This window comes from Dermacentor andersoni, chromosome 3, assembly GCF_023375885.2.
Source record: "Dermacentor andersoni chromosome 3, qqDerAnde1_hic_scaffold, whole genome shotgun sequence".
Taxonomy (NCBI): Eukaryota; Metazoa; Arthropoda; class Arachnida; order Ixodida; family Ixodidae; genus Dermacentor; species Dermacentor andersoni.
The window spans coordinates 186,323,197-186,395,285 of record NC_092816.1 but is presented as its reverse complement, the minus strand read 5'-3'; the positions used below and the strand labels follow the sequence as shown (position 1 = coordinate 186,395,285).

Genomic DNA, 72,089 nt, shown 5'->3' with positions numbered 1-72,089 from the left:
TGTCCGTAGTCGAAAAGACAGCCCTTCATGCTGCTTTGCAGAGTAAACAGTGTTCAAAACCAACCATTAGAAAAATTTGGATCGCTGAGTATATGGCAATGAGTGCATACGAGCCGCTCTTGAACATCTTTTAGGCCGACATGGGTAACTGTAGAGTCGGAATTGGGTAGGTGTCTGCTCGAACACTCTTCTACGTCGACTCACAGCACTGGGCGTGTAAAGCTTTGTCTGCGCTGATCTTCAACGTACAACTTTGATGCGAACTTGGGTCACCGGGTATGTGCCAGTAGGTGGGTGACACTCTTCATATGAACATTGTTAACGCCAACTTGGGTAACCAGGTATGCGCCAAGGGGAATGCGGCATTTCTACAATCACGAAAAAGTCCCCATAAATTTCTTCACTGCTAAGCGGCATCGAACCAACGTGACAATGATTCCTCAAGGACAGCAACCCGACGCACTTGCAGGCTGCGCCACAGTGCACTGCGTATGTTGTTCGGCCTTTCGATGAACCTCTCGCCAACTAGGGTCACTAAGTATGCGCCACTCATTGTGCGGGGAAATTGTGCGGGTCACTCATTGTGCGGTTCCACTCAATCGAGGAACCGATTCTCAGCGTTCCCAGGCGCCAGCATGGCACGCTTCCCCTCTCGCAGGCCACGCGTGGACATCGCGGACGCGCCACTAGATAGGGCAGTGTGTTTATAAGGAAGCGTGACAGAGCAGCTTGACTGCACCGTGTAGCGTCTCAGCGTTCGCACGCAGCGGTGCGGTATGCATCTCGGAGGCCATGCGCGCATTCCGCCGTCGCACTGCTAGATAGCGCCCAGATAGCGCCGAACTAAATGCGAAAGAGGAGTCTAGCTGCAGTACATGTCTCGCAGATAATTCGTTTCGACGGTGGCGATACCTTGTGACACTGTATTGATTGAATGCTAAACGCATTACCGTCGACAGTGATCGTGACATGGGTTTTGCTGATTTTATGAAGAGCGGCACATGACCAGTAGCACATATTCAGAGATTCAAGGTGGCGTCAAAGACTTTCATTGAAGAGCTCCAGACACCCAGCGGCATATCTTCCCTGGCACATACTGTGATGACCCTAATATGGGGGCAAAGGTTCGTGTACTCAAAAGGTTCTGACGGTTCTCTTAGGCGGAGCCTCCGAGAACTCAATTGAGGACAAAGCCGTTCGTTTCGACCACACACACACAAACGTGTAATGGAACTAAAGAAGGCTAAAAAATAAATAGAAGAAAATAGCAAACATAAAAGAAACACTCAAATACACATCAAGACACACATTTGGGGCTAGTACGGAGCTAAGTAGTGCGCGAGTCCGGGCTTGCCAAGGCGGCAGGGGATACACAACAGTCTCGACGCGGCGATGCGGCGACAAGCTGACGAAAGGAGTGGCGCTGGTCTCACCAAAGGTCGTGGTGTACGTTGGTTGACCGGGCGACCGGAGCTGGCCAGCTTTGGCTCGGAGAAGTAAAGCGGGCGGCTCGGTGGCACGAGCAGACGGCGGCGGCGTTCTGGCCGGGCAGCTGGGTGTAGAGCTCGGGCCCGTAGCCCGACTGCTCTTGTCCTGCCTACAGGCACAGAAGCTCACCGGCCTTGAGGAGCTGGCGGCACGCTCGGGTAGACGGGCGACGCACAGGAACAGGTTGGCAGGAGGCCCCGGTCGGGTGAAGTCCTGGTGGCTCGGGTCCGGAACCCGACGGCCCGTCTTCAACGCCCGCTCCGGTGGTTGACCTCATCCTGCCATCGCTTCCTGGAACTCTCCTGGCGTCTCCCTTGCGTCTCCCTGCGTGTCCTCTCGTTCTGCCAGCGCACCACGCTTTTTCTTCTGGTCTGGCCGATTTGGCATTCTCGGATTGGCTGCCCGACGCCCCGTGGTCTTTTCTAATTGGTTGCTTTTCTTCTTTTTGTTGTCTTTCATGCGCCGCGCGTTCTCGTGCCGGACGCTCTTCGGCGTCGTTGTTTTCCTTCTTCCACCTCGGCGCGCGTGCACTCAGTGTCGTCTGCTCTTGACCGTCGCAATCACAGGACCATGTCGCGCACCACACATCACACATACCCAGGGACGCTTACGTAATGCTCTTAGGCGTGCTAGGAAGCCAGCGCGTGGCCGATGGACAGGGAGAATGCGCAGGCGTCACAATTATAAGTAACCCAAGTTCGTGTCAAGGTACATCCGTTGAACACTGGCATGTGCCCAATGGCATATACTCAGTGACACAAACCTTGTAGCACATACTTCCTAGCACATAACCCGTAGCACATACCCAGCGACACAAGTCGGCACAGCGCTGTAGCACCCACCCAGTTACCGAAGTCGGCGGGAAAGAAAAACGTTCAGACCCATGGATACGAGAAAGTGCGTCAAGTATCAAAAAAAGCTTCACTGGCCGACTACATACTGTGGCAATGAAGGCGCGACAGGTGCAAAGAATGCGCAAGTAACGGCGTCCCTGGAAACAGTACCACGTTCCCATCCGCGTTTGTTGAGACTCGGGAAGAGAAAAGATAAATTTGAGTTTTACTAAAGCACATGAAAACGAAATACGCCATTGAGTGCTAAATTTGAATATTTGCACCTTATATATTGTTACGTCCAAGCGCGTCAAAGGGACGCGGGGATCAAGAAGAGAGGGGAAGAGGAGAACGAAGACTGTGCAGCGGCCATTCCTGTCGTTCGTAGCCTGCCGTTCCTGCTCTCACACGCCTGAATAAACCCCTTTTCCCCGTGCTTGTAACAAATTGGTGGACGGTGCGGGGTACACCTCGTAACCACGGAGCCTACGCTGCTACAACTTCGCCGAAGCCGTCGACTTGCCGGACTTCCGCCACCATCACCTGACATGACTGAATACGCCTGCCAGATTCCCGAAGGTTCTGACGCGGCTTCAAGGCCAGCACCTGGCGTTCCGTGGCAATACTACCGGGTGCCACTCACTTTCGGAGGAAAAGCCGGAGAAGATGTCGACGAGTGGCTCACAAACTACCGAAGGGTGAGCCGATCTAATGGTTGGAACTCGACCGCACAGTTGTCAAATGTTGCGTTTTCCCTTACCGACACAGCACTCGTCTGGTATGAGAATCACGAAGACACGCTCACTTCATGGGAGCTTTTCGTAGAGGAGCTCAGAGCGTGTTTTGGAGACTCTAGCGCAAAAAAGAAACGCGCCGAACAGACGCTTTCGCAAAGAGCTCAGATTCCCGGCGAGACCTGTACGACTTATATCGAAGAAGTGCTGAAACTGTGCAAAATAGTGAACTCTCAAATGTCTGAAGAGGACAAAGTTGGACATTTGTTGAAAGGGATAGCCGAAGACGTCTACAATTTTTTGATCGGCAAAGAAAGCTTGGATACCGTGTCTGACGTCATTCGCCACTGCAGGACCTTTGAGACGCTGAAGATGCGACGGATAATACCGAAGTTTGGTCGCCTGGCTAATGTCACAACGGTGGCAAGTGTAGACCCGAGTTCGTGTGTTGACCTTCCATCAACAATACGGCAGATTGTTCGCGAAGAGTTGCTCCATCGGGAAGAGATGTACCGTTGCACACCCGGCATCGCTGGTGCGTACTTACCACAAGAGATGCGAAACACGGCCGTTTCGACCGCATGGCAACCCACGGTTCACTCAGCGACCGTCGAGTATAGGTCTACCCCACAAACGAGAGGGACCCTGAGCTATCAAGATCATGACTACGACCAACGCCCTCGCCGCACGCACGCCTCCGGGCGGCCGATGCCTGGCCATGATGAATGGGACCCACCTGCTGGCTATGCAGTCGACAGCAACATGCGTGACTACGTGCAAGAACATCGAAATTTGCGGCATCTGCCGGTGTGTTTCCAATGCGGTGTCGCGGGCCACATAGCGAGATTTTGCAATCGTCGCCCAAGAACGTGGAATCGTCGATCGGGGTCTTCAACAAGGACCACACCTCCTACGAGGACAACTCAACAGCCATGCGCCACCTCTTGGTCAGCTGGCGTCCCTCCTGGCAACGATTACTGGCAGAGAAGCTTCCGGAGCCGCTCACCGGCATCTGACAGGAGTTTGACGCCACCGCCAACTTCTCGTGCACCGCGTTTACGTCAATCTCCATCGCCAGTGCGCCGCTCAGCCTCGCCTTCACAACCGGAAAACTAGCTAGCGCGGCCGATGGGGGTGAGGTCGCTCGACACGTGCTATCGACAGAAATGCCCCCTGCAGTTGCTATGATTAAGAACAAAGTGCATGTACTTGTGGATGGTGTTCCTACAATGGCTTTAGTGGATACCGGGGCAACTGTATCCGTAATGAGTCTCGGTTTTAAAGGTCGGTTGGGGCGCAAAGTTGTATTTGCGTGGGACCAGGCTGCAACGTTTTGTGGAGTGAGCGGCGAGTCATTGCGCCCTGTTTGTGTGTGCACTGCTGAAGTGTCCTTGGCTGGTGGAGTTTTCGCGACGGAGTTTGTAGTTATTCCCCGATCGACGCACGAAGTGATTTTGGGCATCGACTTTTTGCGGCAGTGTGGTGCGACTGTTGATTGTCGCACGGGGGAAGTTTGCGTCGATGGCCATGTTTCGTCCGGGCTCTTAGAGGAGACTTGCAGTCAAGGTGAACTTTGTGTGTCTGCAGATACTGTTGTGCCTGCGTCCACCTCGGTGTGCGTGCCGGTTGTGTGTCGCGGTGCAGTTCCAGACAGTTTCGATGCCTCCGTAGAGCCAATGCATCTAAATTGTGTGAAGAAGAACGTTTTTGTCCCTCATTGTGTGGTATCCATCGGCAACGGGCGTGCTGGCTTGTGGACGGCCAACTGCTCGGCAGAACCCGTCCTGCTTCCAGACGGCTTGAAACTCGCCTACTTTACAGAATACACGTCTTCGTCCGTAGCCGTACTAACAGACTCGCCGTGTGAACCTGCTGACCTTCGCCAAGTCTCAGACAAAAAGCTTCTGTCTATGATAAACAAGTCGCTCAGCACAAGGGAGCGCCATACCGTGGTGGATACGCTTTCTAAGCATCTGTCAGTGTTTGACTTTGCGCAGCCGGACAAAGCGTTCTCGATTCCCGAGTCACGAACGCGCCATACTATCGATACGGGATCTGCGCGCCCGATCAGGCAAAAGCCTTATCGCGTGTCGCCTAACGAGCGCAAGATAATCGGGGAACAAGTGAGTGACATGATGAAAAATGGGATAATACAAGAGTCCTCGAGTCCTTGGGCAGCTCCGGTCATACTCGTCAGAAAAAAAGACGGTAACTGGAGATTTTGCGTCGATTATCGAAGATTAAACGCCGTGACTAAGAAGGATGTCTACCCGCTGCCCCGGATTGATGATGCAATCGATTGCCTTCATTCGGCCTCTTATTTTTCTTCAGTGGACCTGCGCTGAGGATATTGGCAAATCCCGATACACCCGACAGACGGAGAGAAAACAGCCTTCATAACCCCGGATGGATTATTCGAATTCAATGTGATGCCATTTGGGTTGTGCAACGCTCCAGCAACCTTTGAAAGGTTCATGGACACCATTCTGCGTGGGTTAAAATGGAACATCTGTATGTGCTATCTTGACGACGTTGTTATATTCGGGCGCACATTCAATGAGCACAATACGCGCCTGGATATTGTCCTCGACTGCATCAAAAACGCCGGCCTGGTTCTGAACTCCAAGAAATGTAAATTTGGTGACCGTCAAACCCTTGTGCTGGGTCATCTTGTTGACAAAGACGGTATCCGACCTGATCCCCTCAAGACGGCAGCTGTCGAGGCATTCAGTGCACCGCAGTCCGTGAAGCAACTTCGTAGTTTTCTGGGTCTTTGCTCTTACTTTCGCCGATTTATTCCTGGTTTTGCTGACGTCGCTTATCCTCTGACAAATCTGCTACATAAAGACGCACGGTTTGAGTGGACACCCGAGTGCGATTCTGCATTTCGTCAGCTGAAGTTCCTGTTAACCTCTCGACCTATCCTTCGCCACTTCAATCCTACTGCGCCGACAGAAATCCACACAGATGCTAGTGGCGTTGGTCTGGGTGCCGTATTGGTCCAACGCTATGACGACCGTCAGCACGTGATTGCTTATGCAAGCCGCTCATTAAGCAAACCTGAACGGAATTACACGGTGACAGAGCAAGAATGCCTCGCTGTAATCTTTGCGGTTCAGCGATTTCGCTCGTACTTGTACGGACGCCCATTCCAAGTCGTCACAGACCACCATTCCCTGTGCTGGCTCGTGAACCTTCGCGACCCTTGTGGTCGCCTTGCGCGCTGGGCTTTGAGGTTGCAGGAATATAACTTCACTGTTTCCTACAAGAGTGGCCGAAAACACGCGGACGCAGACTGCCTTTCCCGTATGCCGCTTGCCACGACGGACTGCGACGCAGACGATTTTGATCATCTCGTCGCTTCTGTGACACCCGCTTTTCCAGATATCGATGCGTTCAAAACAGAACAACGGACAGACACTAAATTGGAGCCACTCTTTACTTCTGCCCATTCAAGTGCAACAAGCAGCTACTGTGTACGTGACGGGCTCCTGTACAAAAGGAACTACTCAAGCAAGGGTGCACGTTTCCTTCTAGTGGTGCCGGAGCGTCTCCGGCCAGCAATCCTTCAGGCTATGCACGATGACCCTACCTCCGGGCACTTAGGCACTGTGCGCACACTTTATCGCATTCAAGAACGCTTTTACTGGCCCCGGATGCGACATTCGGTTGAGTTTTATGTCGCCAGCTGCATACAGTGCCAACGTCGGAAACGCCCAACCACTGCCCCATCTGGTCTCCTTCAACCTGTGCCGCCTTCCAGCTCACCCTTTCGGCAAGTTGGAATTGATCTGTTAGGCCCTTTTCCAAAGTCATCTAAGGGGAACCGCTGGATAATTGTCTGCGCCGACTATTTCACACGCTATTGCGAGACGGCGGCTATACCATCAGCAACTGCCACCGAAGTGTCGCTTTTCTTACTTCACGCTATTGTTCTACGACATGGACCACCAGGGGTTATCATAAGCGACCGGGGACGTCAATTCACGGCGGATATAGTGGAAGAGCTTGCGCGTTTGTGTCACTCGCACCTCAGGCACTCGACGCCATATCATCCGCAAACGAACGGCCTCACTGAGCGCACTAATCGAACGATCACAAATATGCTTTCCATGTATGTTGCGTCCGATCACAAGAATTGGGATGAAGTTCTACCGTTTATTACTTACGCATATAACACCGCCAAGCACGAGACAACCGGCTACAGCCCCTTCTTCCTTCTATATGCTCGGCCGCCCCGGTATACGCTCGACACTGTCCTCCCTTTTTACCACCACGACAATCCTACGGTCGCCGATACGCTGTGTCTCGCTGAAGAGGCTCGGAGACTTGCGCGTCTTCGGACTTTGGCATCACAAGAAAACTCCAAAGCCCGCTACGACGCATGACATCGGCCAGTTACATATAACCCTGGTGATCTCGTTTGGCTTTGGACTCCCACAAGGAAGCGCAGTTTGTGTCAAAAGCTGCTGGCAAACTACGATGGACCGTATGTTGTCATCGACAAAGTCAGCGAAGTGAACTATACTGTCGCGCGCCTCACGAACACTGGTAGACGTTCTGCTAGGACACACGTCGCGCATGTCGCACGGTTGAAATCATGCACGCCACGACAAGCTAGTTGACTCGCCCAGGGGGCTTTGTCTGCGAGGGGAGGTATGTTACGTCCAAGCGCGTCAAAGGGACGCGGGGATCAAGAAGAGAGGGGAAGAGGAGAACGAAGACTGTGCAGCGGCCATTCCTGTCGTTCGTAGCCTGCCGTTCCTGCTCTCACACGCCTGAATAAACCCCTTTTCCCCGTGCTTGTAACAATATATACAAAATTAACTGATTACAATTAAAATTGCCTGATTGATTTGGCGAATCGGGCGTGTTGGTACATACTTGAAAAGGCGGCAGCGCAAAAAAGAAAGACATGGACAGGTCAAGGACTAGCGCTGAACTTCCAACAACATGATTGTGAATAGTTCACGAAAAATACGTGCTGTCTGAGCCAGGGGTTATCATCTACGCGTGCGTAAATATGCCAGCTCTATGTCTCCAAGGGTGATGGGGGCCATACTGATACATCCCTGCCCAAGTCAAGAGATCCGTTCAGATTCTGCGGTTTCCCGTGTCAGACGCGTTCTACTCCTCTTGATAACGAAAGTGTTTTCATAGTTCGGCGAACAGTCCTTGCGATTGAGACAATTACTTGAGAGCAAACATTCAAAATCTTTTTCTTCTCGCGCATTTTCTTTCGTTGTTTGCGTGCTCCCTTAACCTATCTTTAACACATCTCCCAGTTTGGCCACCGTACGCTTTTCCGCACCTTAAAGGAATTGTATAGACCTCACCTTCTGCGCATTCAACAAAAGACCACCTGTGCTTTGTGCCGCCGTCACGCTGCTGGGTTACCGCTGAGTCGGTCAACCTGCAAAGCTTTGACAGCTTGGGGGGGGGGGGGGGGGGGGGCAGAATACACGACTTGTACGTCGTAACGCTGGGCCACCTTCTTCAGGTTGTGCGATAGCGTGTGACTGTAAGATACCACGGCTACTTCTGCCTACGCTGTGCTCGAGCTGCGCACGTTTGCGGCTTTTTGCGCATCTTTTTGAGAAGGCCCACTACTACCGAGATGCGGAGATGCTGAGGGTACCCGGCGCTCAGCAGTTTTTCGGCTTGATAATTGAACGCATCTGAGATACAGTGCTGGCAAGATTTGCCAAGTGCGTTCTTTAGGCACAACGGGGCAATAGCTCGTTTAACGAGCTTAGTGTGGGTGGACTTGAAGCGAAGACGTGGTTTGTTCATGCGGTTCATAGCTACAGCAGACACCAACGCATTTAAACCGGAACCGGATATCAGAAAAACTCAGTGGCCTCCACTCTGTGAAGAAGGATGGCCAGCGTAGCTGTGTATGCGGGCACTTTAATGGCGAACTGCACTACCGCCGTGGATCGGCCCGGCATTGCACTATCATCGGAATCGGCCCAGGTATGGAGAGTGCCTAGCGCCTGCTTCACCTCCGCCGCGGGTAGAGCCGGTATTGCATTATCTTCAGCATCGGTCCACGTATGGGGAGTGCATACCGCCTGCTCCACCTGCACCGCGGGTCGGCATGGCATTGCACTACCTTCGGTATCGGCCCCCGTATCATCATCATCAGCAGCAGCAGTAGCAGCCTGGTTGCGCCCACTGCAGGACAACGGCCTCTCCCATACTTCTCCAACTACTCCGGTCATGTACTAATTGTGGCCATGTTGTCCCTGCAAACTTCTTAATCTCATCCGCCCACCTTCTGCCGTCACCTGCTACGCTTCCCTTCCTTTGGAATCCAGTCCGTAACCCTTAATGACCATCGGTTATCTTCCCTCCTCATTACATGTCCTGCCCTAGCCCATTTCGTTTTCCCGATTTCAACTAAGATGTCATTAACTCGAGTTTCTTTCCTCAGCCAATCTGCTGTCTTCTTATGCCGTAATGTTACACCCGCCATACATGCTGCCATAGCTCGTTGCGTCGTCCTCAATTTTAGTAGAACCCTTTTCGTAAGCCTCCAGGTTTCTGCCCCATGCGTGAGTACTAGTAAGACACAGCTGTTATACACTTTTCTCTTGAGGGATAATGGCAACCTGCTATTCATGATCTGAGAAAGCCGGCCAAATGCACCCCAGCCCATTCTTATTCTTGTGATTATTTCAGTCTCATGATCTGGATCCGCGGTCACTACCTGTCCTAAGTAGATGTATTCCCTTACCACTTCCAGTGCCTCGCTACCTATTGTAAATTGCTGTTCTCTTCCGAGTCTTTTAAACATTACTTGAGCTTTCTGCAGATTAATTTTTAGACCCACTCTTCTGCTTTGCCTCTTCAAGTCAGTGAGCATGCATTGCCCATGTATGGGGACTGCTTAGCACCTGCTTCACCTCCACCGTGGGTCGGCCCGGCAGTGCACTGTCTCCAGGATCGGCCCACGTATGGGGAGTTTTTTGCTTACGAAGCCAACGACACGAAAACTTCCTTGGACGGTAGAAGTATACAGCTTCGCTGTAAAATCTGATTTGGCCATTCACTGGGAGTTCATGCGTTAGGTCAAGAGGGCTAATTCCATCTTTGAACATCGCCAACACCTTACTGCTTTCACATTCGATGGTCTGTGCTTCACAATTTAAAACAACAAAAAATCATCGACTAAGCGGTAAACATTGAGTACATTTTCGCCTGGAGGCTCAGGCATGCATGAGATGCTAGAAATCAGCAGGTACTAAACCACTAAGGAGTGGGGCAATGCAGTTCCCAATGCTTACACCCTGCTTTTGGGGAGCGTGGTGTTCCTTCAAACTGGATATACGCTGACTGTAAATAAACGTTAAGAATACTAAAAACCGTGAGCTGAGACCCCAGTTGCATTTTGAAAAGGAATGAAGCTACATTTGTCGATAGAATGCCGAACGCATTCAAGAAATAGGTTCTCGGCTAAATAATGAAATAGCTATTTATTCTCAATTTAAGAAGCCTGACAGATTTTGTCAGCACTAATGCTTCAAAATTCTAAAGCGTGGTTAGAATTGCTCTCCATGAAAGGGTCGTCTAGACATGAAACCTTAAGATGATGTTGCCGGAAAAAGCAACAGAGTGCTGCCATATTCCAGATTCAGAGACAGTCGTCCTTGTCGGCACAACAACCTTGTACGTTTTCACCCTAAGAAAGATCTTTAAAAATTAATCTTGCTCTTATCGACCGCATTCACAAGGTGGGAAAGGTTTAACCTGTCACAGTTTCATTTCGTGACACCTCAGTTTGCCCAACGGTACCCTACAGCACGAACTGAACACAGAGGAGACAACTTCGCTCGATTTCGATAGGGAAACCACCCTCTTCGTGCAGCGGTAAAACACGGAGAAAGTGTTCACGCCGAAAGTATTCTACAGGTGTAAAAGTCAGGCTCAATTCTGAGTTCTTGCAGCGGTTACGCACATCAACACCTTCCGAGACGGAGCGTGCTCTTGCCACCGCCAAGGCACGACGAGACACCTGTCGCACAAAAGGCAGCTGTTCCAGCCTTGACTCCCTGCGTGGCACGGGCAACAAGGACGTAGCATACTTCGTCTGGTAAAGTTGCATCCCCTACTATGTGCGCGTTGCATTGTGACTCCCGCGTACTGGCACGAGACCGTAACTCCCAGTCTGCGCAGCATCTGTTGCTAGAAGAACTCCGTTGTTTGGTGAGAAAGAACGTGAAAGGCACGAAAGTCACGTTGGTGTGAGGAAATGTGCGTCCCACTGCAGACTTGTACACTCAGAAGACCTCGATACACACGTGCTTGGCGTCTTCCCTCAGACCGCAAGATCTTGACGGCCCGTATTCCATGACCGACAGAGGGCGGGAGTCCACCAAACAACACGCTGATTTCCTTATGTAGACGCTTAGCCCGGAGACAGAAAGTGAGTTCCCGAGCACGGCATACTGAAACCTCTATGCGTGAAACGGTATCGCATGGGTCGAACGGAGTAGAAGGCGAGAAAGAGCGCTTTGTACGAGAAATAAGCTTGATTATTGTGGAGAATGGGGCGTGTACGTACATATTTGCAAAAGCGGCAGCGCTCAAACAGAAGACACGGACGGAGACAAGACGACAAAGACGAGCGCTGAACTTTCAACAACATGATTGTGAATCGTGCAATGTGAAAAAGGTGGCCCAGTATTACGACGTGCAAGTCGTGTTCTTTGCCCCCCACAAGTTGCCAAATCTTTGCAGGTTGATACCAACCAGCAGCGTTACTGCTACACAAAGCACAGACAGTCTTTTGTTGAATGCGCAGGAGTTATGGTCTATGAAATTCCTTTAAGGTTCGGAAAATTGCACGTTGGCCAAACTGGGAGATGTGTTGACGATAGGTTAAAGGGGCACGCAAAAACGTATAAAATGCGCGAGAAGGAATAGATATTGAAGGTATGCTGGCAAGTCATCGCAAGGACTGTTGCCCAATCTTGAAAACACTTTCGTTATCAGGTGTAGTAAAACGCATCTGAAATACGAAATCGCAGATAGTGAATGGATCTCTAGACGTTTGGAGGGATGTATCAGCATGGCCTCGATTACCCTTGGAAACAAAGAGCTGGCATATTGACACATGCGCAGATGATAACCCCTGGCTCGGACAGCACGTGTATTTTCGTGAACCATTCACAATAATGTTGTTGGAAGTTCTAAAACGACTAATTTTAACGAACGGTAGCAAACGTTCACTTTCCTTGAAAAGCTGGTATTATTTAAATCAATTTTATATAGATCTGCAGATTATTGAGGCCTAAAAATACTGTTCATCTGTTACAATCAGAATAAATTGGCCCATATGAGTCACGCTTAAATGAAAGAGAAACACGTGCGCCTAGTGTATAAGGAAATTCTACCATCGGAGAAGTTATAGACAGCACTAAGCCAAGAAGGGTTGAGCAACAGCTCTTACCGCCTATGGAAACCTCTTAGAAACACTTCCAGGAGATGGAGAGAGACAGCGTAAACGGAGAGGGACATTTATTCCAAGGGAAAAGGTCAGAAATCGGGAGTTGCAAGAGACGTGCAATTTGGCGTGCCTGCCGCGTTCAGGTGGTTCAGGCATAGATACACGATGATTGTAAGACGCCGATTGTTGAATGGTGCTATCCCAGCTGCCATCATGTTTTTTCGCTTAGGCAACTGTAGTTCCCGCTAAAGTTTATTTATAGAGGCTCTCTCCAATGCTATAGCTCGTTTCGTCAAAAGAAAAGTGCAACTTTAACATATAATTAGTTATTGAAGAAAGTATTTGTATTACAGGAAGCGTTACTGAGTCAAAAAGTTCTCAATCAAATATAAGATAATAAGCAGACCCAAAAGATGACAAGTAATTATTTACACGTAATTTCTTACGTGCTAATCTGGGTAAATTTGACTTACTTTTCTTGTTTTCTCCTCGGTGTTTGCGCAAATGCAAAACGGTCACGAACGGAAGCTACGCTGATTGAGTATCTGTTCCAAGAAATTGAAAACTATGCAAAACGCTGCCGGTCTATTTTGTTCAGCACCATATTCACAGAAGCTACCCCATGGTGTCTTTCTCATCACTGCCACAGCATGTTGTCCGCAAGCACATTTGCAATAAAACGTGCTTACGTGCAGGAGTACAGGAAAAAGATTGAAGAAAATGTTGGATGGATTAGAAGTCTTCAGTAAACAGATGATTCAAGGAATATAAAGACCCGTGGTCACAAGACCTAGATTACGTAGAAACGCGTCGTGCCTGGCTGATTTAGAAACCCCAACAAACTATCCGAGTGAGGTGCATGACAATACTGAAGTCTAATTCCTCACTTTTCTTCTACTGAAGGCAGCCAAAATTCATCGTGGTATTAAAAAGGCAGCAGATGCTCATCTATTGCGCCGCTGGTTCAGTGACGACCTTGGCAAATTTTCACTGAGACTGGCTTCGATTTTTTCGCTTGAGTATTTACCTTGCTGTTGCACTTCCTGTGCCTGTGAGTGTTTAGTCGGATAACAGAGTTACATTGTGCCTATTACGGCGATCGCCTATTTTGGCGCGTTCGTTGCAATAGTTTTTGCGATTGTGCTCTATTTTCTCAAGCATCAATAAGTTGTAAGCCATCGTATGCCTTATAGTGATCCTGTACACAGCAACTCTCTCGGGGAACACTGTTTTATAATGTGTAAGGAAAATTATAAATAATTATCCCACTTCTTACATCATCCAATCTCGATTCATCATCATCAGTCTATTTTTATATCGACTGCAGGACGAAGGCCTCGACCAGTAATTGTTAAATGCCCCGCCTTGCGCTTGCTGATTCCAAGATATTCCTGGAAATTTCCTAATTGTTTCACCCGACCGAATTTTTGGCCGTCCTCGGATGCGCTTCCTATCTCTTGACAGCCATTTCTCTAACTCTAATCTTTCATCGGTTGTCTGCCCTACGCATTACATGGCCTGCCTTGCTACATTTTTTTATCTTAACGTCAAATAAATTATGGGCTATCCCCATTTACTCTCTGATCCACACCGCTCTCTTCCTGTCTCTTAACGTTAGGCCTAATATTTCCCGTTCCATCCCTTCTTTCACACTCTAACTTGTTCCCGAGCTTCTTTGCTAACGCCCACGTTTCTGCCGCATATGTTAGCCCCAGTAAAATGCAAATATTGTGCACTTTTCAATGACTGTGGTAGGCTCCCAGTCAGGATCAAGTAATGACTGCCGTCTGAACTCCAACCTCTTTTATTCGTCTGCAAATTTATTTCTCATGATCAGCGTCTCCTGCGGGTAATTCACCTATAGAAACGCACTCTTGCACAGACACTAGAGCTTCATTGGCCATCATGATTTCTTGTTTCCTTGCCAGGCTACTGCACATTATCTTTGTCTTCTTCATATTAATCCTCAGCCCCTACCCTTGCACGTTCTCGGTTATGATACTCATTCATTTGTTTCAATTCAGCCCCAGTGTTGCTGAACCAAACAATGTCATCTCCAAATCGAAGATTGTTGGAATAGTATCCGGCGATTTTTACTCCTAAGAATTTCGAGCGTGACAGCTTGAATACATTTAAGCATATATTGGATAGCATGGGAGAGATGGGGTCTCCTTGCCAGATAACTTACTTGACAGGTATTTTTCTACTTTTCTTGCGTAGTATCAAGGAAACTGGATGTACAGCACCCCGATATGTGCGCTTTAAATTGGACGTGCTGTAATTCTGTCTGGTGTATTGTCCGGAATTTCGACTAGCATCCATGACACTAATGTCCAGCGAGTGACGTCGTCTTCATCGCTGCGCTTCATTTTTTTCAGCTTGTCGACGCCACTTCCAGCGGGCGCAACTACCGTGGCCGTTGTGAGCACTTACTTTCACATTTTTCGATAAGAATTGCCATTGTTGCACTTCGTTTGCGATCATCACTCTCAATAGTACGCTTCATCTTAACCGCGCCTATTTATGTAGTCTATGTAGCATTATATAAGGACTGCTCACCACTTTTGCGCTTTTCCCTCAAACTTCGACGCCATTCTTGGCCGACCAACACCCTTGTGTCACAATTGCCATAAAAACTCATTACAGCGATTAAAATTTTTTAGATACACTGAACCTACTGTGTCGCGAAATGACATTGCTTTGCACTAGAGCGCCAGCACATTCTATAAACAGCTAATCTTTGTGCCATCTCTCTGGCATGTCATTTTTGCTTTCATAACAACCACGCTCACAACGTCTTGCAACATCTAAAAACCCGGAAAGCCAGAAAATCGTAACCAGGAATGTCGCGGCAGCGTGTCATGAGAAATACTATTTTATGTGCAACCAGTTGAGGATTGCCTTTTGCTCTCAGGCAAGCAAACCTTTTATTCCTGCAGGCCGGACGAGCTGGAGAGGAAGAAAGCAGCATGGACTACAGCCAGGTATGCCAGCTATTGTCGAAGAGCGTGGTGTGCAAATAGCTATTGTAAACATTGTATGTTCGAGCTCTCGGTCTAAAAATGAGTAAGTGCCCAGAAGGTAGAAATAATAAAACGAGACTCTGGACTTCAATATGCCTTTTCCTCAAAGAGAAATGTGGGAGTATTGTACACCCCTCAGTGCGTGTTAATTTGCGTTCGAAGAGTAAATGCGCCCAAAAAAATTTTGTGAATGGGTTGCGTTTATTACCCTTTCCCTGAAATGCAGAACCTTCCGATCACTAATTCTCAACACGAGAACTTGCCATACCAGGCGCTGCTCCTTCCTAGCGCTTTTAAATGCGTAAGCATTTCTATGCCTACCCAACGAGGAAACCCGTCTGTCCATCACATAAGACGGGATTGCTTTCAAGGTACGACCCGCAGCAGCGAGCGAATCGTACTTTGGACTTCCTCCCGCTTCAACTCGAACTGAGCCGAGAGAACACGGCGCAACCGAAGGTGTCAGAATTCGCCGCGCTATGTGCCCTCGCAGATCGCTTTCAAAATAGGACCCGCGTGGCCCCGCCATACGCAGCTGCCTCAGGGGTATGGTTTGTCACAGCTGATAATCGTTCGCATCGAGAGGAGGCAGCGTCAACGATCACGTCATCAATCACCTACGAGGCCTACCAAGTGTGACACTGTTCAATTACGCCATGTACTACAGCACGCATCGTCCAGTGCTAATCTTCCACGAAGCAGTGGCATCATACAATAGCACCATCATATAACACAACTGATCATTTCTCCTGCTCGTCTCTTTTCATCACCTCGCGCTGGTCTCGGTTAACATTTCGTTATTGCAACCGCGCTTCTCCCTTTCGGGATTATTTCGCAATGTTTCTCGCAGCTATACCAAACGTAGCAGCATACATTATAAAACAGCAGGTGATTAGTAGCAAATGCTTACGCATCATTTAGATAACTCCCACAGGAGATTCTGCGTGTCATATATTTTTAAAGAAGCCGTCCTGTCTAGGCCCCTTGCGTTTTCGCTAACAGGCTGCGTGACAAGGCGACGTTAGCAGCGAAAACGCTTTCGGCGATAATTTCGCAAATAACTAAGAAACCTAATAAGTACTATCTTTAGGGCACATATTGAAATATGTAAATTGACTCCAAGGTGTCGTGATGTCATGTCTGCCCTTAGAAAAGTCTATAACTAAAACCACTTTCAAAATAAGCTACCTTATAGTATGCTACGAAATACATGGGCGTTCCGCTTAGTTTCCTAAAAGCACGCCTCTAATAGTCCGGAGTGACATTACCTAGAACCCAGAGGCATTTTGTAGCCGATATTGAGAACGGACAGCTCAAAAGTGGTGCTAGTTTTGTACCTTGTGCTAAACAAGATCCCTCCACTGCTCCTCGGCATCAATTTCGCAGTACCACTTGTAACCTAAAAAACTAAATAAAACGGTAAGAATCCTATTTTAGCTGCTTGGTTAAATTATTGCTGAAAGTGTTTTTGCTGATGATATCTGCCTATATCCGTGTAGCCTATATGCAAGAAAACGGCCAAAGGCCAGGTTTAAGAGTTTCTTTTGAAAAAGTCCTACACATAGAAAGAAATTTAACAACTGGTATATTTTGAGTCCACGAACTTATCTTCTCCATCATCGGGTGAAGTCGCCCACGTGGAGGTTTCCCTATTGCTACTGCAGTGTTTCCATCAGATTCAAGAATGGTTAAAGGCGCACACTTACTTAAGGATTACTAATATGTCCCATACCATATATTCCCAAACTGTCACATGGGGCACTTCATAAAGGTACATACATTCCCAGGTAAACCGACATGATCATACTGCATTGTGAGCATTATAAATACGTTTTTTAATCAGATCATGCAGAAGAACGCCTGCCTGAAAAGGATTAATCTATTTAACAAATATTTCTATTGAGAATGGCTTCCTTAAAATACTTCTTCCATCCCAATTGGCATACACTGTTTGAGAGGACAGCTAAAGATATTCTGGAAATAAATCGACATACTGCTTCATTAAACATCGATGAACATGTTTAGAATATGTAAATGAGTGCCCGAAAATGCACTTGTAAATCGTGCACCGTCCCCGCAAAACATGGCAGGCGTGAGAGACCTGCACACGCCAAGAGGGTGTACAGTATCTGCATTGGCTGCGTCACTAGCTAAATAGAGACGCCCACGACAATGTGAACGCAGTGTGCTGTGTGAGTCGGTTGAGATTGACAAGATAAGGTACAGGATGTTGACGCGAAAGAAAGACCTCATGGTGCGAGCGTTGAAAATTTTTGCGCGGGTTATAATGTGGCTAGGGCTAGTTCTGGCCGACGTAGAAAATTTGATGAACAAGCTGGAAGCTCAGAAGCAGTGCATATGTAGCCTAATTGTATAAAAAAATTAAACGATGGTTTCCTGCCAAGTATGAAGTACGAGAAGTCGGCTGTATTAGGCATGAACTCCAAGGCTGTGAAAGCTGCTCAGTAGATCTCGGAGGCAATGTGCTAGTGTAAAGCTTGAGTGAATGATAATCTGAAATTTAAAACGCTGCGGGGGTTTAGCATAAGTATATAACAAATACATACTCTATTAACGTCGCCCGCACAACATAGCCCAAAGCGCTATATTAATAAATAATCCGCCCATCTGATCGTGCCGTGCGCGTTGGCCCATGTCCCCCAACGACCGAGAAAGGCACCGCTCCTCTAGCATAACATTCTACAACTTTGCAGACCATCGAAATTCCTACAATAATTGCCATACGAAACATTGGCTCTAGGATCATTCTGCTACCGTGGGATTGACGGTTAGTACGTAGATCTTCGTACCTGCGACTTCGTTTATTAGCCTTTATCTGCCTTCATCGGGCACAATTTCAAAGCGTTTCACGCATTTTTTTTTTTATGCAGAAGGCAATAAGACTCTCAAAACACGCTTATGCACTGCTAGCTGCAGTGGTTCTCCTTTCCGATACGTCCGTGACGCAATGGTGTCAACATAGGGTTTCCCTGCTAAAAGTCCTATGTTCGAATTGTGCCGTCGGGCAATTTCACTAATGCCTGTTTAATTGTTTATAAGTCAGTAGGTCGTCGCCAATTATGAGTTTGCAAAGTCACCAAGCTGTTTAAAGCCAGAACGACGAAGTTTAGGCAAATCCATGTACTAACCATTATTTCTTTGCTGACTGAAGCGACCTGCTTGCAGCTCCCGTTCACTCTAGCGCCACAGCTTCCACTAGTAAAACATAAGCCAGATGCCGGCGATCTTGTGCGCCACGTCGAGAAGCGAAGCGGTAGAGATGGATGTCGCATTGGCTCGTCGCCTTCATGTCGCACCCCATGTGAACGACAACTTTGAGCGACGTCTCCCCGGCGTTGCTGGCACGAGGGCATCCAATACGCGGCGAAATTAGTGTGACACGTGATTTATTAATTTAAGTTGATGTGTTTTAATAAAGGAACACCGTAAAATATTTCTGAAGGCCTCGGTAGGTTTCTATCCTTGCACGTACCAAAATTTGGCCGTTTGCTCGTCCTGTGCGACAAATCGGTAGTACTTGACTGATATACATCCTGTTCCGGCTTCGCGCTATTGGCTAGTCACTCATAGCACTTCCGAGCGACGAGCAGCGAATCCTAGGTTTCCAAAACCAAGCGATCGAGCGACAACAACGAGCGATCTGTTCGCATCGTCGTTCAAAGCCGTCGCTCGTCGCCGTCGCGCACAAAATCTCTCATGGGGCTTGGGCATAACTGTGTGAAACTGTACGCTGCACACATCGCGACTGTGACAGCATGCTGATCAGATGTTGGCGTATTCGCAGGCACACATGGGAATGCGTTGTCTGGACACCAGGCGCTTCCTTCATCGGATGGCTTAAGAACGCAGTTTGACACGCACTGTCAGAAACCGCAATATCTAGTTCATTCGTGTACATTGTTGTTTATTGCACGGGCATTTATAATTGGACTGTTAGCACAACAAAGCTATTGCAATACGTCAGGCTTCCACGGGCACTGCAATTTTCTGCTAGAGGTAAAGAGACACAACGAAGCAAATTTGCTCAATGTGATCTCGTCGGCCATAGCCAATCAAGACAGGCCTTTGGTTCCAGGCGGGCACATCGTCCTCGACTCTGAGGGAAGTGGTCTAGTACATACTTGACGAGGAAGCAAGCGAAATTTTTAATTAGCAGTTCTCTTAAAAGCATTATTGCAAATAAAACGCGCGATTAAAGCGACTGAGAATACAGCAGGATGATCGCGGAAGGAGTGCAATCAAAGGGCGTAGGTAGGCCGATCCTAACACAGGTGACAAGTACGTGCCCTTCAAGGGCTTTAGTTCGATTCATAAAACGGGCCGACCTCGGAGGCAGTGAAGTACAAAGCGATGAGCATATCTTGATACCAGCGCACAACGTGTCTTTGCAAAAGTTTTAAAGTGGCTGATAGCATCGGCTTATTCGGAGCCAGTGTACTCAAACGCGTGAGGTAAGAGATTTATTTATTTATTTATTTATTTATTAAATGTGTTTTTCTTCGGGGTCGGATCATTACAGATGGGAGTAGGTAGACAATAAGCATAATGCTTAGTGATATAACAAAGCATGGTAATTAACGCATGGTATCTCATAATTATACAATCTTAGCGAAAGCAGATTTAAATCGTGTGTTATGTTAAATGGCAACATTGTCGGAAGGAAGGCGATTCCAACCCTGTGAAGTACGAGGTCGCGATAATGCAATTGCAATTCGCTCCCTCAGGCAAAAAACGAGTAACGATCACATTTTTCCATGAAACGTTAACTTTCGTCCAGCAGCCAATCTCCAACCAGAAACTACATCCAGCGCCTGCCCTGCGTGTATTGCACGGACGACGCAAGATTCCATTGCATGGCTCTTACGTGGTGAAGAACTGGCGCAATGCTGAATCCGTGAAATATGAGCTGTGTTTGCAGCAACCATAGTTCGCTTTCTTGAGCTCACTCGAATTCCCTGTACGCGGTAGCCCAATGGCTGTGGCATTGCGCTGCTGAAATCGAAGTCGCTATTTAGATCCCAGCCTAGGCAGCCGCATATTCATGAGAGTGAAATGCAAATGTGCTCGTGTACTTATCTTTAGGTGCACGTTAATGTAGCCTACGTAGTCAAAATTATTCCGAAGTCCGCCGCTATGGCTTCCCTCATAATCAGATAATGTTGCCACGTCACACCGCAAAATTGTAATTCTGTTTACATGGAGAAGAAGGGTGAAAAAGATTCCTGGAGCATTTTATTACTGGTACGACAAGAGTGTAATAGGAAAATTACGTACCGCATTACCGAGTTGCCCTTGACGGTGCCTCTGAAAAAAAGGAAGGAAAAACGCGATGCGATTCCAGTGGCACTGTTAAAGTCCAACTCGGTATCGCATCGTGTTTTCTCTTTTTTTATTACTCGTGACTTATTGCACTACATCTCCAGGTCAATAACTGTGCAGCACTGTAATTCTTATGAAATCGCGTCCATTAGCGCTTCCTTACTAATATTATTCTGCCATCCTCATATGCGCTGTCCTACCAAAGAAAGCCGCAGCATTCACTCTGTTTCACCGCTTCTGTCGCATGACATTGCATGGTCACAAAGGATAACAATTTGTTACTATCGGGGCTGCTGATGCGGTTTAATGCTCTGAGGTGTTTAGCGCTTCCTTACTAATTTTATTCTGCCATCCTCATATGGGCTGTCCTACCAAGGAAAGCCGCAGCGTTCACTCTGTTAAGCCAGCGCTGAAGCTTGGTGTGCCAACACCGTTGCAGTAACGCACAGCGCCGTGAAAGGAAGAGATCATTTAAGCAGCACATACCACAGTTTGGTATCTGAATATTCACTGCTCAGCTTGCGGTACACGTGAACAGCTATACTTAACTGTGCACCACCCGGCTACAACGTGAGATGCGTGGGCCTAATGTAACGCACATGTCCCTGGAGAAAAAGCTAATTGAACGCATCGAGCTAGCGCAAACGTTGAAACTGGTTCGCGTCTCTTAAGGTTCCCAGAATTGCAGGTTCTCTTAAAATTTCCTTTAAGATGTGAACAGCGAAAGCCGTTGTTAGACATGTTGGTCAAATCATAGTCATTGGTAGTCATTACAAGTAATCTCAGTCGTTATTAGTCATTACTGGTCACTACAAAGCATTCTTAGTCATTTCTAGTGACTTGTAGTCGTTACAAGTCGTGGTTAGATATATTGGTCGTTTCGTAGTCATTACTAGTCAATATTAGTCATTACTGCCACTACTAAGCATGTTTAGTCATTTGTAATCAATTGTGCTCATTACAAGCCGTCGTAAGATATGTTGGTCACATCCTAGTCATCAGTGGTCATTACAAGTCATTTCAGTCAATTTTAGTCATTATGCTCACTAGTAAGCATTCTTAGTCAGTTGTAATCAATTGTAGTCATTACAAGCCGTCGTTAGAAGTATTGGTCAATTCGTAGTCCTTAGTAGTCATTACAAGTCATAAGTAGTCCTTTTAGTTATTACTACTAATTACTAGACACTTGTAGTCATTTCTAATCAATTGTAGTCGTTACAAGTTGTGACGACTTATTTGTCATTTCATACTTATTATTAGTCATTACAAGTCATTTCAGTCACTATTAGTCGTTACTGCTCACTAGTACCCATTCTTAGTAATTTGTAATCAATTGTGGTCATTACAAGCCGTCGTTAGTCATATTGGTCATTTGGTAGTCATTTCAGTTGTTACTACTCATTGCAAGATATCTGTAGTTATTTCTAATTAATTGTGGTCATTACAAGCCATCGCTAGATATAATGGTAATTTCGGAGTCGTTAGTAGCCCTTACAAGTCATTAGTAGTCATTATTAGTAATTACTAGTGATTATTAACCTCTGTCAATCTCTATTATAACGTTATCATTCACTAACTGTCACTATCAATAATTTTTAATTCTTTTATTTATCCTTAATGTGTCTTCATATGGCGTGATGACGCTTCGGCGGGCACTCCGGCGGTCAGGTCTGCTGACACAAACTTCACCATGAGCCTAGAAAGGCTTTCGCCTCAATATCGTGCCATTTTGATGGCCTCTCTATGCTAGTACATTGTAGCTGCGCACCGAAATTGCCATAGCGCCTTCTTATTAGGGCTGGTTCTCCACTAAAATCACGAACGAAATCGGGTTGGGTTTGCATACTGACAGCAAAGCCGGAAAAACACATCCTAGAAATCGACGCAACCATTTACCAGAGTAAGGCACGCGTTTCCTTCCTAATTAGCTATCCTTGACCTTCGGCATTAGTATTTGTGAAGCGTCCGCACCTACACATCCACTCTTTGTACGACATGGTCAGTCGCGCATTCTGAGTAGTCATAGACGAAGAGTAGGTGTCCGTGTAATGTCGTGTTCGAAGCCATACTCCGTTCCATACATAGCAGTCAACGCTGTCGACGTTATAGAGACCTCTTTGGCTTCGTTCGCACATGGATATAGTTCGATGTTCTTTTAAGAGCGTTAGCTCTTGCTTATCACGTTTCTCGATTTCTTGGGGTCTAATACCACCTTGGGGTCTGCTACCAGTCCGAGGAATTCAAGATGGCGGCGCGCATAGTAAATCGATATAACAACCGAATTGTTAATTGATTGGGGACCTCATTAGTATATCGAATTGGAGATTGATTGGTGACGTCGCTTATATATCCATGACTGCCAATTGATAACGTCACCGATAAATCCAAGATGGCGGCCGCCATAGCAAATCAAAAGAAACCCAATTGGGGATGACACGTGAATGTGACGTCAATATAAGATGGTAGACAAATTCTGCTGCCAATGATGGCGCCGTAATCCAACATGACGTATAGAAGTTAAGCCACGTGATTATGACGGTATTATCAAAGATGGCGGCATAGTTTAGGCACATAGAGTTCCACTATATCACCTAGAGGGAAATCTGGCGCTGCTGCGCTGCGGTATGCATGGGAATGCCGGTATATTGTGACTTCGGATTGGCATCGTTCTCGGAGCGCCAGGCAAGCACCGTTCTGTCTGTCACATTGATTAACTTTTTAGTAAAACCACATGTAAAAAGCTGTTTTAGCTATATATTGCTACAGAAAAACATGTTTTGTTTAACGATGAGAACTTGTCAATGCATGTACAATTATATGAAACGCAAAAAGTATCAGCGGGCCGCTAAAGTTGGAGGACAGACAAGATTCGTGCCCACTTTGGAACTGTTTGCCGTCTTTTCTTGCTTTTCTTCGCTTGGTTTTGCATTGTAGGTGAGTAAACTTCCCTGGAAGATGTAATATGCTTGAATGGTAACATTTTATGAAGATTTTACTTTAGGAACGCGTTATTTGTGTAGCCATATCCACGTTTTAGAAGAAGCCTCTTACAACACCAGCCAACACAAGCCTCGCAGACATACATACCGTCATTCCCATGATGGCACAGCGGCCCTTAGGATACTCCCATAGACTATGACGCCAGATATCCCTCTAGGTGTTATAGTGAGAAACTCTATGTTTAGGAATCTCAAATCCAAGATGACGGCCAAATTTGGATGCCAATAATGATGTCATAATTCAATATGGCGGCTACAAGTGAACTTATGGATTATGACGTCATAATCAAAGACGGCGGCAGTTTGGAATCTGAAATCTCAGATGGCGGCCAAATTCGGGTGCCAATAACGACGTAACGGTTCAATATGGCGGAGAGGTGTAATCACGTGATTATGACGTCATGGGACACAATGGCGCCATAGTTTCTGTTTCAGAAATCCAAGATTGTGGCTCTCGGTGTGACGTCATATTCAAGATAGCGGCCACTAAAATGTTTTGTGCCTGTACACTATAATGAGCACTACACTTTGATCTCAGCCAAAAGGCCGAGAAGCGATCCCATAATCAGATACTTCCAACAACGCCGGGCGGCTGAAACCGAAGAGGAACAAAAGACGAGACAGCAGAAGGACAGAGAACGTAAGCGATCTCGCATTGCGGAAGAAACGGAAGATGAACGCGCCGTCCACAACTTAATCTCATTCATATCAATTCTAGTAATCCAAACACCTAACGCTCGTTACTTGAACGTCTTCCATACGGTGGCGGCAAATTTTTTTTTACAGCAATTGTGCGCAGCTGGTTTTTATATAAGCTCTGTATTGAATGAAAGAAGTGTTAACCCTTAGAAGCGAACACACTGTGGTATATGGCTGCTAATGCGTTGTTTTAGGTTATATTTAATTTTGTTGTTCTTTTCGGGGTTTTTGTTTGCAACCTGTCCACAAGAACCTCACGTGCATGCTAGCGCGAGCGATCGCTGTTGGCGCAATGCGAAGCGTGGATGGAACGCGCTGAGTGATAACTTTTCTTGACCAAACTTCTTGCGTAGCTTCCACAGCGTTGACTCCTATGTATGGAACGAAAAATAGAGCCCTCTGAAGAAAATTGGGCAAAGTTGGCTTTCCCTAGGCGGGATTGGTGCGAAAACCTTTTATTGGTATAGCAATTATATGAATACTTCAGGCGCATTCCTGCCGTCGGCGACGTCGTCGCCGTCACCATGAGGTACCGTCTGAGTGAAAGCGGGTGAGGGTGAGGGTGAGCTTAAGGTGTCGTCGTGCTGTCTGTCCTGCTATCGACGAAGAATGTGAGGACCCCGTTTTGGGGTGTACAACACAAAACGCCGTAGTTGAAAACGCCTCCAGAGACGTCTAGTGCGTTCGACCCCAAAACTGGCGCAGCCAAGTGGACGCACTTTCACCCTTCGCCTAATCAGCCTGGCCAGAGCCAGGGCAGCATTTTGCCTAGCACTGCTGATATGAGTGTTGTGCACGCGCCCACATTAGGTTTGCTGCTGAACAGCTGTGCAAAAACCTCCGCACAGTGAACGTAGAGCTAAAGTTATGTCACCATTTTCTTTGGACGCTGAGCAACGCCGACGGGTTTCCTTGTGTCCCGTGCAGCTCCGAGGCGCGAGCTCTGCAGCGCGGCTGGCACGTTTTTCATCACGCCAGCGTTGTGACGCGCCTTCAGCGTAACGCTAAACCTAGATATCACTTGCAATGCTTCGCCTCGAGGCGAAAGTAGCCATTTATTTCATTGTTGCCCTAAATATTCGCCATTTGTCAAGTGTTCGTTTGATGGCTTTGTGAATTGCTAAAGCCGCCTCAGGTTGATTGCCGAAAACTGGTTTTCGTGCCGAATATGGTGTTGCTTTTCTTTACCGACTGCTCCGCTTGCTGTTCTCGCTCGCAGGATTTTACCGCTGCTGTCGACGATACCGCGCCCCCTTACAGGACAGAAGCCAGTGAGTCCAACGACGCCAACTACACCAGCACAAGTACAGAGCGAGAAGAAATCTTCGGGGGCAGTGAAGATATCTGAACACTACTTTTCGATCCTCTCTCAAACCTTTGTACTTTCTTTAGCTCGCGGTTTCATACGCTCATGTTGTGTCCACGACTGGCGTGCCTACTAATGCGCTGCCACATAAAACTCTGCTTCTCTTCCTTGTTCAAAAGCATTGGCGCCCGCATCGCCAAATGTGCTTAAGCGTTGTTAGGATCAGAAAATTGAATAAATCTATTCGGTGCCGCAACGCATGGCTAGACGAATTCAGCCGCAATGAACCTAGACCGCAGCGCTTGATATTCAGGGCGACAGTCTATTACTGCTTTTCTTCTAAGACCACTTATAGGGCCGTATTCTGTAGCGGTTCGCTTTGGAACCGGCTCGGTTGTTACGTTGGTTACAAGGGTTCTTCAAGAGCTTTATTTCCGTATTACATTTTTTTTTATTTTCATGTGTGACATATCAATTTTGTTTGCTTTAGATGTACTCTTAGATTCCATTCACAGAATTGTGTTATCATTCTTTGTTGTTGAGCTAGAGAGTTGTAAACTTGATAGTTTCGTTTACTGAAAATTTTCAATTTTGCCAATTTTTAATAACAAATTGACGACTTAACTCAAAAATTCTAAACCAAAAGTCACTAGATTCTAAGTTTTTCTTTTAAATGCAACAAACCTTGTAAAATTTGGTAGAGTGGTTGCCGAGAAAAACGAATTCTCATTTTACATGTATTTAAATAATGGCACCCGAGCTAAAGCTTCCTCTTAAGAGGTAGCTTCCGGAGTCCCCCACTACGGCGGACATCCGTACTGGGGTACTCCGGAAATTTCGACCACCTGGGGTTTTTTAACGCGCACCTAAATCTAAGTACACGGGTGTTTTCGCATTTCGCCCCCATCGAAATGCGGCCGCCGTTGTCGGAATTCGATCGCGCGACCTCGTGCTCAGCAGCCTAACACCATAGCCACTGAGCAACCACGGCCGGTTCTTTTCAGAAAACAGATATTGCACTTCTGTAAATTGCATGTGTTGGAACCTTGTACGTGGATTAATTCAATGTGTGTGGATGGTGTACCTGTTACGGCTCTGGTTGACACTGGCGCGTACGTATCTGTGATGAATGCTCAGCTTCGGAATCGTCTCAAGAAAGTCCTCACTCCTGTCCCTTCGCCTGTGGTCCAAGTCGCCGACGGTGAAACACCAGCCGTTATAGGCATGTGTCCGGCTCGCGTGAGTGTCGCCGGACATCATACTTCTCTTTTATTTTATCTACTAGAGCACTGCCCTCTCGACCTCATCCTGGGCCTCGACTTTCTGTCTACACATACCGCTTTGATAGACTGTTCTGCTGGTGTTGTGCAACTCGCTCTACCTGCTGCTATTGACCCTCCCGATAGTGCTCCGATACAGCTATGCTCCACAGAGCATATTCGCCTCCCTCACCGTGCCGTTACCTACACAGGTGTCTCCCCCGTTCCACCTGTACCAGACGGTGACTACATCGTATCTCCTAATCCGAATGTCCTGCTCTCGCATAACGTCGCTTTCCCTCACACCGTCGTTACAGTTTCGGACAACACTTCATGCCTTCCGCTTGTGAACTTTGAACTCTGTACACAAGTACTCATGCGCAGAATATCCCTGGCGCAAATAACGCCAGCCAGAGACTACCAGATTTGGCTTTAACTTGTGACAGCTCCTCGTGTTCAACTCCTGCTTCGCCCCCTATCTCGTGCTCAAGAACTAAGTTGCCTCCTTGCCTCATAGTGGCACATATTCGACCTTGAAGAACGCCCTCTAGGACAAACATCTGTCGTAAAACATCGAATAAACACCAGTGATGCGAGCCCGATCCATCGGCGACCCTACCGCGTCTCACCTACTGAGCGACAAATCATCCAACATGAAGTTGACAAGATGCTTTCTCGAGACATCATCGAACCTTCTTGCAGCCCATGGGCGTCCCCTGTTGTACTAGTTAAAAAGAAGGACAACAGTCGGCGATTTTGCGTCGATTATCGGCACCTCAACAAGGTAACAAAGAAAGGCGTATATCCGCTACCACGCATTGACGATGCCCTGGATTGCCTGCATGGAATACAATATTTTTCGTCCATCGACCTTCGCTCCGGCTACTGGCAAATTGCCGTCGATGACATGGACCGCGAGGAGACAGCTTTTATTACTCCCTATGGCCTGTATCAGTTCAAAGTGATGCGTTTCGGTTTATGTAATGCCCCGGCCACATTTGAACGAATGATGGAAGCTCTCCTAGACGGTTTCAAGTGTTCCATCTGCCTCTGTTACCTGGTCGACGTGATCGCTTTTTCTCCGGCTTTTGCGACACACCTCGAGCGCCTGTCGACGATCCTGTCTCTTTTCCGTCAGGCGGGGCTACAACTAAATTCGTCGAAGTGCCACTTCGGTCGTCGTGAAATTGCTGTGCTCGGGCATCTCGTCGATTCTTCTGGTGTGCGCCCTGATGACAATAAAATACGGTCAGTCAAAGACTTTCCCGTGCCAACGTGTGCCAAGGATGTTCGCAGCTTCATGGGCCTTTGCTCCTACTTCCGTCGGTTTGTCCGAAATTTTGCGAACGTTGCGCGCCCTCTCAATCAGCTCCTCAAGAAAGACGCTGCATTCAATTGGGGCCCTGAGCAAGCTGGTGCTTTCACCAAGCTGATTGGGATGCTTATGTCCCCGCCCATTCTCGCTCACTTTGATGCATCAGCTCCAAAAGAAGTCCGTACCGATGCCAGTGGCCATGGTATTGGAGCTATCTTGGCACAGAAACAACAAGGGCGAGAACGTACGTGTTATTGTCTACGGCAGCCGCCTTTTTTCCTCTGTGGAGAGCAATTATTCTATCACCGAACGCGAGTGTCTGGCTCTCGTTTGGGTAGTGGGTTCCGCCCCTATAATTCCGCCCCTATTTGTACGGCCGCCAATTCACAGCCATCACTGATCACCACGCTCTGTGTTGGCTTTCGTCCCTCAATGATCCTTCAGGCCGCCTTGGCCGCTGGGCTCTGCACTTCCAAGAACACAACTATTCAGTTGTATACAAGACAGGCCGGTTACATCAAGATGCGGACTGCTTGTCGCGCCATCCTACCGACCCTCCTGACGTTTCTGCGGCCGGCATACCTGTCACCGTTCTCTCTCTGGCTGCGTTTCGCGATATTGGAGCCGAACAATGTCGGGACGCCTCCTTGCAACACCTTATTCAACGGCTCACTTCAACGACGCCCGATCCTTCCCTTCGCATGCTTGAACTTCAAGATGGTGTATTGTACCGCTCTAACATGCGCCCGGACTGCCCTGCCCGACTCTTCGTTGTGCCTGAGCATCTGCGTCAGACTGTTCTCGCTCAGTTTCATGATGTACCGACTGCAGGTCACCTTGGCGTGTCATGGACTTATGACCGCGTTCGTCGGCGCTTCTTTTGGCCTGGTCTATACCGTGACGTCTGCCGTTATGTCGCTGCGTGTGATCTTTGTCAACGACGCAAAAAGCCGACCACACTCCCCGCTGGTCGCCTTCAACCACTTGACGTACCATCAGAACCATTCTCCCTTGTAGGTGTTCCTCTTTTAGGCCCTTTTCCTATGTCTGCTTCGGGAAACAAGTGGATTTCTGTAGCAACAGACTACGCCACCCGATATGCTATCACACGGGCTCTTCCGACAAGCTGTGCAACCGATGTCGCTGACTTCCTCCTAGAAAACGTCATCCTTTGCCACGGCGCCCCTCGACACCTCCTCACCGACCGAGGCCGCTACTTTCTTTCTAAAGTTGTCAATGACATTCTACACTCGTGCACGACTAAACACAAACTTGCTACTGCTTACCATCCACAAACGAACGCTCTAACCGAGCTCCTTAACCGCACCCTTACTGACATGCTGTCCATGTATGTCTCCGGTGACCATCGCGACTGGGACGTTGCGCTGCCGTTCGTTACTTTCGCGTATAATTCGTCTCGCCATGATACCGCAGGCTTCTTTCTCTTCATTCTTCCTCTTGTTTGGCCGCAACCCTACGTCACCTTTCGACACCGTTCTGCCTGCTAGTCTGAATTCCACATCCAAATACGCCCGTGAAGCCATCCTCAAAGCACAAGAAGCACGCCATATTGGTCGACGTCGACTTGTGGAGTCGCAGGACAATCAGCGGCGCTTATGTGACGGCCGCCATCGTGACGTCCATTAAACACCGGGTGCCCTGGTTCTCCTTTGGTTGCCGTCGCGACGCGTTGGCCTCTCGGAGAAGTTACTTTCACGCTACTCCGGCCCTTACCGTGTCTTGCGTCAAGTAACTGACGTCACGTACGAAATCGCCCCTCTTGAGCCAACGGTGGCTCAGCATCGCTCCGACGTGGTCCACGTCGCCTGTCTTAAGTTGTATCACTCGCGCGCCTCCTAATCAGCACCGAGCCGGTGCATCAGCCGCCGGAGGTCATGTGACACGCTGACGAAGATGTTTTAATCATCGTCGGAAGACGACGATGTTCTGGTCTTCACGCGCTGTCTACCATCTTGTCAGCTGCTATAATTATTGTAAATATTCTGTAAATACACGTCTGACTGTTTTTAACCCCGTAACTATACATTTGCTGGTTTTGCATCTGTGAACAGAACGGGCCGTCAATATACAGCTTTCCTTGAGTTTGTGCACGAAAATATGCTCCATCAGTTCGTAAGAGAACCTTCGCGTAATGATAGCAATGGTAATGCGCTTGATCTGTTGTGTTGTGATGCACCAACCATTGTATCACATGTACGTGTTTTGCCTGGTATAAGCGATCATAATGTTATCGTAGCCGACACTATCTTTCGAAATGTGTTTATCAAAAAAACCTCCTAGAACTGTGTATGCATATAATAGGGCTAACTACGCTGCACTAAAATCAGCATTTGAATCTTACTTTCCTACTTTTGACGCATTGGCTGATGAATTAAACGTGGAAGAGTTATGGGGGTACTTAAAAACAAGCTTTGCGAACTGCGAGATGTCTTTGTTCCCCTTCAAACTCTGTCTTCCAAACGTGCAAGAGATAAGCCATGGTATCAGTGTCAACTCGGTTCCTTATTACGAAAAATTAATAGAATCTATCGGCAGATTAAAACTAAGAAGTCGGATAGCCGTCATATACAGTTAGTAGAGTTAAAACGTAGCTTTAGAGAGCTCGCTGGATCTGCTAAACACACATACCTTGCGAACTTCAAACGTAACTTTAGTAGCTCGCCACAGAAGCTTGGGGAGCAACTGTATTTCACACATGTCCGCAGTACACTGGAGTATGCGTGTGTTTGCTGGGATCCATATACTACAGAACTTGTATTAAACTAGAAAAAGTGCAGAACAGGGCAGTTCGGTTTGTCCTTGGCAATTATGACAGGATGCTTAGCATGACAGAAAGCAAAAAAGCATTAAATTGGTATCTTCTTGAACATCATCGTCGAAATGTCAGAGTAAAATTTCTTCATAACATATACCACTCTTAAATGGGGATAGCTAGGTAACTGTATTTTCAGCCGCACACACATCTTTCTAAAAGGCGAGATCACAAACTAAAAATACGTGAGATTCCTTTTAAAAGCGACGATTTCCGCTACTCTGTTTTTGTTCGTACTATAAGAGATTGGAATACTGTACCACCTGACACTGTCTGTATTTGTTCAAATGACGATTTCTTCCATGCTTTATGAATGTAATTTTGAGTGTTCATTTATATGAGTTCTACCCTCCCTGCTGTAATGCCTGAATGGCGAAGAAGGTACGCAATAAATAAATAAATAAATAAATAAATAAATAAATAAATGTTTTATTGTCATGATTTTGTTTATATTGCGTTATAGCGTAGTTGCACCTTGTTAAGCAGCAATTACGAGCATTATGTGAAATCATGCGTGCAAGAAATGCAATGTTGAAGCAACTCGAGTTTAAACGAAGCAGTAGTAAGCATGAGTATCTGCTATTTAAAGAAATCCTGCTCCAAAAAATGCTTGACATGTCTCGTTTGTTGCTATACGTTTCAAGAAATATGTGCTATACAGATTGCTTTGAACGACATTTGAGTTGCTGTGTAACTCATGCTGTGCTTGCGTGTCACACATGAACAGACATCTTCAGCTCTGGAACAATGCATATTGCACAGTAAAATAGGCATCAGAAAGCAATATTCAACAATGCAAGATTGGTTGCCATTCACCTTGAAAATAACCTTTATTTAAAGAAAATTTCCTGACGAGACAATTTTCAAAAGCACTGTGAACAAAGCAAAGAAAAGGAGTAACATAATGGCACATGGTTATTTGTCACTGCATGTGTTTGTGTCATGCTCAACATAGACAAATTATGTGCTTTTCACTACTGCAGTATGCAGCATACTATGATTAGCCGCATGTAAGCACATGCAATGTGTCACGTTGAAGTGCACGGCCTATTTACTTTCATGAAAAAAAAAAAGAAAACATGTTACACCTGCACATGTCTCCGCCTCATTTGCCAATGAATGTGCCGGCGCGCACTTTGCAGGTAGGCAACGCGCAAATTTCTGGGCAGCCGAAACACACCAACTATGGATTCGCGCACCACACGGCCTCTTTGAAACAAAGCTAGAGATGGCTTCAGAAGAACGAGGAGGCCAATGAAGTGCAAAAAAAAACCCAAATATTGCAATTCGAGAAGTATTCGCAGTTAATCATATATGTAATGTAGGAAAAACGCAATATAGGGATACCCTTGGGTCCCTCCATTCAAACAGCCTACTCAATCGCGCATTTGACAAAAAACACTTAAGGCGCAAAATATATGCCGCACGCAACAAAAATATTCGTACGAACCATGGCCTCAAGCGCGCGTATTTAAAGACCGTGGGAAAAGTGCCCATGCCCATTGACGCAGTCACGAGAACCAGAGAACCAACGTCCACGCAGGGAGCGATCAAACTTGCGAGCGTCACAGAAGACGAAAGATCTGTACGCCGACTTCCTAAACACTCGTCCTGTCCCTCCCCTGACACCGTTCTATCCACGGCAGGTCTGGAGCTGGTATTTAGAATACGTCATGTGTAATGGCAATTATGTATAACTTGATAGGCGCCCAGCGTGGTTCCAGACGCTGCCGAGGGGATGGCCAAGACGCGCCCTACGCCAGCACGTCATTGCTCCCGGTTGCCAGCTGTGTCGCGGTTGTCTCGCGAGTGCTGTCGTCACGTTACTTGGCTCATTGCACGACCCCTCCGTCATCAGTAAGTCATGGCAGAAAAGGAAGGGCCGGAAAACAGCACACAAATTGCGTCGTCTCCACCCAGCTAAAGAAAATACTGTAGCAACAGTGAGGATTCGATCCCCTGCTCCGCCACTGCAACCGTTCCATAGCCGAGCATGCTAACCACTGCACCAGTGTTCGATGGCGCCGCCATTGCAACAGGCGAAAGTGATGAATATCTTCGAGGCTGTGTACATGGTGGCGTTTCGCCAGCGGGTTATTCACTAGTTGGTGCATCATGTAGAGATATCGTAAGTCGGCTAGATAAAACAATTTTACAACAGAGCGACACTCATTGTTCCTTGCGCCGACCTCCGTACTCTCGCGCTTACTCTCTCTTTTCTACTTCATGCGAGTCCGTCATTGTCCCCACCGCCTAGTGAAGGCCTGAGCGTTTGGCGAATGACATTGCGCATAAGAGGCCGGTGGGTCTCTCGGGAATACGGGTTAAATAAAGGGATGGCGCATTTACGAGCAACAACGTTAACAGGACCGCAATTATTGTTTTTTGAGGCATAGATGAATAGATGGCACGCAGTGCAAAGAGGGTGTTCAAGGTCATTTTATTCACGCAGAAGCATTTAGAGGCTGCAATATTTGAAAAATCGGTCAATAAAAATGAAATGGTTCAGTACGATTTAGAACCGATTTCGCGTACATGATGACCGGGAGCATGGCTTATATGTAATAGTCGCGGGTCGGTCCTCTTCTTCAGCGTAGCTTCTTTGCCTTAATTTGTTGTTTGCGTCAAAGAGTTTGTGGTCAATGCGACCACAAAAGTTCTTGAACAAAATCTTAGCGCTGCATCATAACGCATAGCTCATGGCAACTTCACTGGTGTGTCCTTCTCATTAGCTGAAGTCGCAAGACTGCTCAGTGGCAAGCAACTCTAAAGTTAGGTTTTGTACAAGTTGCCGCTGATTTGCTACCGCCAAAAATAAGGTTTGTCGGAAAGCTGCCGTACAACAGCGTAGCAGTGGGTAATAGCATTTGTGGCACACATTACGGGAAACGCAAGGCCACCTCGGTCTAGTACTTTTGCCAGCACGTGGTGTTTCTGTGCGACGAAAACATTTATGGGCTTCTCTATTGGTCACAGCGCCCTGTATTTCAAGCAGTTTAGTTGTTTCAATGTTGCCTAAATGGCATACTCGGCTACGTGTACGATTACAGGAATGATGGCTGACATTTTTGACGGTGTGTCGCCAGTCACTACGACATTCCAGTTTGACCAAGGTGTGTTTGACGGAGTGGGGAGGCCTTCCCATCTATCATCCCGTGTACTGTCATCGCTACGAGGTGTAGCGACCACGGGCGATGAGCTCTGTAGCCTTACCTTATTTTGTCCTTCGTACAGCTGTCGATTGTACAGTACTCACGGAATGAAATAGGTCACGGAGCATTTAGCAGAACCCTACAAATGTGCAAAGTACGCGAGAGCACCATGTCATGTCGCTAGGAATTTCGTCACCAAACGTGACGAGGACTCCGGTGTAAGCGTTCGCGCCAAAATTACGTCGATGTGACACGAACTGCAGCCGGTTGAAACGAAAGTATGCGCACTACTTAGCCCTAAATTGACGCGTTTCATTCCGTGAGCACTGTACATGTGGTACTGAGAGCCTGCCAACTGCCTGTTCTGCCCGAAGCGCTCTTCTAAGCTGTCAGTCTAAAGCTTTCCCAGAAGTACTTAAGGGAGACCCAGCTCATTCAAGCTGTAACTGGCGATTTCTAGCAGCGTATGTGTGATTTGCTGGAGAGCTGTGTGGGATTACTTGGTGAGCGTGTCACTGTGAAGGTCCTTGCTTCTCCTGGTGTCCAGTTAGTAGAGAAGGTGATAAAAACGACCCCTTTGGGATCGTCTATTCAAGCAAAAAGAGGTTCCTGAAATATGTCCTTGAGCCACTTCCGTGTGTGCGGTGTTTGAGCCTTCACTATTTTCCAGCACTTTCTTTTTTTGTTCACAGCACTTGCGGTTTCATTAAAGAAAAGTACACCGTGCTTGGATCCTAGGGTTCGTACGGCACTAGGAAATGACTCATTAAATATTTGTAATGCAAGTTTCACGTTTCGTCTTTCAATGCTTGACGAACACAGGACTTTCCAGACAAGTTATCCCCACATCTAAGCAGCTGTTCGCACTCTAAACTACAGAGATCCCGGATTGTTTGGAAATAAGCATAGCACATGCGTTGTGCTTGCGCTTCTTCCACCTGAAACTCAAGGAAGTAGAAACAGTGCTTATTGTTTTTTTATTGAGCTAATTGCCTCGGTCACATTTCACAATGTGCACAGGGCTGATCACAAAGAACAACGGTCTTGAGTATACAGAATGATGAGGGTAGGCATTCTGGTTGCTAGGAGGCAACGGAAACTGAGGCATTGCTTTCCGATTTGCTGAAATATCACTTACGATAGCAACAACTCGATAACCAATCTTCTCGAGGCCGCAAATAATGTCTATATGCCCATTATGCACAAACTCTGCATGAGCTCTTTGCATAGCGACTATGTAGGCCACTTCCTTACCCCGAAAGGTCAAGCTTTGTAATAAAAAAGCTGCACTGCTAGAGGCTTTATTTGAAATTTCTACCACACCCGTAATGCTGCCATCTTTATAGTCAAAGTATGGCATGACATGGATCTCATCAATCATTCACTGATGAAGGGTGGGCGGTGGTCGCGAAAAGCAATACTCCTTATCGTGTAGCTCAGGAGTGTGGCATCATCATGCTCTAACTGAGAGTTCATTCCGAAGGAAGAGCAAATTGATCGTACGGTTTTAGGGAGGGGTAGCGTGATGTTACCGCAGCTGCGAATATATGTGTATGCATACGGCGACATATTAAAGATAATGAAGAAAAATATCTTAAGTTCAACAGAGTACCGCCTGCACTCCTTTTTTATAGTGAACAGTTCAAGCTGCTCTTGTAGGAACTGTACAAAAGGGCTGTGCTCTCTTCCGTAGGATACAACTCTTCAAGCAAAAAACCGAATGCTGTCGCAAGCATCATTTTGTGTCTCCTCCATGGTTGAAAGCAGGCCCGCGTCCCATTTTTGGGTGTTTTCAAGTACTTCCCAATCACTTTTTGCTCTTTGCAACAGCTGCAACGAGCATATATGATGTCAGTCTCGTCACAGGCGTCAAAAATGTCCAGCGACACTCATGTCGTCATTCACCGCAACCTAGTACTTAATAAAAGGTGATCCGTTTTCAATTATGTTGACCACAATGAGGCTCCGATTACCTTTAAACACTTTCAAAAATAGGGACTTCTTTGCTCTTATATGGTCGCCCAAATAATCGGTACTCGAGATCTTGTCTGCCCCCTCTTCGCTGTAGAAACTATCTGCAGAACCTTCGAGCGCACGTTGTAGTGCAACTGATTCAAGACGTAGTCGCTTTCACTTTGAGCTTTTTCTTGTGTTTTGTTTGGTCGGCAGATAAACTGGGCAGTTGCAAAATTGCGATGATACTGAATTTGTACGAAGCCCGATGTGGGCTAACGGTGCAGTAATTGTGCGTACTGCAGCGTCATCTAAGTACGAGACGTAACGAACGATGTCACTGTTTGTGTAGTTCGCAGATCTAAAACAAAGGTAAAGATGGTATAAGTAAAATATTTAATTGTGAAACAGTATGTTCAACTTTAGGAAAACTCTTTCTCAAGACACTTCTGTTGTACATCCGACAGGATTCTCATAATTCCTATATGTGCCGAAAATCAATTACCACAGATTGAAACTTACCCTGGTGTGATTTGTAACGAAGACATTTACTCTTGGAACTACTCTCATCCATTTCCTGCAAAGATCGTCGTCCTGAGGAAATCTGAAAACATGAGCTTTAGGTCCTGCTGCATAGTTGCCGCAGCACTTGGGTCCACGACACTTCTTCGGCATTTCCACGACAAAAACTTCAAGGATGCTTAAGCTTCGCCTTCAAGAGTAGAACGCGATAGATTTCGACGATCCCTGATTGTTTGTTACATTTGAGGGCAACCACAGATTTCTTGCGCATGCGCGGAGATAAACGCGGCGGTGGTGTCTCAGGGAACCGTACGGGCGGCGCCGCTTGCAAAAGGGCTTTGTTTCCGCCTCAGAGAACTATGTTTTCTGGTATATTTAATTTAAACGCCGGCGCTATCGTATGTATAGGCTGTGTTCAGGTCGCACTTTACTTCTTTACACGCATTTTACGTTTAGTAATTCAAATAGTTCGGTAACGCCTCTGCGCTATACGGAGGGGTGGCGTGGTTGTGGTGCGGAATGATTTTGCGCCATGTTACGTCCAACGCCGACATTGCATATCATGCGACACGGGGCCCTTAACGCTAGCGCGGTGAAATATTGTCGAGCCGACAGCACATAGCGCGCCAACACACCGCACACACAGGAAGTACGCAAGAATGACGAAAGTTCTTTCGCACACGTAGCCTAGCCTGGCGGAATGACTGTTCACGAACAAACCTGAAGACACAGGCAAACCCCCCCCCCCCCCCCCCCCCCAAAAAAAAATAAAACCGCCCGTTCCAGTCCGTGAGAAACGTCGAACAGCGAAGTTAATTACACCGAGTGTTACACCATGCAAGTCAAACTTCGCAAGCAGCCTAAAATGTAAATAATTTGTTTCACTGTTCTTTCACGTGATCTTCGCTTTTGCGGTAGGCAGCTCCCTCCCTAGCAGTACGCATTACTCGTGGTCTTTCCATGGTTGTAGCTGAGATGGAATGTGTGGAACGACTAGTCCAGAACTCCGTACATTGGACGCAAGACCCACCACTGGAGATGCAGGTGCTGCAATCGTTTTGGCGATTGCTTGGATTGGTTTGACGACTGACGCCTTTGCGTTTCTTAATGAGCTTATACACACGTTCGTTTGCGACTGGGAGAACGACGTCAGTGGCAGTATGCCCGGAGTCCACCGTTGTCGCTTGCCTTCGATGTCTCGAGTTTGCTCGGGGGCTTGGTTAGCAGCATCCGCCTGGCATTGTGGCCTGGGATTCTTCAAAATTGCTTCAAAAAGAAATCTGTCCGTGACTTAAGACGGATCATGCCCGTTTAAGCAATGGCTCATAACCTGCGTAAAAGGGGCCCCCTATTACGACGACAGAAGAGAAGCGAAATTCTACGCTGGAATGATGAGTGGCAATGGAGCCCGCTGTGGAAGAAGACGACGACGACGAACGTGGGAGCAGTGGCACGAGCGCGTTCGCGCGTAATTTTGTAGGAAACTCTATGGCGCCAACGAGCCATAGAAGAGGGCGACGCTGGAGCCATTGCTGATGTTGATTCGCAACTTTCACGGCCTATAGGGGGCGCCACCTTAAATCCAACATGGCTGTCCGAGAGATTAAGAACTAGAGCAGTCGATGCAGTGCTGCGGTCGTCTTTCTCAGTGACATATTTCGCGTTGTCATGTTGAAATGTATCTTCAATTTACACGCCCGCTGTCGTTAGTCTGCGTAATGGCTCATATTGGGTGATCAGAACGCAGGATTCGAAGCCTGTTTGAAGGCGAGGAAGTCCTAAACGCTGGTCATCTTGTGTGCTGCGGCATAAAAGTATGCACGTCGACGTCCGTGACTGTTGAAGGCCTTTGCATACAAACTTCGCGGCTTCGAAGCAAACCACACGAGCTGTCGTTTCAGTTTTACCGCGATGGTGTTATTAAGAGAAGTGACCGTGCTATCTATTTGTTATTCTATTAATTTGACCTCCTTGAACAGGTACCATGAACTTCTATACGGTGTGGTGCTCTCTGCAAGTTGTTTCTTAGACCGCTTGAATAAGCCTCCATGTCGAGAAAAAAAGAACCTTCCTGGTGTCGCGCGACCGAAGTCCTTTACATCGACGGCGGGGAAAGCAGCCGTAAAGCACCATTTTGTGTGCAAAATTTTTTGTCTAGTTATGCCTGGCTGTGTTCACAAACCTGGATGTTGAACACGAGAAGTAAACAAAAAACCATATCTGACCGCTTTTGCGAGCTAATACGATAACCGCTCACCCTTGTAATTTAGTTATTGCGCTTTATGCGTGCTGTTCAAGCTACAGTCTTGCGGTAGTTTTACAGCCTGCGTGAGTCCTACCGCGTCTTGCCTACAGACAGATCAAGCGATTCATAGCCGATATATACCGGTCCGCGGCAATGCTCGCTTCATTCTTCCATTTCACTTTGTAAAATAATATACACGCAGATCAGCTGAGGGTTCGCTACGCGAACACTGCACAGTAGTTTAACGTTTGTTGGACTAGGATTTGTCACCTTACGAGTGCAGTCATGCGCGCCTGTCCACACGTTGCAGGCGCGCATCGAAGTGCCAGACGAGGTACGAATTCCAGGTCCCTCTACGCCTGCGTCACTGCTTCGATGCACAAAGGAGAAACTCATCTCTCTGTTCGAAAACGGTGGAATATCAAGCCGGCGTTACAGAGCACGAATGCATGAACGAGAAGAAGAAATTTTGAAGCAGGTATAAGGCTTCACGGAGAATGTTCGCGCTCCAACGTAGCCGCAAAGGCATGAGTGGCAAGAACGCAAGCATCAATCATCCTACAACAAATTTGAGTTAAGATTGCGCATTATTTCTTTCCCTGCGCGTAATATACACCTATGTCTGCGTCTTTATGGAGGTGCGTCTATTCGCGATTTCAAGTGCTCAGAATCGTCACTCATCTGCCGTATTCCGAAAAAGACATCCGGCATAAAGTGCGCACTGCAAACCTTCATAGCTTCTTTGACAGCTTTGCCAATCCGCAGCTTAATAATCAATTTCTTCCTCATAGATGCAGCCGGTGGGAATGAGTGAAGGCTCACATCACCTACCGTATAACTACTGCTCGACAACCATTGCGGGAACCAGCAAATATGGTTACTCCTATGTTTGCTCATTCTGAACATGTTAAGTGTCCTTCAGGATCCCGCGGGAGCTTTCAACGCGTTAAAACATCAACCAAAAGTGAAGGAAACGCGTGCACAACACGAACACGCTACCCGAACGGGCGGCAGCCAGCGGCGAGTATAATCTTTCGATTGTTTACGGCCGCCGATGCACGACGGCGCCACCGTACGTGAAAGTTTCGAACAGTTTTAGGGAACTCCGACAACGACGGCGAAGGGTGCGCATAAACAGCTTCTATGTAAAGCACGTCCGAACATGTCCGCGCGGCGAGCACAGTGGCACCATAGAGTAACATAGTAAACGTAAAGAGCGGACACTCCCATAGGCGCCTGCGGCCGACTTTGGGTCTCAGCGCACATACTGGAATCGGCGAAACGCACCAGCCTCCAAGATGGTCGCGCACGCTGCCGAATCTCAGAGGCTCCGATTTCAGTTTTGTTTCTTGTATTTTTTTTTACCCATATCTTTGCTTAAATCGCGTGATTTCGTGCAGGCGCTTGTGCCGCTGTTTATATGCTGTGACGACGAGCGCGCAAATGTGTTTCACTAATGTTAGTTTCATTGAAATTCATATTTGCTGTTTCAAGCTGTAACGTAGCGCAACAATCATGCCAACTGCTGAAGAAGTAGAACTTTAGCGCTTATGATATTGTACGTCTAGTAACTCACGCCAAAAGGTGTATTGTAAATAAATGTGCCGTGCTCTTTAAATATAAATGAACTTGCTGCACAGTCAAGAACACGAAAATAGCAGACAATTTATTTCAGCAAGATTGTAAAAGGCAGATACATGAAAACGGGAAGAAACATCGAAATACAAGTAATACGGGTGAGAGAGGGGGGTTAACCGAGGGTCCCGATTTTTATTAGTCATATGATGAGAAGCCAACAAACACTGACACCAAGGACAACATAGGGGAAATTACTTGTGTTTTTAATAAATGAAATAAAGAAAGGATAAATTAATGCAAATTAAAGTGGATGAAAAAACAACTTGCCGCAGGTGGGAACCGAACCCAGTGTTTGTTGGCTTCTCATCATATGACTAATAAAAATCGGGACCCTCGGTTAACCCCCCCTCTCTTCTCGTTTATTACATAACGAGGGTCTCGAATCCGGCAACATTGATGCCTTCAGGTAGCATGTGTGGGTTTATTGACCAGTTGCCTTCGCCCAAAAAGATCACGTTCTCGTGACGCCTGCGGCAAGAAAGACGTTCCACGTCCGCCGCCATGGTATGTGAGTGATGGCGCTGGCTAACACTCCCAGGGTTCTACTAGGACACATAAATACCCAAGAAATTGGATGGGGAAACAGCGCCGCGGTAGCTCAATTGGTAGAGCATCGCACGCGAAATGCGAAGGTTGTGGGTTCGGTTCCCACCTGCGGCAAGTTGTTTTTTCATCCACTTTAATTTGCATTAATTTATCGTTTCTTTATTTCATTTATTAAAAACAAGTAATTTCCCCTATGTTGTCCTTGGTGTCAGTGTTTGTTGGCTTCTCAAGTAATACGGGTGTCACACGGCACACTTTTAAACGCGATCAAGCCCAATCCGATTTGAATTTCTCAGTCACGATTGGTTCTATTGCGCAAGCTGCTCGATGGCGCCTATATCATTCGCGAATTTCAATGCTGATCGGACTTGTTCGCGATTGAAAGTGATCGTGCCACACCGGTATAATGGAGAACAGTTGGAAATGAATGCCGTGATGGCAATAACTTTGCACAAGCAAAACACATAGAAGACGTGTTGCTACTATCCAGATAATGAAAAAGAAAACTGCAAATACACGACAGCAATAATTTGCTTAAAATGGGATTGTTTTAGAAGGAAAAAAATATGAAGTTTTTTCTTGTACTTCTGAGAAGGAGGGTGAATTGGGGCAGCAAAATTATGTGAATGGTAGCGTGCCGAAATAAAATAGCTGCAAAAATAATTGAGCACGCACCAACATCCTCATGTCGAATGTGTAAGCCAGTGTGTCCGCCATTAAAGAGCTGCAATTTAGCACTTTGTGTTGGGGGTCTTCACCTGCTGTCTCCGAAGCCTTGCAATCGTCTTCTGATACTTGGAATTTTGCCCTTGAGTATGCGTGATGTCCTTTGGCTGTGCAGTGTATTTTGAGGAAATGGCGGAGATTCCTGCAATACGTAGAATGACAGACAGAAGGTAAGCAATACTGGAGGCTTGAAAGCTATTGAATGAAGACGCTACGTTCCTTCGTATAAGCAATATTGGAGCCTGCAAAGCTTTATAATGGAGATGCTGCGTTCGTTCATGCAATGCGTAGTTTATTTTATTTTTTATTTTTTTGGTTAAGGAAGCACTGTTATAAAGACTAAGAAACAAGGAACTTTCTACGGTAACGACTCCATACACAATTAAAACATGAAAACACTTATTTTCAACCCAATGCGGAACAGCTAACGACGCTCGAGCGCACATAGCCTGCTACAGAGGTTGGGAGAGAGCGCATTATGGCCATACTGCAAATATTGCACGTGTACCGCTTTAGAAATAACTAGATTTCTTTTGCAGAAGTAGAGCGCCACACTTTTTCAGCAGTCGCCGCGCGTATCATAAAGCTGTCTGCCCCGAACGGCATGTGTTCATAGGCCACATTTCTTAACGAACCATTTTATTTCATTTTCTAACTTTATCATTGTATCGAACGTGCATCGCAGTTCGGACGCTGCCGCATCGCTGTTTTCGCTAGCATCACCACACATTGCTGCGCATAAAAAAAGAATACGAAATGAAAGTCAGCGTAGCAAATGGGCAGCAGCTGTTCATGGCTGCAAGGCCGCCGTGACTCGTTCATACGGCTAACAGTGAAATAACGAAATGCGAAGAAAATAAGTCGTTAACAACGGGCAAAAGAACTTACCATGAAACGGCGACGAAGCTGACGCTGGCAGAAGAATCCAACAACGGTGCTCAAGTGCATTTCACAGAAAGAGCCCGGCGGAGCTGTCTGACAAGGCTTCGCACATGTTTTTTTTTTTTTTTTTGTACATACTGCAGCCCGATCGGGCTATTGCAGGAGTGGGTGTGAAAGGCAGAGAAATGAAAATAGTAAGTAATACAGGCAATACGAACAATACAAACAAACACAAACGAAAACTATTCAATGGCCGCCAAGAATAAGTTTAAAGGAAGAGAACGAGTAGGGACCAGGCAAAGAATTCCAGTACTCGATTACACGGGGAAACAAACTATTTAAATGTGTCCGTATGGGCGAAATAAGATGCGATGTTTAGGTGATGGTGACTTCTAGTATTAGATGGTTTTGCAGGAGATGAGTAGTTATCCGAAGATATACGGCAAGAAGAGTTAATAATGCAATGCAAGAACTTCAGTGATTCCATGCGTCCACGATCTGAGAGCGGTTGTAAGCCTAGGGATGAAAGTGCTGTATACGGTGAAAAATCCCTATCGTACCTGCGGCACATGAAGCGGATCGCTTTCTTTTGGACGGCCTCAATTTGACTAATGTCGCACTGTTTGTCTGGATTCCAGACGGGAGAAGCATAATCGAGTATAGGCCGGATTATTGATTTATACATCAGTAGTTTAGTATCCCTTGGGGCTGTGGTCAATGTGCGGGCAGATAGCCAAACTTTTGAAGGGCTTTTGAGGTTATTAAATCTATCTGCTTTGACCAAGACATACTGGGTGTGAAAACAAGACCAAGGTATTTATATTCACTAACACTCTGAATTGGAGTATTATTAAGTTTGTAAGTAAAAGCGGAAGGGGTCGTTTTATTAGTGAAAGTCATAACAACGGTTTTACGGACGCTAATTGTCATTTGCCAGGTATCGCACCAAGAGCTAAAATTAGAAAATGATTTTTGAAGCTGTAAATGGTCATCAAAGGAAGAAATTTTATGATACAATGCACAGTCATCAGCATATAAACGTATATTTGAGGTTATGTGATGAAGCAAATCGTTTATAAAGATCAAGAAAAGCAACGGACCCAGCACGGAACCTTGTGGCACTCCTGAAGGCACCTCTGTCAGGACAGAAAGGACACAAATTGAGAGCGATCGATAGAGAAAATTAGAAATCCAGCTGAGAATGTGGGGATTATTAAGGATGGCGTCAAGCTTATACATTAATTTCGAATAAATCGCTGTATCAAATGCCTTTGAAAAGTCAATGAAGATTGCATCAATTTGGTTGCCCGTGTCGAGGTTAATACAAATGTCATGTGTAAATGCACTTAGCTGTGTTAATGTAATAAACCTACGTCTGAAGCCATGTTGGACATTAGTAATTTATGTGACTCAAGGTATTCCATAATGTGTTTGTAAATAATATGCTCTAACATTTTACACGAATAAGAGCTTATAGAAATTGGTCGATAATTAGATAAGACGGCTTTGTCACCGGCCTTGAATAAAGGAAGAACTTGAGCCATTTTCCAGGATGAGGGTACTGTAGAGGATGCCAGGGACTTGAGAAATATGACAGTGAGGTAGCGACAGGTCCATAATGAGTACCGTACCAAAAACAAGTTCGGAATGCCATCTGGCCCAGCAGACTTCCTAATATCGAGTTTCAATATTAAGTTCAACACCCCTTCTTCGGTAATGTTAATGTCATTGATTGGTACGTCACTAGCAGCAATGATGCCTGGTTGGATGAAGTTGTTGTCACGAGTGAAAACGGACTTGAAATACTCATTAAATGCGTTTGATATATGAAATGGATCATTGGTAGAATCATTGTTAATCACCATAGAAGTAGCCGTCGAATCACGTGGCAAAACAGCCGACCAAAATTTACGCGGGTTGGTTTTTAGTAGGCCCTGCAGCTGCATACCGAAGAAGAAATCCTTGGCGCAGTTAATTTTATGCCTAAGCTCCTCTTTTGCTTTAATGAAACTCGTCATGGCTGCCCGATTGTTAAAGCGCCTCTTACACCTTAGTCTATTTACACGACGTGTCAGATGTAATATATCTCGCGTCACCCAGGGAATTTCCACATTTTTCTTCCTTGTTTTGAAAGCAATAAAACACTGAATACTTTTTTTTAACCAAGCATTCGAAATAAGTTACCAATGCATTAACACCACAAGTAGTACTCGCTGCAGCAAATTCTTCACAACCATCAGACAGAGCGTCTATTATTGAAACATCATCAGGGCGATTAAAATCAGGAAATGTAGAGAAAACAAAATTTTGCGTAGTGACCGAGAAATTCAGAGAGACAAGAACGGCCTGGTGATCAGAAATTTCTTTAATGACATCACTTCTGTAGCCCTTTGCAACAATGTTAGAACTAACGAAAACCAAGTCGAGTAGAGCACCGCATCGTGTAGGTTTATTGGTAACCTGGACAAGGTCGAATAAAAGAGAAAAGGCAACTAGTTCTCTATTTATGGAAGTCTCTTTCACAAGTGTTAAAGTAGGCCAATGAACGCCGGGGGCATTAATATCACCCATGCAAATGAGGTTACCCGTATTTAGCTGCTGCTCGTTAATATAGCGACTAAGAGTTAAAATGTGGTCGACAGAGGAACTTGGTGTACGGTAAACGACGCCTATCACGACATGTGCTTTGCTTAGATAAAGTTTACACCAGACGGATTCTATGTCACCTGGTGGCGACAATCGTGAAAACTTGAGATCCGACCGAAAAAGCAGCGCAACGCCGCCACCTTTAGATTGACGCCGATCTGCGCGAACCGCAACGTAGCCAGGAGGAGTTAACTCAGAGTATAGTATGTCATCATACAGCCAAGTCTCTGTGATACCAACCACATGAGGCGAGTGTGAAGGAGTTAAAGACAAAACGTCTCCGAACTTGTTAGTTATGCTCCTAGCACTGAGGTTTAAAATTGAAAGGTTACAATTGCAATTACGAGGCAGTCAGTCAGAAGAAGTGGAACGTAGTGACTCAGAAGGTTTAACTGTAGCCGACGAATCGGGCGGTGTGGACCGAGATGTTCCGTTAATGAAGGATTTCGGGTCTCTGATAAGGGCATTGGACACGCCATCCCAACTGTACCGCTCTTTGTCGATAAAAACGTAATCATAACGTAGCTTGACAACAGATCCCTTTCTTCGAAAAGGTTCTGAGGCATCCCAAATTTTTTTCCGGACTGCACGAACGCCGGCAAAAAAATCCTCAGTGATGTAATATTGCGATCCCTTAAGCTTCGAGACGTTTTTCATCACCGCAGACTTTTCCCGAAAATCCAGCAGCTTAAGAATAACTGGGCGGGGACGCTCCCTGCGCTTTCCGCCAATCCTGTGGCAACGCTCAATGTATGGGGGCGTAATTTGTAGTATGTCAGAAAATATCTGTGCGACCCCATCTAGCAAAGTATTCTCATTTTCATGCGGTTTTTCGTCCAAGCCGTCTATAATAATGTTGTTGCGACGGGATCGGTTATCAAGGTCGTCATTTTTGGCAACCAACAGAGCCACAGTTCCAGTTAGTGCTTTAACCTCAGAGCGGAGAAGATCGGCAACATTGGCATCAACCTTCTGATCTGTTGTAGGCGACTCAAGTACTGCTACACGGTTTTATAGCGCATCTAAACGCGAGTTAACAGAAGCTTGGAATGACTTAATTTTGGCAAGGTCGTCAGCCATCAGCTTTTGTCGTTCAAGAACCTCAGTAAGCATAGTGACAATGTCAACATTTTCGGTCGAACATGCCGCAGTAGCCGAATTTTGAGTGGTCACTGTGGAGCGCGTAGAGCGTTCAGACGAACTGTTATTGGAATCATTACTTTTCGATGAGTTGCCGAGCTTTTTTGAGCAATCAACTTTGGGGGGACGAGGATTCAACTCCACGTCTCCACTCAACAAAAGACAATTGATACAGTACAAGGCATTCAAGCATAAATTAGCCGCGTCCTGTTTGTCAGATTTAAAGCATCGAGAATTTTCTAAATAACATACCTGCTCAATGAAGAAACACCGTTTTAACATCGTGTCGCCGCCGCGGTCACTTCGCCCACTGACGAGCGAAGCTTCGAGCGCCGCTTTTAAAGCCTTGAATGGTGACGTCGGGGTATCTTTCCAGATATCGATGGTGTGCGCACGAGTACCAGAGTTCCATGGAATACGCAAGCAGGTTGTTGATTTTCCGAGCATGCCAGGACTATCCCGAACAGGCGCGATAGGGCAGTCGGGCGATGCAATGATGAAGGTCTTCTCGTGTAGCTCGTAGAACGATGAATCAACCGGGAAACATGCGAAGATGATTTCCCATGGCGTACACTCCGGTAAAACAGGTTCGACGACGCATCCGAGGATCTGCACAATGAAGAAACAGCGTTTTAACATAGTGTCGCCACCGCTCTCACTTTGCCCACTCTACCGGGTCGTGCCGAGTGGTCGTGCCGCCTGTCAAGCTGCTGGCCGCAGCCGCAGCCGCAGCCGCGTTTTTCTTGATAGGCTCTGCCTTCTAGCGGAATCGGCGAAGCTCCATAGCTCGGCCGCGAAACGGCTCGAGTGTCCGCTCTTGTCGTCTACTATGTTACTCTATGGTGCCACCACGTAGGCGCGCGTTCGTGCATAAACGCTTCAACGCGCCCATCGTACGACCGGGCATTAGTACGAACATCGCCGCCGCCCTTGATGGCCATCTCCACGTGACCTAGTGATGACATCGCTGCAGAGCGCTCAAGCATTCTCTAATGGCGGATTCCGCAAATCGCACCGGTGCGCCGTTTCATCCAATCATCGTCGCCCCTGGGCGCCTTGGTGCGCGCCGCTGCGATTTCTCAAATTTGCCATATTTAGGTGCTGTTGGACTGATGCATGCTTGCACGTTATGTGCTTAATCGGTAGAGGCGGTACGTAAAATATTGCACAAAAAAAAATTAAATGTAGTGCGCATGGGTTAATCATCTGGTCAGATTTTTCCCGGAAGAAAAAGCGTAGTGGTAGCCAAGACATATATCACGGCGTTTTAGAGTGTGCTACTGCAGCTGGCATAAAAAAGCACACGGCACTGTCATAATCTGCATGAGAAGCTCCTTTCAGCTCCATGGAAGCTATTGGTGCCTCTGACAATGAGGAAGCCGAATACATTGAAATATTTTCGTCCGCGTTTTGTTGCCTGCTACCGACGCCTGTAGCGTCCTAAGTGGCCGCACTGTCCTTCGTTGCGCAATACTACGCAAACGGGGCGTGATAGCTTGCATGCGAATTATATTCACCGTGTGCAGGCATTTGCATTTCCATACCTTGCAGCTTAGAACACACAAAACGCCACTTACGAGACTTGCATGAGACAACTTGCCTTTACTGAAGGCAAGTTTTTAAACACGAAATGTTTTTAGCTCGCATTGTTGGCGACCATCAAGTGACATTGAGCCAGAAGTGAGAGCTGTTATCCGGGTACTCAAACGTTAACATTTGGGCAAGTTTTGAGTACAAAACAATATCATCAGGGACACCAGTCAACACCGCATTATATACGCTAGTTACTTCCCAAGCAAGTCGCAAAAAATATTGTCTTCGAGTTCTTCCAATTATTTCTTCACAATATCACTCAACCTGTAACTTCTAGTAAGCTGACGGTTTATTTGTCCTTTCCAGTAGCGACGTTCAAAATGCAGATACAGGGCACCGTACACTTCATTGTCTTCTTTTAGTGCTGAGACAGTGTTGCCTTTGTTCTTTTTAAGACGAGCGGTCCACGAGTTGCGACGCGTGTCCGGCGCGCAAGCAGCGTCCGGCCGCGTTCTCTGTGTGAGAGGAAACTATTGCGTCCATATGGACCGGTGCACAGTATGGCGTATTGAGCTGCGGGGCGGTGTCGTAGTGTATGTCGTTGCGAACATTCACGACACCCATTATAACACTCTGGCTTGTATCATCTCCAACCAATCTACTTTCCTGGTACCACTTTCACGCTTTCATCTACTCTCGATTACGGGAGAGCCAGCATTTTTACAGCGGAAACTGTTATGGGCTCATTCCCACAGCCGTTTCGGGTGGCGATGGTGTCCGCCGCCCGAGCCCGCTGCGTAGGAATCAGCTACTCTACCACTGTGCCACGCCAACACTTGCTGGCACGCAGTGGGAAAATGCCCTATAAACGCGTCCAAATGAGCTAAGAGCTACGCGATATGACAGGTGCGCCGCGTTTTTTGTATGGGCCGGTTTGATGAGTTGCAAATAAAGCTTACATAATAAAGGCTTAGCTGGCGTTTCGATTACCGCTGCCGGTGCTGCGCTCTCGTCGTTTCGATGGTGGCGCCACCCCAACGCTTGGACGCGAAACACGCCATATGCCACAGGCTTGCCGTCATCGCATGTCGGCGCCTGTCTTATCGCCGGCCGCGCTGTCGCCGTGTCTACTTTTGGGTAACTACACATGCGCGTAGTCGCCATGTTTGCAAGTGAATTTCGATTTTTTCTGCTCCCCGAAACGTGCTCATTTTGGATCGTACCAATGGTTCTGTCATGTAGTGTATGTTAAAACGACGATGGCATTTTTACGCCGGCGCAGAAATAAATCGTTATGAACTGGGCTGTCATGAATCTAGTCTAACGTTGAAGTTTTTACGTAGCGAAAACGGCTACGAAAGTGGGGCGGTCCCGGAGATAGGCGCTTGAAAGCTCCACTTTAGCGACAGCACGAGGAAGTGGCACGCTGCGCACGCGTCAAGGATTTCAGAACTAACTGGCTTTCGAACGAGAGGAGCATGCGCGCGTTCGTGGCCCAATGGTTAGAGCACCGGGCTCGACGGCCGACGTTCGATTTCACCCCATCGGTCACACATCATTTCATTTTAATGAAAGCGAGACGAAAGAAGAACCTACCTGCCGCAAAGTGATAGGAATGAGGTTGGAACGCTTTGCAATAAATTTTTGGAATGTATTCATATGCGAGGCTTAATTATTTATACTGGACTCAACTGCTAAACAACAAAAAAAACAACTACAAAAATCAACACTAATTATCCAATAAATTGCTTGTTGAGAACACTCAACGGTAATATTGTTGTGCAAGTGTTGAGCGAACTCAATTGCTTTTGAAAATTTGTTGAAGTCCGTTGTTTCAACAATTCCCTTACAATATATCAATGGTTAATCAAGAGTCATTTTTGTACGGGCAAGAAACCTGTTGCCAGTTTTGTAACTGTAACTTGAATAGCAACTGACCTGTTCAAGCAATGCAAGGCGGGGTTTAGGTGACATTGCTTCGAAAGTGGTGCCGTGCCCACTCAAGATCGTTGGCGAGAGCCCATAGTTTATACCATCTACGAAATGTAGTAATATGGTTCCTTGATGACCGCACTCCTAAGTGGCGTCCACAATCCGTCCGATACCGATAACAGCCACATTCGACGCGCTTGCATTCCAAGATACGTAGATCAACAGCAACTGCTCGAGCAATAGAAGCCGGGGTTCAGGTTACATTGCTTTGGCATTACTGCTGTGCGACTGGAACAAATTCTGCGACAGGCACGTACTCTACGACAATCACTTTCGGTGATACTACGGCCTTCGCGTGACGTAGTGCTCAGCCAGCCAATCAGATTATCCGGTTTCGCTCAACCAGTCATTGAGCGCGCGCCTGACAGCCATGGCGGTAGTATCAGGGGGGTGAATCTCCGCGTGGCTGCCATCGGCTGTTTTCGAGCAGACGCTCTTTCGACGCTAGCGCCAAGGTCCCCTTCAGTTACGGCCCTAAACGCCGGGCGACGCAGAAGCAAAATGGCGGCGCACACGATTGTTTACGTTGTCATGGCAACAGGAACAGTAGCAGTGCGGCGCGTCCTCTCCCAAACGTTTTCTTTGCTTTGTTTTTATTATGCCGACCCGCTCCGCTCACTTTCCCCCTTTCCCCCGTGCCGCGCGCGCCGCTTACTTTTTTTGTTTTTACCTGTACGCGGCGCGTTTTGTTCTTATCGCGCACTTGTGCGCTTGCTACGACGCACGTAGCGCAAGCTCGCAAGCAATGCGCGCGCTACGCAGCGCATTGGCATTGCTTGCGAGCTGGAGCGCCGCAGGCTATGCGTTGGCAGGCACGCAGTCTTGCCCATACTGAGACAGTGTTGCCTTTGTTCTTTTTAAGACGAGCGGTCCACGAGTTGCGACGCGTGTCCGGCGCACAAGCAGCGTCCGGCTGCGTTCTCTGTGTGAGAGGAAACTATTGCGTCCATATGGACCGGTGCACAGTATGGCGTATTGCGCATGTGCCGGGACATAAAAAAATTCCACTTTCAACACAACAGATCTTTGGTCTCGCTTTATTGACTTCGTCTCCGAAAACAGATTTTTCTGATAACGTGGTGATACACGTTAAAAAAAAAAAGAACAATAGTGAAAGATGCATGACATATACATGAGAACTAAACAAAATGTTAACAGACGGTGAAATAAAAAAAATAACACGCTAGAAAACGCGAAGGCCATTTCATGTACACACACATACAAAAAACAGACAAGATTTTTATATAACGCCCTCTAGACCGAAATGTAGACCAGCTTCTGATATATGCACTAAAATATTGCACGAAACTGGGTGACATGTATGACATAGTCATGACAACTATAAAAAGGGAAACCTCACTGGTAATGGCAAAAACAATGACACGCAAAATACATAAAAAATAGAATAAAATGCTAACCGATTGAGAGCCATACCAAAAAAAAAGAGCTTACTTTTAAATCTGCACGAAAGTATATGAAATGCGTGACAAGTGCATTACTGCTGAACGAATTGAAAAAGACATGGCAGAACAAAAACAACATTGTACTAAAAACTGAAATACGCATTATCACATTATTTCGCACTTGGCCACAACTTGAGTAACGGTGGCAAGGGGAACAGAAGGTAGTCGGCTTTTGCAGCAGCTCACAGAAAACATTCGCAGAAAGGCTTATTCCTCAATCAAAGACGAGGTAAAATAAGTCAACATGACTTTTCTTTCCCCCCGAATGCAATGCTTAGCAGTGAAATTACGTCACTTAAGGCACTAAGTCATACCTACTGGGCATTCCTTTGTATAATAAACACGAACTGCAAAAATCTGCATGTAGGACACTTGCAATGCTCATGTTTTCCAGAAGAAAAAGAAAGCGTGTCTTGCCTACACATGAAGGTTGTTCGCGCGGTTTTCCCATCGGCCGTTACTGAGATAGTACACAAACACGAACAGTAATTTTTCAGTTGTTAGTACGTTTGTAGAACGTAGCACACAGAAAAAGCACTGAGGGCGGTATGGAAAGCTGGGCAAGTTACTGAAGTTCCAGAATGAGACTTGGCACAGAAAAACATAAGTCATAGACCAGGTGACAATGAGGAGGAACATCTATCTGTCAGCTTTCTCTACCGGGAAGAGGCAAGTGTAGCACAATCAAGGCGCAACGACGTCCGGGGCCTCATGGAGCAAACACATGGACAGGGCTGTGTTCGTGTACATGCGCCTTCTAATGTCCTTGGGTCTGAGCACTCACCTGTTGTCTTTAGGCAGCCGGAACCACCTCGCAGAGCTTGTTTTTGAGGTATTTGTGCACCACTGCAAGATGCACGAGCGGTACGAGTCGTGAAACAGGTGAAACATCGCGGAGCACAAGCACACAGCTACAGAGGACCACGAAACTGACGAAACTACCCACGCCGGTCAGCGCACAGCAGCGCACGCTTCGCGATAACAGCAGATAACGAAACATGAAACGTCATGCAGCGGGCTGACCTAGCGCCGGGCCAGCGGGGCCGCACGGCGTGCGCGCGGCGACAGTCGAAGGTGAGCGAGTTGCGAGGGGGTAACGAGGGAGGGCGATTGGAGAGCAGTTGCGATTGGAGAGCACCTGGATCGGGGCGCGTGCTCGCGACGATCCAGGTCGCGCTTAGTGAAGCTTTCTTTGTGGCATCCGAACGCGTAGACGCTGTGGTCTGAGGCCGGTGAAACTAAACTGGCTGTGGTAGGGAGGCCGCGTTTACTGAAGCTTTCTCTGTGCCATCTCAAGGTGTACACACTGTGGCATATGGTTGTACTAGTGCGATTAGCGTGTGGAGCCGGCTTCCCCCACAATAGATTACAAGCAAAGTTGTCTTCAGCAACGTTCCCTGTGTGCCCTACGTTGCTTTAATGCTGTTCGCATTTATTTAGACAGCCATCATTGATAGATTCCGCCGTGATTACCCTATTATGCTTATTGATACGCTCGTTATGTATTTAATACTTCAAACCTAATATTCGTACACAACATCGCGGATCCGGTATTGCAATATATATATATATATATATATATTGATCTATTTATCCATTAAAGAATACACAAAAAGAATTAGCTGTATTAGTAAATGCTATCTTTGCAAAACGCACAAAAAAAAACACTCTTTCCGTCAGAAAAGTATCTTTTCGTGGGACCAAGCAATACCGTTCTACAGAAAGCCAGGTAGTTTGTCTTCGGTGCGTGTTCACTAAAAAACTCTCGCTTAACAAAGACAAAGGTGGCATCTATGTTGAAATATTTACGTTGTCTTACGTCCTCAGTATGTTACATTGTTATGAATAGGGTTGTACTCTCATAAATTTCATTATGAATGGAGAATTATTGCTTCCTTTTTTTTCGAAAACAGCCTCTTGGCATGTACGCAAACACTAATATAGTTCAAATATGCTTATTTAAGCTGATGATTAGACGAACAGTTAAGCTGTCTTGACAAAACCGCATATATTCGATAAAGGCACTCATAAGTGTTCATGCTAATTATTAGCTAACTTGGCCATTTAGCCATCTGTGTATATTTAATTTGACCGCTAGAACCACCGTGGTGGCGAAGTGGCTTTAGCATTACGCGGCTAAACTCGAGGGTGCATGAATAAAACATCACCGCGGCAGCCTGATTTCCATGGGGTCAATATGCAAAACTGCTGTTTAACGTGTATTGGTTGACATTAAAGTACCCGAGATTGTCAAAAGTAATCCAGAGTCTTCCGGCTATAGCGGGCTTCATATTCGTATCGAGGTTTTAGCAGGAAAACCAGAGAATATATATATTTTTTAATCTCGTGGCTTAAAGGGACTGACGACCAATTTTCATAGTACTGAGATTTTTAGTACAACGGTAAGCTTACGGGTCACGCTGTCTAATTATGTAGTTGTAACGTGAAAAACACTGTGGAACATTTTTATGAGAATTTTGCTATCAGCAGTGAGGACGTAGTCGTTCAATGGAAGCATGATGAAAAGAGTGAAGTGAGCGCAATAGCGATTACACGCCGGCATTGGTGGGACGCAGGCTAGTGCGGCCGCAGCTGTGAGAAAGTATGGTTCTGTTTGATGATGATTCATGTTTTCTGAAGTGGTAAGTTATTTCGACAAAAATAGCTAGTTTCCTGTTGAACTCCTTTGGCTACTAACCATTTAAGAGTGTACTTCAGCCAAGCCAAATTAAGTTCCGGAGAGCGGAAGAACGCTTTTACACGTGATACGCTATTCAGCCTGTTGCCGTAGCCACGTGTATACTAATATTGCAGGGCTAATATCAAATTACTGCATTTGTGTCTCGCAGAGAGACCACACAACTCTGGGTATTGACTTGCAAACTCGCGAGCGCGCAGCAGCATGAGCTCCGCCAAGCATTCTGGAACACGTGTGCCGCTTTTCTTTGCTTCGTAAGATGCATAGCATAAAACACAAGCGTCTAATAATATACCAACGGACGGCTTGGTCAATACCTATGCTGTACTTAATAATAGCCGGCTTACATATAAAAATTCTCATATACTACATCTCAAGTAACAAGATTTCACCGCATGGTCCCGCCACTAACGGAATTTTGAGACTTCCTTTGTCGGTGTACAATTAAAGTTCCTACTTAAATAAGGAAAAGCGTGCTGTATTCATGGTCATTCCATTGGTCATGGGATTCAATTAAGGTCATTTATTTCTATCAACGTCTGACAACATATTCTCGCCAATTGTTGGTCCCTTTAAAAAATGGCTCATAGAAGTACAGTTCCAAGTTATACTATCATCCTCTTCCAACTTGTGACAGGAGTTTTGACTGCAACACATGACCTCCAGCCAGCAAGTGCATGGTGATACCCCCTAACGAGTTAGTTGCTTTTCAAGCCAGCGTTTAAGAAATGCCTAGTGAGGCTGAACAGCCAATATATAACATAGTTCACTGTTACAGACCCTGCAAGTATATTACGGAATTTCTTTTTCGGAAGCACGAAATTTAGACCAATACACGGAGAAGAACACTACAGGACAGAGATCCTTGTTCGTTTTTCTCCTTTTGTCTTCGTCTAAAGTTTCAGCTAACCACGAGAAAACACAGCACAGCGAGCCAGTCAGCCCACTTACTATATTACGGAATTTCAGCACATTACGGTTACATACCCTGCAATTGCCTGGAAGTGTGAGAAGCTGTAAGAAATGTTCGAAAGCTATCGCGTTCCACTCTTCAAGACGATGCTTAAGCGTCCTCCAATTTTTTTAAAAACATAATTGCACAAAAGTTACTTGTACTGTTTCATTCCTCGAGTTTTTTTTCCAGCTATATAGGCTCCTACTCCACGGTTCAACCTTACACTGTTCCTACTTGAGAAAGCTTGTATTCAGGGCATTGCACACGGCTGGTTGGTGCAGTACTGCAAAATAGAAGCATCTAAGAGTAAAGAGGCGTAGCAACGTGTTGAGAAAGAGAATCGAATTTGAAAACTGTGAACACTGTTGCTGTGAATACCACTGTGAAGAAAATATGTCTGAGCAGAGGAAATATTGCTAAAGTTCCCTTTATCTCAAGCTAACGCTTTGCAGCACCAATTGCTTATTCAGCTGTGAACAAACATTAGACGCATGGCGTATACTTCCAAATCTGTAAGAATGCAAGCACTATCAGCAAACTAAGAAAATAAACAACAGTTCTGCGCCGCTTATCTGGTGGCAGTGGATCGGTTAAGAAGCGGCATATAATTGTTTGGTAAGTTATGACTACCACGAGCATCGAGCGACACTCCTGTTTCTTGTGCAGCACTTCCGGTTCACCTCCTGAGATGACCACGGACGAAATTCAAAATAAATCCTGCAAAAGAAATACGAAAAATAGTGCAGTACAAAATTGATGCGTTTAATTATGGAATGACATCAAAGCACAAGTTTAGTTGCAAATTTAGTTACTCAAGTGTCTGGAATTAGAATATAATGAGAAATCGCTGATTACCGGACACCAAAGCACATAATTGTATACAGCCACGTGAGCATGACTTGGGCGAAATTCCTGGGAACCCGGAAGTAGAAACCGTAAGTAACGATATCACTATTGACATCACGTACAAGAAGGTGGCTTGATAATGGACCGCCTAGTTACTGGAAAACAGTTGCCTGGCATGAACAACATCTGCCTAGCAGAGCGGACTTGACAACACTCCCTCCTCTCTCACTTCTTTCCCGGCATTCACCTTCTTGCTCTCTTGCTTGACATCAGCGCCTGAGAAGGCGCGCAAGCTACGCTTCGTGCGCAGCTACGCCCCGCCAGGTGGTGTGCTCTGCGCTTTCTCCTCGCCTTCCCTCACTCCTCGCCCCCATATTGCGCCAGTGGATAGACGCTCGCTCGCTTTACCTAACGAACACTAACGCCGAAGTGCGAGTGCCACTAAGAAACACCTAAGTCAAAGTTTAGGGTCACCTACGATATTTTTGCTCTAATATTTTCTCGGCCAACCACTTTTCTTAGAACTAGCATGTGCAATTAGCGGTAATGCGCAGCGTCAGCGTCTTGGTGCAGGCGGCCAGACTTGCACACCACGGTATATGAAAATTCCTGTAGCTTCAAAGCCCATCGACCAAGCCGGCCTATAGGATCTTTTAGCGATGAGAGCCAGCAGAGAGCATGATGGTCAGTGACTACGGAAAAAGGGCGACCGTAAAGGTAAGGACGGTACTTCGCCCCCGCAGGGGCGTCTGCGTGAGCAGGCGTTTGGTGTGTTGCGACACCACGGACCCGAGCACATGAGGGTCGGACCCTCCCGCGTGTAGCCGTGCGCGGCTTAGCCGTGTCCGGGGAAAGGGGGATCCTGGGGGTTGATCCGATGCCGGGTGTTTGGACCTTTAAGGCCCCCCGGCGGAGGCAACACACCTCTTTGGCCTCTGCTTCACGTAGACGGCACCCCCGGACTGACCCACCCGGGGGAAATCGGTAGTTGCCTTTTCCTGTCCTCCTCTCCATTCTGCGTCTTTCTCTCTTCCTTTCAATCGTTCCTGTCTTCTCGTCTCTTCTATTTACTTCCAACTTTCCTGGCAGCGAGGGTTAACCTTGTGTGGGTGGCCAACCTTGGGTACTCCAGATTGGGTTATAGTGGCACCGTACAACTGGCGAGGGCTTGTCTTACTCGTAAGACCTGCTCCGTCCCCATGTTGGGCTCGGTGGTGGGCGGTTGGCGCTGCTGCCGAACTCATGACCTCTATATGGCTTCTAGTAAACCACTTTCCCTTGATCGCCCTCTAAAAAGAGGGCGCACCGATGCAACCTTTCAATTCTTTTTGAAAACCAATGAAGAAAATTTCCCTAAGTACCATGTAATCCATAGTGAAAGTAACACGAGCGTCCGTAAATTCTCCCCCTTCTTGGTGGCGAAATGCCTTCGCAACACGATAGGACCTGGCTACAAAGCCACAAAAATGTCCAATGGAGATCTGCTCCTTGAATTGAAAGATAAATCCCAATATGAGAAAATGAATGACTTGAAATGCATAGGCGATGTAGCGGTCACTGTGTCCGCGCATCGAACCATGAACACGAGCCGTGGAGTAATCTCCGAAGACGACTTCATGGACCTTAGTAACGAAGAGCTTCTTGAAGGTTTTCAGGACCAAAATGTCATCAAGGTAGAACGAATTCTAATCCGCAGGAATAACGAACAACTTCGAACAAAGCACATTGTACTAACCTTTGGTACCAGTGTGTTGCCTAGTACAGTGGATGCAGGATATATCAAAGTACGTGTAAGGCCGTACATTCCAAATCCTCGACGGTGCTTCAAGTGCCAGAGGTATGGGCACGGTTCCCAGACATGCCGAGGACGGCAGACTTGCGCGAAATGCAGCTCGAACGATCATCCATCAGACACTTGCGACTCATCTCCACATTGCGTGAACTGTGATGGAAGCCATCCAGCCTACTCTAGAACGTGCCCTAAATGGAAGAAAGAAAAAGAAATCATTACACTAAAGGTCAAAGAAAATATAACATTTCACGAAGCAAGGAAACGTCTGTCATACTTGAATCACACGAGCTTTTCCGAGGTGGCGCGACGGGGGGCAGCGTCACAAATCTCCCGGGAGTCTACCGCGGTCACTGACAGTGGCCCGGTAATCACTCCGCCTGCCCCCCTGGTTGCTGCCGCAAATGCTGCTCCATCAACATCGAAGGTGGACCTGCCGACTCCAGTCCCGCAGGTTCCAAAGCTAATCCGAACTCCACGGCCTGGGACGCGAGTTTCAGCGCCTAGTTCACGATCCTCCAGCACCTCAGAGAAGGTTATGGAGGTCGATCAAAAATCCCCGGCGTCATCGACGCCGAAAGATCAGCGCTCTCAGGAGCGCGCTAGGAGAGAGAAAATACCTATAACTCCTCAAAGGAAGGGACCGGTAACCTAAACGGTTACCGTCCTTGTATACATATTACCTATTTTTAACATTTTCTCTTGAACACAGACAACAAAAACCTTCCTCAATATGGCTACACAAATAATTCAGTGGAATGCCAGGGGCCTATTTCGCAATCTAGATGATATCAAAGACCTACTTGCGGAATATCAGCCACGACTGTTCTGTGTTCAAGAAACACATTTAAACTCTACACACCAGAACTTCTTAAAACAGTACACAGTTTTCCGTAAAGATAGAAATAATGGTAATTCTTCTTCAGGTGGTGTGGCAATCATAGTCCAAAAATCAGTAGCATGCCAGCATGTATCACTCCAGAGCTCATTTGAAGCAGTAGCTGTTCGGGCTATACTGTTCAATCATCTTATAACGATTTGCTCCATATATATATCGCCTAATGAACGGTTTGACACAACAGAATTTGAAAAGCTGATTGACCAGCTTCCTGAACCTTATATAGTAATTGGAGATTTTAATGCTCACAGTCCATTTTGGGGTGACTCAAGATGTGATGCGAGAGGACGGGCAATAGAAAAGTTCCTTCTTTCATCTGGAGCCTGTCTATTTAACAAGACAGAGCCAACTTTTCACAGTCCTACACACAACACGTATTCATGTATTGACTTAGCCATAGGGTCAGCATCACTTCTTCCACACCTGGAGTGGAGAGTTATCAGTAATCCATATGGGAGCGATCATTTCCCTACACTCCTAGAAACAACAAAGTGGCACGATGGACCAGCTTACCCCAAAAAGTGGAAACTTCATAGTGCAGACTGGTCGAAATTCAGAAACATATGTAAACTGTGCCTGGAAGATGTGGACCACCTAGGTGTAGAAGAACTGGCAAGCTACATCACTGAGCATATCCTCTGTTCTGCTAAAAACTGCATACCTCAGTCCTGCACAGATAAAGTCAATCCAAAGCCGTGGTGGAACAGAGACTGCGAAACTGCAAAGAAACGGCAGAACAAAGCATGGAGTAGATTTTCACGCTATCCAACCACAGAAAACCTAATAGAATTTAAGCGGTGAAAAGCAAATGGCCGCCGCATCCGCCGAACATCCAAAAGAGAAAGCTGGTCACGCTACGTATCCTCCATAAACTCATACACGGATGTTAGTAAAGTATATAACAGGGTACGTAAACTAAAAGGTCAACGTGCAAATCCTTTTCCTCTCATCCCTGGCTCTGGCGATACAATAGAAGATCAAGCAAACACTCTTGGTCAGCACTTTGAAAGAGTATCAAGTTCGGAAAACTATTCCGAAACTTTCTTAAAGCATAAAAGAATAGCAGAAAATACTCCTCTGCGCCCAAACAAGTCATCAGAAGGGTACAATAGACCGTTAACATTCCATGAACTTAAGCTTGCCCTAGGTTCTTGTGGTAGTTCGGCTCCAGGTTCTGACACAATAACTTATGAAATAATCAACAATCTGCCTTATGAGACCCTAAACTGCATCTTAGGTCTTTACAATAAGATTTTTGCAACTGGTCATATACCTTCATCTTGGAAAGAAGCAATAGTCCTACCAATACTCAAACACGGCAAAGACCCTTCCTTAGTTAACAGTTACAGACCAATTGCACTCACTAGCTGCTTACTCAAGGTATTTGAAAAAGTGATTAACCGTCGCCTTGTGTTCTTTTTGGAATATAATGGTATATTGGACCCTCGCCAATCTGGTTTCCGAAGAGCGAGGTCTACAACCGATAATCTTGTTCTCCTTGAATCATATATACGTGATGCATTTGTACATAGCCAATACTGTTTATCTGTATTATTTGATCTTGAGAAGGCATATGATACTGCCTGGCGTTACGGTATTCTGCAAGACCTGTCGTCCTATGGAATTTGTGGTAATATGCTGAACCTTTTGCAAGATTACTTATCTGAAAGAAAGTTCCGCGTAAGAATTGGTAATGTACTATCACGCACTTTTATCCAGGAAAACGGTGTACCACAGGGAGGAGTGCTAAGTTGCACACTTTTTATAATCAAAATGAACTCTCTCCGCTCTGTTATACCACCCACGGTGTCTTATTCTGTCTATGTGGACGATATCCAAATCAGCTTTAAATCTTGCAACTTATCAATATGTGAACGCCAGATACAGCTGAGTGTTAATCGGCTGACGAAATGGGCAGACGAAAACGGGTTTAGATTCAGTGCCGAAAAGACTTCCTGTGTGCTGTTTTCTAGGCGAAGAGGGGTATGTCCGGACCCCTGCATTACGATGCATGGGAGAAGCCTCGTTATAAGAAAAGAACAAAAATTTCTGGGTGTAATCTTCGATACCAAGCTAACCTTCATGCAGCACATAAAACAGTTGAAGCTGAAATGTCTTAAAACCTTGAACCTTTTAAAGATTTTATCTCATCAGTCGTGGGGAACAGATAGGCACTGTCTCCTATCTCTTTTTAAAAGCCTTGTGTTGTCACGCATAGATTATGGATGTATTGTTTACCAATCGGCCTCAAAGACAACGCTTAAGCTACTCGATCCTGTATATCACTTGGGTATCCGTCTAGCGCTTGGTGCCTTTCGGACGAGCCCCGTCCAAAGTCTGTATGCAGAATCGGATCAGTGGCCGCTGGATTATCAACGTACATATCTGGGAGTCACCTATGCAATAAGAATCATGTCACTAAAACAACATCCATGCAAAGCACTCATAAGTGATCAGTCGACAAATCAGTTGTACCTAAACAGGCCTTCACACACCCCGCCGTTTTCGCTGGCAGTAAAATCTATTGCGGAAAAACTCGGAGTAGTTTTCACAGATATACAGGAAAGCGACAATGCTGAACCCATTCCACCTTGGGAGCAATGTCCTGTCACTTGTGACTTGTCCTTTAGAGAGCTTAAGAAAAAGAGTTGTCCAAGTGCCCTCATCCAGCAACATTTCATGGCTGTTGAAGACAAGTACAGATCCATTGCACTTTTCACTGATGCTTCAAAGTCTGCAAATTCGGTATCATGTGCAGCCCATGGCCCAAACTTCTCCAACTCTAAAACCTTACATAAACACAGCAGCATCTTTACAGCGGAAGCGTATGGTATTCTGATCACTGTTGAGTATATAGTTCAGCACAAGATAGAAAAGTCTATAATATACACAGATTCCTTAAGCGTTGTCACAGCCCTGTCCTGTGGCAAAGCAAGCCGAAACCCCGTAATTAACCAGCTCCTTAAACAGATTCATGTAGCGCATAAACAAAACCTTGCTCTTGTTGTATGCTGGGTGCCAGGCCACTCTGGGATCGCAGGCAATGAAATGGCGGACAAAAATGCTGGAGAAGCGGCTCATCGGGGTACAATTGATGTAAGTTGGGTACCTGGTGTGGATATGAAACCTGTGGTACGAAAGGCGCTCCGTAATCATTGGCAAACTGAATGGGACAAGGAAGTTCAAAATAAGCTGCACCTGCTCAAACCGCAGTTAACCAAATCCTTTCCACTGAAGCTTAATAGACACACCGAAGTCACCCTGGCACGCCTCAGAATAGGACACACTTATGGCACACACAAATACCTCTTGACAGCAACTGACCCACCGACGTGCACACGCTGCGGTGAGAACCTAACCGTCCTACATGTCCTCATTCAATGTCCTGAACTTCACCGACACCGATTGACTCATTTTAGAGAACTCTACTCACACCATATACCACCCCATCCCTCGATGTTCTTATCAGAGGATGCACTTTTTAATTATAAAAGAGTGCTTAATTATCTTGCGCAAGTTAACTTTCTCAACATCATCTCGTACCATCCTAACCTTCAGATTGCGCCTCACAGGTGAGGCACAGTCTGATGCACAAAAGTATGTCTGAGCTCTTGCGCTTCTTGCGTAAGCAAGAATTGTACACCAAGGGACTTGGACAATCCAGAATAAATTAACATGTGTGCCTGTAGCAATTGTTTTTAAAGCCCTATATTTATCTTAGTAATTATTTTAGAATTCATCCACTAGTATCTAAAGATCTTACGTGTAGGCCTCTATACAGCCTTTATTTTAAATCATAGTCCTAATCTCACAATGTTACTAAACCATAACACATGTACTGGCGCTCTTTGGCCTTAGATGCCCTTGCGCCATTAAACATCAATCATCATCAAGGACGGTACTTCGCAACCGCCCAGACAACATCAAGGCATTCGCATTCCGTAATGGAATAGTTGCGCTCTGATAGTGCTAGGAGGCGGCTCGCATAAGCAATAACGTGATCCTTGCCACGCTGATGCTGGGCTAAGACGGCACCTACGCCATGACCGCTGGCATCTGTACGTAATTCTGTAGGGGCATCAGGGTCGAAGTGGGTGAGAATGGGTGGTGAGGTTAGAAGAGTGACGAGACGAGAGAAGGCGGTGGCTTCTGCAGTACTCACGAGAATTGTACGCCTTTCTTCAAAAGTTTAGTTAGGGGCCTAGCAATTGTCGCAAAATCTCGAACAAAACGACGAAAGTACGAGCACAGCCCTACAAAACTTCGAACGTCTGCGGCTGTCTTCGGAACCAGAAACTCTCGGACAGCGCGAGTTTTGTCGGGATCAGGCTGTACTCCGGAAGCGTCAACGAGATAGCCCAGAAGAGTAATTTGTCGGTGACCAAAATGACATTTGGACGAGTTAAGTTGCAGCTTCGCCTTTCGAAATACATCAAGTATAGTTGTGAGACGCTCAAGGTGAGTGTCGAACGTTGGCGAGAAGACGATGACGTCGTCGAGGTAGCAGAGGCATGTGGACCATTTGAAACCTTGGAGCAAGGAGTCCATCATACGCTCAAAGGTGGCAGGGGCGCTGCATAATCTAAATGGCATTACTTTAAATTGGTATAGGCCATCAGGTGTGATTAACGCGGTTTTTTCTCTGTGCATATCATCAACAGCAATCTGCCAATATCCCGAACGAAGATCAATAGACGAGAAATAGCTGGAACCGTGCAGGCAGTCAAGGGCGTCGTCTATAAGTGGGAGCGGGTAGACGTACTTCTTTGTAATGCTGTTCAGATGACGGTAGTCCACACAGAAGCGCCACGTGCCGTCCTTTTTCTTAACCAACACCACAGGTGACGCCCACGGACTCGAGGAAGGCTCAAATATGTTGTTATCGAGCATTTTGTTCACTTCATCTTGAATTACTCGGCGTTCCGACGCAGGAACTCGATACGGTCGTCGGTGAATAGCCAAGTTATGTCGGCGATACGAGATGAGCGCCAGCTATTTGACCCATCTTGTTGGCGAAAAACAGAAAGATTCGATTGATTGATTTTGGTCCCGAGGAAGTTTCGCTAACGGTTTGCAACTTTAGGACCTCTATCTGCATAGTTCCCTGTTTGTTTCATTTATGATTTACCCTGACATTGAGAAACTGAACTAAAATAGTTTCCGAATTTGCTGTAAAACAAAATGCTCTCTTGGTGCTTTTGTTGTGTTAGGGCGGTGGGGGTGGCTGCAGGTACACGCAATGTTACCTCTCTGTTGCGCAAGTAAATTCATATTGATAGAAAAGAATAATGAGCGGTAAACGTAAACGAAGTCAAAGTCAGAAGGATGCACACAAAACGAACGCTTGCTTCTATTTTATTTTGACGAATCCCATCTACTTTTATAAAGCCCGGTTGCATGATTGCTGCCTACGCGGGAAGTACTTCGCCCAGAACAAAGGTATTGATAATCAGTTGGTCCAACGTGACATTGTGCGAATTATAGAATATGCCCCAGTTTGACAAAAATACCTGTCTATGCTTGCAAACGGACGAAAATACTGCGTTCAACCAATGGTACTACCGTATAGGCTACATGCAATAAACAGACGTATCGGAAGCTTGAAGCTTCCGATACGTCTTAGAAGCTCTTGACGCCCTGGTGGAAACGAAAATGCCGTTGGAGCTCCCTCTAAGTCATGGGCTCCAACTAAGGTGTTGGATAAATTTTTCATAGAGAATGAGCTCAGCCTGTTAAAAGCTCACAAAATATCAGGATTTGTTTGAAGGCTGGCGTGTAGCTTCAATAAAAACTGTCATGCAAGTTATCGGCAAGAATAACATTGTGGCCTGTGCAATTTGTGCCACGAAAATTATTTATACTTACTATTCAACATAACTGTAAATTTCTAGTCTTTAAGTTACCTCAACGTAACTTAACCTCCTTACTAGGCATCACAATTGGCTCGCATTTCACTAGTGTCATCGATAGTGTATCATTGCTTGGCGATCACCTCGATGCTACCCTTAAGTTCGTTAACCGTGTTGCTCACATCAGAAAGATGGCAGCATTCGGCATTGCGCATCGTTTAAAACACGCTCATACTTTTCTTATTAGACCCTTCTTTGTCTTTACTTCACTTTTACACATATTCCTATCAGTTATGGCATCGCATCAGGGGGGACACTCATCAGTATCATCTTTCGTTCCTTCAGCATTTACAAAATCAGGCCGTTCGTTTTTTTTTTTTTCTATTCTCACCACGGCAGCGATACTGCTCTTCTTCGCTGCTACAGCATCTTGACATTTCATAATGTGTTTCGGTTTTGTCTAATTGTGTTGTATGAAAAAGTAACAAATCAACTTTCTAGTAATTTCTGTAATTGGGAGCTTTTAAAAAGTACGAAATGTAGCAGGTTTGCTGCTGCAACATTCTTTTGCTTTCTAATGTTTCTACTATGTACGGCAAATCATCTTTATTCTTGTGTGCGATCACATTAAGGAATGATTTACCCATGTCTCTAAAATCGAAGATTCTTCTTTTTCACTCAGGAATTCACTAAAACATTATTTATTACGCGTTTCATATCCATGTTTCTATAGTTTTGCTAGATAGTGCATTTATTCCTCATGTTCATCGTTTCTCGCTTTAAGGCATTTTTATGTTTTTATTCCATTGTGCTTACTGTTATTTCTTACTTAATATATCGGTTCTATTATTCAAGCTGTTACGAATACTTCTATTGTCACAGAGGATCCCGTTGCAGTCTTTTAGTTTCAGACCCTCCTCTGTGTATGTTGTATGATGTAATTAACCTCCGACGTAATAATAATAAACTCATTGATTGATTGAAAAACTTCGTATAAGACCGGGCAAATGTATGCAGTGAAATATATGCATAGTAAGGTCAGCAGCAATTTCTGTGGCATAATAAAAGCAGCAGAGAAATTATATATTGGTCAGTACAGAGTAATGTTATTAGCATTTTCGATGACACAGTAAAAGCAGCCGAAGAATATATATTGATCATTAAAGTACCCAATCAACCACGCAACCTTCATCGGAAGCGGTGGCTAGCAAGATACAGAGGCGTCCTCTATAACAAGTGATGAAATAAGAAGGGCCTTGAAAGACTTGTGCCACGGGAAAGCCACAGGAGATGAAATAACAATCGATTCAATCAAAGATGGAGGAGACATTATGCTTGAAAAGCTGGCAGCCCCTTATAAGCAATGCCTAACGACTTCAAATGTACTAGAGAGCTGTAAAAATACCAACATTGTAATTACTCATAAGAAGGGAGCCATTAAAGAATTTAATATTTATGGGCCCATTACTTTGCTTTCAGTATTTTAAAGAATATTCACCTCTATAATTTTGAATAGAATGAGGGCTACACTTGACGTCAATCAGCCAAATAAATAAGCTGGCTTCATGAAGCTGTATGCTGCAATAGAACCCGCCATGTAATCAATTAGGTTTTTAGAAATTTGCTAAGAGCAATCAACACCTCTGTAGTGGTTTCATGGATTAAGAAAATGGATTTGGTTCAGTAGAGACATCGGTCGTCAACGAGGCACTGCGTAATCAAAGAGTACAGGAAGCATAAGTGAGTACCTCGGGAAATATCTTCGGAGACTCCGCAGCTACTTCATTTCTCCACAAAGAAAATCTAAAATTACCTGTGAAGAAGTGGTTAAGGCAAGGAGACAAAATATCTCAACTGCTATTTTCGGCATGCGTAAAAGTATTGAAGCTGTCAGACTTGAAAGGCTAAGAAGTGGTAGTTAACGGAGACAATTTATACAACCTTAGGTCTGCAGATGACATTGTCCTGTTCAACAACGTTGTAGAGGAATTGCAACAAATGATTGAGGACCTTAACATAGAATGAGTAAGAGCAGGGTTGAGGAATAATGAGATAACTTGTTTCCCCAGGGCGTGCTGCTTTCTCATCATGCCACTTTCAAGAATAGTATTGATCGTATCTATTAATGAATGCATGCATGGTCGAGCTATGAATTATGTGGGCATTTGTTGTGATATGTATGCATTAGTTGTGAAGTGTATGCATTAGAGGCAACCGCCGTGGTTGCTCAATGACTAAGGTGTTGGCCTGGTGAGCACGAGGTCGCGGGATCGAATCCCGGTCCCGGCGGCCGCATTTAGATGAAGGCGAAATTCGAAAACACCCGTGTACTAAGATTTAGATGCACGTTAAAGAACCCAGGTGGTCAAAATTTCAGGAGTCCTCCACTACGGCGTGCCTCATAATCAGAAAGTGGTTTTGGCACGTAAAACACGATATTTTAATTGTTTTAATGCATTAGAGGTGAATGTACAGCTGATCCAATACCCATTGACTAGACGCGTTGGAATGAATAAACAAATTAATAATATGTGGAAGACGATGGTAAGGTCCAATAGACTGGGAAGGGAACAAGATTGCATGATTTGTTGACAGCCCCTACAGTCTGTGCTTGAGTACGTTTGTCTATGTCAAAAACTCACAAGGAATCATTATCATTAGGATAAACTTTAGGAAAGCGCAAAAAGAATCGGACTGCATATGACAGGTATAACCAAATCTTACTGGAAGCTTACCACTGTGGCTGAAAAGAAAAGCGTACAATCATTAGATTCTACTGGTGCTAAAATTTGGGTCAGAAAGTTGGAAGTTAACAAGGTAGCTCGAAAACAAGGACCGCGGAAAGAGCGATGGGGCAAGATATGTTAGGCATAACGTTAAGAGACAGGAAGATAGCGGAGTGGATTTGAGAGCAAACGGTGATAGCTAATATTCTGTTTGACATTATAAGAAAAACATGGAGCTGGGTAGGGCTTGTAAGGCATACGGCAGATAGACAATCTGCAGATCATTAAAGTTACATAATGGGTGTTGATGGAAGGGTAGTGCAGTCTAGGATGACAGAAAACAAGATGGGGTAATGAAATGAGGAAATTTGCAGGTGGAAGCTCGAATCAGAAAGCTCAATAGTGGGGTGATTGGAGATGGTTGGCAGAGGCCTTCGTCCCGTAGTGAGCTTAAAACTAGCCTGTTGTTGCTGTTGTTGATGATGATGATGTACATGCAGATGCAGAGAACGCTTCGACTTCAATAACGCTGGTAGTTTGAGTGCACATTGAGAGGTTATGATAATAAAGGAGTAGCTTCCAAACTACGGCGGCTCTCAAAGGCTCGTCGTTAAATCTCAAGGGGAAGGTAACAGGAGACATATCTCTTCACTTTCGCCTTTGATTAGACAGCTTAAAATTAATCAATGTCACAGCATACAGCTTTCCATAGAATATGCGCTTGGCACATCATACCCAATCAATAAATAATCACTCAGTCAATGATTATTTCAGTCAAGTTTATTTTTTCCAGTTTCTACCTATAGTTTAGCAGAGAAGTTTGGGCGTGTTGGTGGGATGCATACAAAGTGAGGACAGGCTCCACACTATAGGTGACGGCGACGTTCCTGAGGAAGTTGTCTCGATTCTGCGCCTCGGTCCAAAATTCGCTGTCCAGCCTCGGAAGGATCCCGCTGAACTCCTGACTTGTGTTCGTGACTTAGGTAAGATGGCGCCAGTGGAGGAACGTGTGTCCTGTGTTTCTCTGGGAGTCAGTGTGCTGTGTTGTGGCGGACATGAGCGCACGGGTGAGCGGATCGGTCGGGTGGCGGCTACACTTCGGGAACGCAGGCTCTGTGTCCTGCCTGCGGACAAGGAGGGGGGTTTCGTAGTGCTTTCGCAGGCTCATTTCCATGATAAAGCCTCTGCTGCGGTATGTGCTGTCTTTAATCCTATACGACGCGTTTTGCTGAAGAAAGTAAGATTACGAGCTAGCAGATGTGTATAGATCTTAATTTTGCGAACGTTGTTAAGAAAATCAATGGAACTGACGGTGACTGCCTAGAGATGTTTTTACCGCCAAGATCCATTAGGATGACTGTCCTTTTCGTGTGATTGTTTCTTAATCCGGGACGTGGCAGAAGTGCGTCGCAATATTCCTGCAAAATAACCTGGGACTCCTCAATGTGGTGGATCCATTCCTTACCAAATATTCTTCAGCCGTCATCAACTTTTTAAATGAAGCCGATGGCGAGTGTTTAACTGCATTCTCTGTCGACATCAAAGATTTGTATTATTCTTGCCACAAGAGGGTTTGCTTTCCGGCGTTGAGGCGGCAATAGATGAGCACGGCGCTGTACTTTTTTATAACGCTTGTGGTGTTAGTTGGGGCAAGGTATTTAGAGCTTTTATCATTTTATTTGAGGTCTACTTTTGTTGAATTTGACAATAACATCATCATCATCATCATAATCATCATCAGCCTAGTTACGCCCACTGCAGGGCAAAGGCCTCTCCCATACTTCAACTACCCCGGTCATGTACTAATTGTGGCCATGTTGTCCCTGCAAACGTCTTAATGTCATCCGCCCAGCTAACTTTCTGCCGCCCCTACTACGCTTCCCTTCCCTTGGAATCCAGTCCGTAACCCTTAATGACCATCGGTTATCTTCCCTTCTCATTACATGCCCGGCCCATGCCCATTTCTTTTTCTTGATTTCAACTAAGATGTCATTTACCCGCGTTTGTTCCCTCACCCAATCTGCTCTTTTCTTATCCCTTAACGTTACACCTATCATTCTTCTTTCCAAAGCTCGTTGCGTCGTCCTCAATTTCAGCAGAACCCTTTTCGTAAGCCTCTAGGTTTCTGCCCCGTAAGTGAGTACTGGTAAGACACAGCTGTTATACACTTTCCTCTTGAGGGATAGTGGCAACCTGCTGTTCATGATTTGAGAATGCCTGCCAAACGCACCCCAGCCCATTCTTCTTCTGGTTATTTCAGTCTCATGATCCGGGTCTGTGGTCACTACCTGCCCTAAGTAGATCTATTCCCTTACCACTTCTAGTGCCTCGTTACCTATCGTAAACTGCTGTTCTCTTCCGAGACTGTTAAACATTACTTTAGTTTTCTGTAGATTAATTTTCAGACACACCCTTCTGCTTTGCCTCTCCAGGTCAGTGAGCATGCATTGCAATTGGTCTCCTGAGTTACTAAGCAAGGCAATATCATCAGGGAATCGCAAGTTGCTAAGGTATTCTCCATCAACTTTTATCCCCAATTCTTCCCATTCCAGGTCTCTGAATACCTCCTGTAAACATGCTGTGAATAGCATTGGAGATATCGTATCTCCCTGTCTGACGCCTTTCTTTATCGAGATTTTGTTGCTTTCTTTGTGGAGGATTACGGTGGCTGTGGAACCGCAATAGATATTGTCGCGTGGTTGGTGCCGCGCGGGGCACGAGCACGCAGGGAGGGACCGAAACGTGCGACCACTTGCTTGGACGAAAAGGGAATGCCCCTCCTTTGTTGGGCCCGAACATATATAGACACACACAGATCACAGGGGGCGCCACACTCTGGTGGCAGCCTAACAAATGGGGCTGAAATGTGGCGACCTCTACATCTCCCCCCCTTGAAGCATTGGAGGTTAGACGGGAGAGATTCAGGAAGCCAGACACCTCAAAAGTTTCACAAGTTCAAACGGCGTGGCGGAACGATAGGCCGGCCGTAACGTGTTCGAGTCACACCGTCACTGCGGTCCCTGGCTGCAGGGGACTGTTGCACGGACTGTCCGAGGGGGACCGTTGATTCCACGATGTTGGCAGGCCGAGGCTCCTGACAGCGAACTTGCTGCAGTGGTGGTGGTTGCTCTCCGGAGGCAGTAGTCCCAAAAGGCACTAGGTGACGCCGGTTGCGCTGTAGGGTGCCACCTCGCTCCGTTTCGACCACGTAGCTTCTTGGTCTTTGCCCCGGACTGAGGACCGTAGCCTGCACTTGATCGGGTCGCACCCAGACGCGCTGACCTGTTTGGAGTGGCGGGAAGTCTCGAGCTCCATGATGCCTGTTGTAATTGTCGGCCTGCTTTTGCTTGTAAGACGCATCCTTGGCGACGACTTCTTTCATTGGAGGCCAGTTGGGACATAGCTGGGAGCCTTGCTTTGGGACTCTGGTTCTCAGTTGACGTCCCATCAACAGCTGGGCTGGACTAAAGCCGTTGACTCCTGGAGTGTCCCTATAGCTGAGCAGAGCCAGATAAGGATCCTTTGACTTGCGAAACAGGTCCTTGATAGTCCGCACCATCCTCTCCGCCTCTCCGTTCGATTGAGCGTAGTGTGGACTGCTGGTCCTGTGGTTAAAGCCGTATGACGCTGCAAACGCCGCGAACTCTTGCGACGAGAACGGGGGGCCGTTGTCGGACCTGACTTCTTGCGGGATTCCATGGCGGGCAAAGATGGATTTGAGAGCGTCAATGACTGCCTGAGCTGTCGTGCTCCTCAGGGTCACCACCTCAGGGAACCTTGAGTAATAGTCCACCACCAGGATGAACGTCTGGCCCTTGAGCTGGAACAAGTCTATTCCAAGGAATTCCCAGGGATGTCCAGGTAGGGCTGTGGAGAGCAGGGGCTCGGCAAAGTTCACGCGGGTGGAAGCGCACTGTTCACAGTTGGCAACGAGAGAGGCGACGTCTGTCGAGATACCGGGCCACCAAACTGACTCCCGAGCTAGGGCTTTGGTCCTGTTGATGCCCTGATGACCTTCATGCAACAGCGTCAAGACCGCTGGCCGAAGGGACGATGGGATGACTAACCGGGCGCCCTTCAACAGAACAACGTCGCAGACAGAGAGCTCGTCTGCCACCGAGGCGTACTTTGTAAGGTGGAGTGTTATCGTGGTCTTTTTAGGCCAACCATTCTGGCAGTAGGAAGCGAGGGCTTTGCACTCGCCATCGGACTCTTGTGCCTGTCGCACGTCTTTAGGGCTGAGTGGCAAGACTTCCGACGTGCAGCCGACTACCTGTGCTGCAAAAAGTTCGATAGTGTCTAGAGGAGTGGGTGGCTTGTAGGTGATGCGCGACAACGTATCAGCTGTGGCCAGCAGCTTTCCTGGCACGTGCAGCATACGGAACTGGTATTGCATGGTCTTCAGCCGTAGTCTCTGAATACGAGGCGGCAACACGTCCAGTTCCATCTTGCCCTGAAGCGAAACGAGTGGCAGGTGGTCAGTCTCGACGTCGAAGGGGATGCCACGGAAGAACTCGTCGAACCTTTGGATAGCCCACGTCGTTGCCAAAGCTTCTTTTTCAGTCTGGCTGTAACGCTGCTCGGTATCGGTCATCGACCTCGAAGCGAAT

The 72,089-nt window shown here is 46.4% G+C and overlaps 1 long non-coding RNA gene and 1 other non-coding gene across 2 annotated transcripts; both read left to right on the top strand.

The window, feature by feature from the left end:
* The first annotated feature begins 14,881 nt into the window (after positions 1 to 14,881).
* On the top strand, positions 14,882 to 26,541 carry LOC129382902 (uncharacterized). Its single transcript, XR_008610892.2, has 3 exons — positions 14,882 to 14,927; positions 15,446 to 15,490; positions 25,787 to 26,541. It is a non-coding gene; the product is annotated as an uncharacterized lncRNA (long non-coding RNA).
* A 14,836-nt stretch (positions 26,542 to 41,377) lies between these two features.
* Positions 41,378 to 41,450, top strand: TRNAS-CGA (transfer RNA serine (anticodon CGA)). Its single transcript has one exon. It is a non-coding gene; the product is annotated as a tRNA-Ser (tRNA).
* The last annotated feature ends 30,639 nt before the right edge of the window (positions 41,451 to 72,089 follow it).